This window comes from Equus quagga, chromosome 2 (assembly GCF_021613505.1).
Source record: "Equus quagga isolate Etosha38 chromosome 2, UCLA_HA_Equagga_1.0, whole genome shotgun sequence".
NCBI classification, from domain to species: domain Eukaryota; kingdom Metazoa; phylum Chordata; class Mammalia; order Perissodactyla; family Equidae; genus Equus; species Equus quagga.
The window spans coordinates 181994001-182066089 of NC_060268.1; positions in this window are offsets into that span (position 1 = coordinate 181994001).

Below are 72089 nucleotides of genomic sequence, written 5' to 3' on the forward strand. Positions count from 1 at the left end.
GCACCCCAATTCTCAGGTCGCGCATTTCTGCTGCCTCTCAGTGCAAAGTGAAGTCAGCCCATGGGTGCAGTCTCAGCCTTGGCTTCCTCCAGGAGGTCGCCGTGCAGGTAACTGGTACTTAGCGTTCGGGATCAGCAGACATCGTGCTGCACGGAGGCAGCAACCCTGGAGACTGTCCTGACTTTCGACAGGAGAAAAGGGAGTGTGGAAGAAAGAGCAGCCCTTGATAATCCCTCAGTTGTCTTAAATTCTAGACAAACAGATATTACTCTGCCTAGAAATGTGGCCTCTTGGAGAGATTTATGGACACAAAAGGTACATTTCTAGAAAACAGCTATAATTTAGAAAGAAGCTAGCAATCTGAGCAAAGTTATGCATCCTTTCAAGCCTGGAGAATGCTTAATTAAAATCTGGGCCGAGACTACACAGCCACACGTGTGTTTGGAATTCTGAAAATGAGCCCCAAGCACTGAGCACCGGCTCCCCCAGCGTGGAGTGCCGAGGATGAGGAGCAGGGGCCAGACCAGCTCTTCCTGTGCAGAACTGCTCTAACAGGCTTGGCAGCTTCAAACTACACTGATTTCTTATCTCACTGTCCCAGGGTCAGGAGTCCACAATGGCACTCGCTGGGCTAACGTCAGAGGGTCTGCAGGGTGGCTTCTGAGCTGCTAGAAAAGCATCGTGTCCATGCCTTCCTCAGTCTCTAGAAGCACCTGCGTTCCTCGGTTTGTGGACTGTCCCTCCCTCTTCAAAGCCAGTAGCGGTGGGTGAGTCCTTCTCATGCTGCATTCTCTGGTCTTCCCTCTCCCCACTTAAGAACCCTTGTAATTACATGGGCCCCACCGGGATAATCCAGGATCCTCTCCCCAGCTCAAGGCCTGCTAATTGGCAACCTTATTTCTATCTGCAACCTTTATTTCCAGCTGAAAGATAAGGTAATGTATTCAGAGGTTCCAGAAATCAGAACATGGACGTCTTTGGGGGCATCATGCTGCCAACCACACTGGCTTTGCCAAGAAAGGCTGCTCTAGACATCTTGGTGCTCCACTGGCAGATGAGCTCTCCATCCTCATGGTCACTGCTCCCTCAGGGCACGGCTGCTGTGGTCCAGTGGGTTTGGGTTTCTTTTATTTCACAGAAGTGCACACAGGGTGCTTATCATGTGCCCAGCATGGCTGCAAGTGCCTTAATCTTCACAAGAACCCCGTGAGAGGGTACAATGATCATTCCCATTTTACAGATGAGGAAGGCAAGGCGCAGAGGGTACAACTGGCTCAGGTGGCTGAGCTGGGACTCACACCAGGCAGTCGGGCCTCTGCCCCGAAGCCTCTTCTTGTCTCTTGTAAACTCAATGGAAACACAGGTGGAGACAAGAAATGTGTGTCTGCACAGTGATGAGCAGGACCTTGCCGTGTGTCCCCCCAGATCCCCGTCAACACCAGAAATTGGATTAGCAGAGGCAGCCAGGCCTAGCCAAGAGGAGCCTTTGGGGCTTGGTGGGCTGGCTGAGCTGGGAAGGACAAGTTTATCTGCCTTGCTCCCTGTCAACTGAGTCCTAGGCCCCGCTCCCATGCCACAGTGGCTAGCAGGGCTCCCTTCTGCAGGAAGCTGTGCACAGAGGGCTCTGCCCATGGCTGCACAGCCCAGCTTGGCCTCTGCAGGTGCCTCAGCTCCCTCTGGCCCCCTCAGAGAGGTTGGAGCAGAGAGGCAGCGGTTGGGCTGTGGAGATGGGACATACTTGATTTGGGAGGGGTGGGAGCCAGCCTCTGAGATATGGCGACTGAGGACACAGGGCGCTGGGACCCAGGTCTGACGTCTGCGGCGGGGGTGCGATGCTGCTCCCAGAGACAGGAGCGTGGGAGCAGGGGGCTTGGCTTCAGATGATACTGCAGTTCCCAAAGGTCACCCAGGGGGTGCTGAGGGGCTTGGGACTCGGGAGACACGGTGTGGAAATGTTCTGCTCTGGTCGCTGAGAACAAAGGGGATTTCATGTTTTTCCCCAGATTTCCAAGGGATGAAAATGGAGAGGCCTTCCTTGTGGGGCTGAAGATAAGCTGGGGGTGTGGGAGTGATACCAGGAGGGATGGGAAAGGGGGACATTTGGGAAGGATGTTCAGGGACCTGAGGGGAGAGAGCTGAGAATGGGACCCACGGGCCAGGTGGGGTCCTGTGCAGGAGAAAGGGGCCTGGGTCTTTGGGCTGGGAGTAGAAAGGCCCCACTCTAGGCCGTGAGCAAGGGGCACCCAATCCTGAGCCTCTGCGCCTGTAGGCTTTACCCCTGGGGAGTGGTCTCTGCTTGCTCAGACACACCAGGGCCCAGACGCTGTGCTGGGCAAGTCTCTCACACACTTGGGCGGGTGTGGAGGGGGCTGTGCTCCAGCCAAGGCCAGTAGGATTTGTGCTGTGGGGGCCCCTGGGGTGAGTGGGAGCACAGGGACCCACCAGGAAGGAGCAGGGGTCCTTTACTTCATTCCCTCACCTGGGCTGGGTCTCCTCTGGCCCCGCCCTCCTGGAGCTGGCTCCCACCAAGGCTGCAGGACTGTCCCCTGTGTGGCAGTGCTTAGGAGAAATAGTATTCACCAAAATGCGTGCAGGGCCACGCCTGCAGGATGCTGCCAGCACAGCTTCTCTGGAAGGCGGCAGAGGCGAGAACAAGTCACCCATTCCTGCAGGCAAGGGGGGCTTTCCAGGCAGCCTCATCCTGCTGAATGGAGCAGCCTGGGATCTTCCCACCTGGGGTGGCAGGGCCAGCAGAGCCCACATCCCTCCTCATCACAGGGGTGGTGCTGGAGGCCCGCCTGGCTCAGTCCCTTCTCTTGCCAGTGGCCCCATGGCCTCATTGGTGGGTGAGGGTGAGTTGGATGTATGAAGCCAATGGTTCATCAGTCCTGTCTCCTGATGCTTGATGGGGAAGTCCTGTCTCACTGACTCTCGAGACTGTCCAGGGAAGCTCGCTGCACCCCATGGTGACGACTTCAACCGAGGTTGGTGGACAGTCTCAGGAGGATGCGCTGGGAGAGAAGTGCTCCATCCTCACAGGCGTTGCTGACACCCAGCAGACTGATTTACACCCACGTCATCCGCTGATATAGGGCCAAGCTCTGTCTCCAATGCCAATAACACCCTCTTTACTCAGCTCAGCCCTGACCTCAGCTTCATATATCAGGGTCTGGAAGCTTCTCTCCTCTGCCCCTGACAACAGCACAGACAGATGAGGATGCCTGACTGAGCTTGGCTCCCAGCTGCCTTCCACCCAAGCTCCCCATCCAGGCCTGCATGTGGCTGTGGATGCATCCTGGGGGCCTTCCCAGAGGCACTGCATTCAGGTGAGCCTGTGATTTCTCGTCCAAAGTGTTCAGGTGGGAGGGGGCACCCTTAACGATTCACTCAACAGCATGCATGCCCGGTGTTGCAATCACGAATGTCCAACTAATCCAGTCCATAGGCATCTGCGGCCAGCGTTGGGGGGGCTCCCCTACCACCCGCCTCTGCCTCTGCACTGCCCCCACAGGACCAGAAACTCCAAAATGGGCCGTCCTTGTTCAAGGCCACATACAAGTTGGAGCAGAGCCTTGACCTCCCTGGAGATTTGGCTCCAGTGAGTGAGGGAGTCTCCATGAGAAGGGGCTGGAGCAGCTCTGCTGGGGGAGCCAGTGGGGTGACCAGGGACACCGTGGGTGGCTATCAGCTCTCCGCCCCCCCGGACCCAGAAGCCTAGAAGCAGACCAGTGCCCAGACAGGAGACCTGAGCCAGTGAGGACTGCCCGAGTCCTTGTGGGGCCAGGCTGAGCTCTCGGCTTCCTGAGCTCCCAGGGCACAGACACTTGCATTTCAGCGCACACCCCGCCTTATCCCAGACCCCAGCTTGTGGTAGGTCCTCTGGAAGTGTTGATTAAAATCCTGAAAGGTGCGTTTCCTCCATTCCCTGAGACACGTACTCGAGAATCAGGACTGTCAACTTTGTGGGAAAAGCAAAAACTCCACAAGATAGTTCAGGGTTCTAAGCAAATGTGTGAATGTATGAATGTGTGCATGCGTGTATGAATGCATGTGCACACATGTATGCCTATGTGTCTGCTGCTTCCTTCTTGAAAATGGGAGGGGCCCTGGCAGCCTGCCTCATCCTGCTCACATCATGTCACCTGCCGCAACAGCTACAGTGTGGCACTGACTGTGGAGTTTCACCTGTTTTTCTGAAAGATTATTTAAGAACCGTCACTACCGCTATGGTTCTCCATTGTGCTTGGAATAAATTCTGCTCACAGAAGTCTGACAAACCATGTATCATTCATGACCCTGGATATGAATTTCACAGAAACCCTGAAGTTGGCCTTGAGGGGTGGATTCCCATGGAAAAGTCCTAGACACCTCCCAGGTCTTTCTTTGAGGGGATCTTGTTTCTCTTTGTGTCCAGGCCTCCTAGCTGGGTCACCGCAGGCCCAGCCCATCTCCTGTTCCCAGGGGAACACTCCTTCCAGCAGGTGTGGAAAGCCAAAGGGCCATCAACACCCCCTATGCAGCCTTCCCTGATGGAACCTCATTAAAAAATGATTCCTGAGTTAATAAATGAGACTTAGGGAAAGAAAAGGGGAAGTAGATTTTCTTCATGAAAGCATAGTGCCAGTTCCATTTTAAAACCTCTATGTGGGGTTGTGGGAACAAAAGAATCAAGAAGAAGAGCCTAGAATTCCTGACCCTGCTAAATTAATTGCACGGTTGGAGCAAATCTAGTTCTAATTATACTAATCATTTTTTAAAAGATGATACGTAGCTTTAGGTAAAATAAAATAATCTTGTGTTTGGGAACGTCTTACCAGTTTTCAAACTTACCCAGGGTGGGTTAATGTGCAGTGCATTCTTCCCCCAGGGGCATTTGTGAATATGAGAGTTTATGCAAATTGCTCTGCTTAAATTTGCAACAAATGATGGCGAGGTGGGATCTGAGCATGCGCTGCCCTTCCATGGCCCTTGTGTGGATCTGTGTCCAGGGTGAAAGTGGGTGGAATGTGGCAGGTGGACAGCATGCTATCAATATTTACTTTTGCCTACATGAAATTCGTTTTGTGTTCCTTCATTCATTCTTTCATTCATTCAAAACTAGGTTTGGCACACGCAGGTCCTAGGCTCCATAGCAGGTGCTGTGTTCTCAATGAGATGCTGATGAAGCTGCCGTTCGGGGACCAACCCATGCATGGGTCCCTCCCAAGGCCCAGGGAAGGGCTCTAACAATGGTGTCCACACAGTCATATATTTGCAAACTTTGCAAAATCAGATACTTCATTTTGTAACCACCTCCCTGGCTCGCTGTCCCATCAGGGGCAGGGCAGGGGGCCTTTTGGGGATTCGCTGGGCTGGGGACAGTCTTCATGTGGGTTCTGTGGGCTGAGCTGACATGATCCACGGCCACGTCGGTGTGTAGTTCCATCATCGCAGGTTTCCTGGGGTTGGATGCCAATGCTCAGAGCACCCTGCACTGCCAGCTTCATGTTAGTGACCTCTCCATGGGCCTTTGACCCCTTAACCCAGAGCTGTGCTGAGGCCCACAGCCGTTTGTCAGCAGTTCCCACTCGTTCCCATCTCCCACCCGGCCCCACGCACACGCACACACTGCACACCAGTCCACAGCAGTGTCCGCTTGAGTTTCCTGGGGCTGCTGTAACAAACAACCACAAACGGGTGGCTTACAGCGGCACACATGCCTCTCACTGTCCCAGAAGACGGAAGCCAAGATTAGTCTCACTGGGTGGAAATCTGGGTGTGCGCAGGGCTGAGCTCCCGCTGGAGGCTCCAGGGGAGGGTCCGTCCTTGTCTCTTCCAGCTGCTGGTGGCTCCTGGCATTTCTTGGCTTGTGGCCACATCACTCTAATCTCCACCCCTGTCGCCACACGATCTTCTCCTTTTCTTTGTAGTCAGATTTCCCTCTGCCTCCCTCTTATAAGGAGACAAGTGCTTGGACTCAGGGCCCACCCTTATGACTTCATTTAACCTGAATCACTTCCTTAGAGGCCCTGTCTCCAAATATAGCCACCCTGGGGCTTAGGGCTTCGCCACATGAATTTCAAGGGAACACAAACATTCAGTCCCTAACACCATCATATGAAGAGCTAATCAAAGATTATGAAGCCAAAACATATGGAGAAAAATATCATAGGCAGGTATCAGGGAATCAATGAGTGCAGAGATCATATTTTTTGATGTTTATGATATTTGTCAGCTTTGTAATTTGTAATTCTTTTCTCATTCTAAACAAATATTTGCTTAGGTCTCTAATTTTGAATTTGTAATTGTGCATTTCTTTTGAAAGAAGGCCCCCATGTTCCACAGGCTTGCAGCCCACGGGGCCTCCCGTCAAGCCCAGGGAGCAGAGAGCCTGCTGTTGGTGCCTAGGACCTCACCCATGTTACTAGGAGCGGCAGCGCTACAACGTGGAGTCAGGCGGTCTGGCTCCAGAGCCCGAGCCCCCAGCCGTCCCTCCCTGGGTGATGGAGAGCTGTGTGGTCCAGTCTCTGGCCTTGGCCTCCCATCTGGAGAGGTCATGGGGCTTGGGGCCACCTCCTGGGACTTTGTGTGACTTCTTGGAGCCGTGTGGCAGACGTGAGTCCTGCTGAGGGCTCTGCCCATGGAGGCGCAGGCGCTCTGCTCTGCCCTGCTGAGGTTTCTCCTTCTCTATGAGCGCACACTGCGTGGGAAGTAGCCGGGGGCTCTGGGGCCCAGCTCCATACTGCTGGGAGTCCTGGGCGCTCAGGGAGATTGTCCCCTGACCCTCTCTCCTGACTCGGGCCTGGGCGGCTTGCAATGCCCTCAGCCTGAGGTCAGTGGAGTTCTCTGCTGCCTTCTCCCAGAGCTCGGCCACAGTGTTGGAGGCCAGGAGGTGTCCCCAAGGCTGCCCAGGGCCCCAGTGTCCAGGGCTTCAAACCCTGACTTAGCTTAGGCGGCCACCACCCATGAAGGCTGGGCCCCAGGAGAGTCACCCTGGCCCCCTGCAGGCCAGGTTCGAGAGAAGAGGCTTAGACCCCGAACCTTGGGGTCTGGTGGGAAGCTTCTTTCACTCCCAGGGTCCCTGTGGACCTCATCCCCCCCCACCCCCCAGCAGGACAAAGCTGGGGATGACCCCTCCCACGTCCCTGTTCATAATGGAGGGTGAAACTGGACGTGTGGCGTGAGTGCCGCCTGGAAGACCCATAGTTCCCAGCTTTTCCCCATGTGGGCAGCTGCCAAACAGCCTCTGGAGAGAAATCCATCAATTTCTACTAAACTCTTGGAAAGGCTAAAAGCAGTTTGCAAAACTGGGACTTATTCAACCAAAAGTAACATGAAAATGGAATGACTTTAACACTTAAGCGCATCCCTTGCCCGCCTGCGGAAATTCCCCACAATGAAGGGAGCGTGCCATCCTCTCTCTCAGCAGAAGCTCTGTACATAGCACGGGGTCGGGGTGGAGTCACCGGCTCCCATCATGGAGGAGTTTCCAGCTCCTCCAGCCACATCCACAGTGCCCAGCCAACTCTGGGCATGTCAGCCCGTGGGTGCTGATCCCCTTTGTTTCTCAGCCATGATTCTCCAGCTGTTGGCTGCACTTCACAAAGTATACGTGTTGGGAGATGCATTGTATCCACAGTGGGTGATGGTGTTCCCTGGGAGCTGTCCCAGTGTCGTCCTGGTTCATCTGCTCACCCTGCCTGATGGATGAACCCTGGGAGCAGTGAGATGGGACATCTGGGAGTTTGTCCCCTGCGCTGCAGTGGGCAGAGGGCTCGAGTCGCTGTTCTGGAAGCTAGTGGGGGCCTGTCAGAGTGGGAGGGGGCCTGCAGGCCTGAGACCCTAGGGTTGTCCCCGGGGACCAAGGGTCCAAAGGCTGAGGCATGCTGCTCTGGGATGCTAGATTTGTGATGTTTTATTGTTTATAAAAGTTATTTGAGAAGATTGACCTAAAATTTCAAAACAAGAACTTTGAAAATTCAGATTTTTAAAATAATTTTTATTTAATAGTTTGATGCTCAGTAATTATAATTTGTATTTTACATTTTAATTGGTATTTTACTCTTTTAGGAAAAAATTATTAAAATGTATACAATAATTTTACTTTTTTGAAAATCTATATTTACTTTGATTTTTGATAAAAATTCAAATTTTTACATTTTGAATATCGTTGAATTTTATTTTTAATTCTATATATTATTCCAGTCAAAATACAAAGTTCTAAAAAGCTCTTTTAGTGACATCCTAATTAGAACTTTTGCAGAAATGAAAGGGGACAATATGGGCTTACGGATTTTGTTTATGGGATTCATATGTCCCTATTTTATTACTTTCTCAGACTGCATCAGGCAACCAGCAGAGCGCTCAGATCTGCAATAGCGACTGACTCGCCACCTTTGATTTTTCCCTTTTTTTTTGCTGAGGAAGATTTGCACTGAACTAACATCTGTTGCCAATCTTCCTCTTTTTGTATGTGGGTCACTGCCATAGCATGGTTGCCGATAGGCGAGTGGTGTAGGTTCCCACCTGGGAACCTAACCCAGGCCGCCAAAGTGGAGTACACCAAACTTAATTGCTAGGCCTCTGGGGCTGGCCCTGTCATCTTTGATACTTTTCTGGCTTTCAGTCAATATACACATCACAGATTCACGTGTATTTTTCAGTGCCGTCGTATGAGGTATACTTGTCAAGGTAGGAAGATGGACATATTACAACAGCAAGTTGTTAGGTTGAGTTTTAACTTCTGAATACTTCGGATATGGTTTGTGGCCTCTCTCTGCTCCAGTCAACCTGCTCCCTGGCAGCTTTGGGCTACTCGTTGTCCTGTCCCTTTGCCTCCCCAGTACACAGGGAGCCCTGCAGGACAGCACGTTTGGGTCCTAACTGCACAGTCTGCCACAGTATCTGGCACAGAGCAGGACCCGCACGCCTGTGTGGGGCGAAGCGATGGCCTCTGGGATCCTTCTCTGCTGTGCTTGCTCCTCCCCAAGGAGCATGGGCCACAGTCACAGCAGACAGACACAGCGTGTGCGTGTGCACGTGCATCCAGATGACCCCGCGCGTCCGAGGGACTTACCTGGCTTTGGAGCTGACAGGGAGTGTTCAGTCCAATTACAGACCTGCACTCTGAGCCATGAAAATCCCCCAGCAGCTAGTTTCCTCCTCGGGTGATTGACATGGAGAAGCTGTGCTCAGAAATGATCCGACGTGCACCTTGGAGCCGTGCTGCGTGGTGAGGAACCAGCTGCCAATGGGAGGAGAAGCTGAGGTGGAACAGAGGGGGGTTCCCAGGATGTCAAAACAGGACTTCAGAAAGTCAAATCAATTTTCAAAGATTCATTGTCCTTGAGCAAAAATAAGGAAAGCCATTGGAGTTTGTTCTAACCCTCCAGTGGGGTTGTGAAGCAGGGCTGACGATAGGTCAAGGCTGTGTCGTTGATGATCGGATAACATGGACTTTTAGAAGTGCTTTATCATCACTCCTGCTTCCTTTCCACATATGGTCAAACACTGGCAGAGTCCTTCTGGAACCCAGCCTTCCTCGGGGACACAGCACAGAGGGGCAGGAGCAGACCCCGTGAGGAGTGAGCACCAAAGCCCACCATCTGTGGGAGGTGTGGGACCTTTATCCCCTTGAGTGCATCGGCAGTCTCCAGTGGCTGGGGGGCCAGGCTTCGTCCTGGCGAGAGGGTCTCTGAATAGAAAAGAATGTTCAGCGCAGCTTTGGGCTCATCCTGAGCCTGGGCAGAGAGGGTGGGAGTGCCCTCTGGGCTCTTCTTACACATGAATGCTGATTGTCAGGCACGTGAGGACAGTCTGGGTCCCTGCTGGGCCACACGAATCCAATAGGGAAATGTCTGCTGGTTCTCGAAGGATGGTTTAGGCTGAGAACGTAACGGGTTCGTGGATAACCTCACTGCTGCTTCCTCTGCCCCTCCAGAGATGCTCTCCCTCCTTCTCTCCCACTCTGTGTCCCGGAGCCTGGATCCTGTGGTCTCATGGCAGGGCTCCTTTGCCAGGGGAGACAGCGGCAGGAAAGGGAGGTTGCGGTGTGCTGGGTAAGCCGTTGGTGATCATTTTTAGCACAGCTGCAGAGCAGGGGAAGGGAACACAGGAGAGTCCCAGAGTGGGGACGGAGGCAGGCCAGGCAGAGAGGCGCAGCCCCCCCCATACCCCACCCCTGGAGGCACCAACCAGGGCCCTGGCCTTTACCCCTTTGCTAAGGGTGACGGGTGCCTGGTCCTGGCTCCTCATGCCTGTCTCCGTTTTCTTTACTTCCGTTATGTTTGCTCCATTTCTTGGGTAACTGACCTTACTCGTGAATGTAATGATGCAATTTGTATTTGTGCATTGTAAATACTATAACTTTAGAACCAGTTGCATAAAATATGAACAATGTATTTATAGCGGAGCTTGTGTATTACCATGAGAGTTTCATCTAGGGAAATAGGTTTAAACATTATCATCATGAAAAAAAAAATGGATTTCATTTCTCCTTATTTACAGTGCATAGTTCATTGGTTTTTTAAAAAAAGAGAGAAATAAAAAGAATCCATGCTGAAAATGTAGAATGAATTTACATCTGTTTACCTCTAGAGACGTAACTTGGACAAAAGGAAAAACAAAGCCGTCGAATTGTGGGAAGATGTTGGTGACAAAGCACACCGTTATTTAAACCAGTGCTAAGTAAACAAGGAGCAGAAGGTTTTCAGTTTATTTGCGGTGCAAAGGATCAACTCATATATTTGAAAGATGTTCTTATGATCCAGCCGAGCTGGCTGATCCAGTGAGGGAAACGGAAACAGTGTTACTGAGCAGACCAGGTGGGCGCTCTGACCTCTGCAGGGCGGTGGGTCTACTGGGCTCCCGGAGCCGACTCCCGGGCCTGTGCACCCACACACAGAAGCCGCCTCAGCTCAGCTACACACACTGGGCCTAATCCTGTCAGAGAAAGAGAGATTCTGGCCCAAATCATCCAATGCAGAGAAATGAAAAGGCAAAGTCAATTGTGACCGGGCTTGCTGCAACATTGTTCCGGTCCAACGTGCCCACTCCTTGTTGGGTCACTTTCTCTGACACTGCGCCACACGCCGGAGACACGTTGTTTCTAAAGAGTTACATATTTTAAAAATGCACACACTTGGTGAATCAATTTAGGTTCCTTGCCACTACCCATTTCACAAAAAGTCATCAGCAATATGGTCCTGCAAAGCTTGTTGATTCAGAATTCATGGAGCTAAGTTGTCTAGCAATTCTGCCCTCTCAGCAACTGCTTTGTTGTGACCGTCAGCTGTTCCTGGGTGATGCTGGGCATCTCCTCAAAGATACAGGCTGGGCAAGCAGGCATCCATTGTCCCTTGAAAAATTCCAGGCTGCGATCCCATCTCTGTACTCAGCTTGCTTTTCTCTCCATTCTAACCATCCTGATGCCATCACTGGGCAAGAAATGTTTAGCTGGAAGGTTACAGTCATAACCTCACCTTTTATGTCCATCTGCATGATTCCTCTGGCGAGGAGAAACGCGGCCCTTTCATTTTATTATAGCTAAATGCATTTTCTTAACAGCTTATTTTCTTGAGCATCTTAATAATTCTTGCAATGGTGGTAACACATTCCTTGATGATGGTAGAAATTGCAGCAGAGGGAACACGGGCAATGCCATCCTTCTTGTTTCCTACTTTGGTTGATGTCACAGAGACCTCAATCCTGAAAGGAAGAGAGCAAACACTTTCCAGCTCTGAATCCATCGCAGCGTTTCTAAAGCGTCAGTGGAGACTTGGCTCCTCGAGCCTCTGTGAGCCCACGTAGGGGATGGAAAGGAAGCTCTAGGCAGAGGCGGGCCCTAGATTCCCTAATCCAGAATCTCTACAACTCGACTTTTGCACGAGGCTCAGCGTGATTTGGTATGAATGAGAGTAAGGCCCCTGGCCTGTCTGGACAGGTACCACTGACACTACTTGAGTGAGCAGGACTGGTACGGGCTATGCTGTGCTGTGCTCAGACATGGACATGACTTTGCTGGTTGACAGCCCTGCACAGGACTTGGCCTGACATCTGTCACTGCTGCAACCCTGTTCCACAAACCTGCAGGAACCCTTGCTGATGACCCCTCCATCCTGGTGAGCACCCAGGTGCAAGGCCCCGCACCTGGGGTTAGCACCACCTGGTCAAATCCAGTGGCTCTGCCTGAGGGCTGCCCGATAGGCCTGGAACAGAGGCAATGGGACACCCGCCTCCTCTCTGCAGAGCTCCCTGGGGCCCCCCATCAAGTTCCACCAGCACGCCAGCCCCTGGCACTGCAGATTGCAGGAAGGCCTGCCTCTAGGGGACGCAGTGAGAATTTAGGGCTCTGTGATGGATGCCTGCAAGTGGGTGCCCCTGCCTCCAAGCCCTCTGGAACAATTGCTGCCCAGGCAGTCTTTCTGTCAGTCTAGGGGCTCCTGCTCCTGCGCCCAGTGCCCAGTCTTTCAGAAGGCAGACTCACAATGGCTGAGGAATCCTCAAAACAAGGGCTCCCCAAAGGCCAGGAAAACATTGTGGAGTAATTGGGGTGTAATTTTTCAGGGAAAAAAAAGTATCCACAACTCTCCACACGCAGGTTAGAGCTTCCATCTTAGAGTTTAGTGGGGTTTCTTAAATTGCCTTTTGGGCTGGAGACCAGGTATTGTGCGTTCTTCCAGGGCTGACGGCTTCTAAAAGTCGTCATCTGACCCTGCGCTTATCAAAAGTGTGGATGTGCACATTTCGGGACCCGCTGGACTTCCTAAGAGAAACCCCTGACATCGCTGTGTCCTTGCTGCAGCCACCTGAGGTCATCTCCATGGGGGGTGTGCTCTCCTGACACTGCTTGGAGATCCAGGCTTGTCCGTGGGTGCCAGGATGTGAGGCTGGGGACCTGCTCCTATGTGCACCGTGGAACGTCAAAGCTGGCGGTGGACGGCTCTGGCGAGAGTGCAGAGCCCAGGGCCGGACCTGGCGCCTCGTCCTGGGATGCCCTGGTCACCACTATCCGTCAGGTCTGAGTGGACGCATGGGCCCTGTCCTGAAGTACCTGCTCATCTTGAGCTTTCCCTCCTGCTGTGAGCTGGGGAGGTGTTGTCACCCCTGCACATCCGCAGATGTCACTAAATAAGAAGTGGCGTGTGCCCTGACCCCCGGGCAGCGTCCTCCTCATTTCAGGATCCTTCCACCACTTTGTAGTTTTCTCCTCTTCGGCTGTAACCATCATGAGACCCCAAAGTAACACATACTGTCTTCCCAGTGATCATGTCATTGCAGCCTTCCCACTTCCCTGCATTTGAAAGATTATTATCTTAATAACCATTCACAGATCTTGAAAAAATCAGCACAATCAGGTGTGTTTCCACATGATGCAGTGAAAGTACAGAAAATGTAGTAGAGGTAAAAGAAATTTTCATAAGCAGGACCCCGATCTACGCGAGGCCGGGGGTGGCAGCCTCCTCCACCAGCCTCGGAGCAGGGCAAACCATTTCTGGCTGAGTGTGCCAGCTTCCTTTGTCTGCCATAACAAAATGCCATGACCCAATGGCTTAAAACAACAGAAATTATTGTCTCACAGTTCTGGGGGCCAGAAGTCCAAAATCAAGGTGGCAGCAAAGCCGTGCTCCCTGCGAGGGCTCTAGGGCAGAATCCTCCTGTCTCTCCCAGCTCTGCTCGTTTGTCAGAACCTTTGGTGTTTCTTGGCTTGTGGCTGCATCGCTCCAATTTCTGCTCCCGTTGTCCTGTGTCCCTTTTCCCTCTGTGTGGCCTCTTCTCCTCTTGTAAGGACACCGGCTATTGGATTTAGGGTCCATGCTAGTCCAGTACCATCTCCTCTTAACTAATTACATCTGCAAAGACCCTATTTCCAATAATATCACATTCTGGGGGCTGGGTGGACATGAAACTTGGGGGACACTATTCATCGCAGCACACTGGGTGACGAGAATAAGTCCTGGAAGGTTTACCTGTAACTGGCTTTGATGATTGCTCTCCCACAACAGCTGGGCACACTGTTCTGTACCAACTTTACCGTATTTATGGCCATCTACCAAGTTAAGTCAGCTTCTGGGTTAGTTTTGTGCATGGCCGAAAGCAGGGACGGGATAATCTGCTCCAAACGTATATGCAGCTGCCACAGGACTTCTAATTCCGCAGGAACCACACCCAGGTATGGATGTGTTCTGCAACACTATTCACTGTAGAGGAATTGTGCGTTCTGGCAATTTCCATTCAACTGAGAAGTCCTACCCTCTCTTTCATAGAGGGAACCCTGAGCTCACTCTGGCATGTGTCTGCCAGACGACTGCTCTGCTCACCTGTCACATTAAAGTTATGTTTCAGCACCAGCTGGCTGTGGTCAGGAGCAGAACCTGTACCCAGGATTTAGGGGTGGAGTCAGGACTGTGGCAGCTAGCGCAGGACTCATTTTGCACTGAACTGTGTCTCCTTTTTCTAACGTTTCTCCTAAGTGATGACATCTAATTCTGGCATCAGTCAACACAATAGCAAGTGGTTCTTGGATGGGGAAACCATGGAGACTGGGACCTGCAGAAATGTTTGACCCTAAATCATGGTCTGTATGGTCACTCTCTAAGATGTTCTCCCTTGGGACAGATGCCAGAAGGCCTGCTGTGTCCCCAAGCTTTGCATGGCAATGGAAAATGCAACAGAACAGCATTGCCAAGCGTCACCTGTGCCAGGTTCTGTGCAGGCTGAGTTGGGCCCATGCCTGCGTGGCTCAAAAACTGTGTTTCCCCAGGATACTGCACCACGCTCGCTGTCTGGACAGAACAAGTGACGCTGGACCCAGACTCAGAGTCAGCCATGGAAATGTCAAGTCAGAGCCCCAGGGGAAACTGGAGGTGATACCCAGGGCTAGCAAAGAGTCCATCAGGGCAGGAAGCAAGGGGCCCAGAGGGTGTGGGGAGAGGGGTGGAGATGGGCCATTAGTGGCCCTGATGGCCACATAGGCCTTGCTGTGTAGCCTTTGTGGGGCTCATCGCAGAAACCCTGGATTTTCTGCTGGGAACTGTGCTCCCGGGAAGGCTGGGATCCGACAGGAGGTGGATGCATCTTCAGGAAGTGGGGCTGAGGTGGGAAAGACGGCCTCATCTGCCCTGAGGGCTGACACCTTCCTGGCCAGGGGTGGGAAGCTCACATGCCCCAGGGCCCTGGTACCAGCTTGGCCCATCAGGGGCGTAAAAGGCCCCTGGCAGTCTCAGTTTCCACATCAATAAAATGGAGATAATGCACGTCTGTGCCTCCAAGTGCTGTGAGGATTAGAGACGTGACGTGTGCAGAGACCAGATCGGCCCACAGTCGGGCTTGGGGTGTTGCTTCGGTTGCCCCTGTGGTCACCCAGCCACCATCAGTGACGGCCCCGCTCTATGGCACTGGCGTGCAGTGTAGCTGCACCTGGGCACGGGGTGACTGGTACCAAACCCCCACTGTCCCTCCCCAGGTGCACAGTAGATGGAGGGCCCAGGTTCTTCAGGGCCGCTGCTGGGCCAGCCCCTCAGCGGCAGAGGCTGGAGCAGCCTCTCTCCTCGTCTCACAGTAGGTTCCATTATCCTCAAGGCACAGGGCAACTGCCAAGAGCAGCTTGGCAATCACAGTGTTTTTAGTCCATTCTTTTAGGACAGTAGACAAATTGTCTAATACCCAGGAACACCATGACCTAGAACCTTCTGTCCTCTGTGAGATGACCATATGGGACCTTTTGATTTATGCAAAAGAGGGCTAGTCTGTTCCTCACGATACAGTGGATTTGTAGATAAATATTACAAATATTTTCCTTAATTTTACATTTGAATATAATGATATTTTCAGGCTTAAAAATAATATTGTTCTTACCTCCCTAAGATCCACACACATTCCTTAGGTTAAGATGAAAAAAATTCTGCAGAACACACTTTATGTGTTGAATGTTTTAATTTAGCTTACGGGGAATACAACACTGGCACTGAATTGGAATTATTACATTTCTATGATAAAGAAATATTTGACCTAATAAAGGTTAAGACATGAAACACAAGGCCAATCGCTATAATTTTCTCTCCTGGAATGTAGGCTCTGTAAAGCTTTATTCATGCATTCCTAAAATATCTGATCAAGAATTAACTGAGGAGCAAGATGCACAAATTCTTATCTCCCCAGGCACATCGCGAGCAAGACCGCTTTCAACCTCTAGCCAAGAGGATGATCCAGAGAGCATTTTCAATCCAGGCCTGGGGCAACTTTGCTTAATTCAGTTCTATGCCATCACCTCCTCCTGGCAGGCATGGTCTAAAAGTTTCCTAAACCAGGAACAATGGGACAGAGACATAGGAACCACGGTGTCACTTGTGCTTTAGGACTAGTGTGTGTGTGTGTGTGTGTGTGTATGTGATTGTGTGTATGTATAGTGTATGTGTGGTTGTATGCATGTATATGGTGTGTGGTTGTGTGTATGGTGTGTGGTTGTGCATGGTGTGTGGTTGTGCATGGTGTGTGTGGTTGTGCATGGTGTGTGGTTGTGTGTGTGTATAGTGTATGTGTGGTTGGGTGCATGTATGTGGTGTGTGGTTGTGTATGGTGTGTGTTGTGTGTAGTTGCGCATAGTGTGTCTGTACACGGTGTGTGTGTAGTTGTGTGTGTGTGGTTGTGTATCGTTGCTGTGTGGTTGTGCGTGGTGTGTGGTTGTATAGTGTATGTATGGTTGTGGTTGTGTATGGTGTGTGTGGTTGTGCATATTGTGCCTTGTGTGTGTGTGGTTGTTCATGGTGTGTCGTTGTGCATGGTGTGTGTATGATGTGTGTAGTTGTGCATGCGTGTGGTTGTGTATGGTGTGTGTGTGGTGTGTGTGTGTCTGTACCTGTGCGTCCCCCTCCCTCCCTCCAGCCCCCACCACCCTCAGGTCCTCTAGTAAACAGCCTCCGAACGGCCACGCTTCTGCTCCGGTCTCGGGCAGAGTGGTCCCCTGAGAACCCACATCTCTTCGTGTCCCTAGGGACTTCCCCTCGCAGGAGACACAGACAGCATTCTCAGGCCCTTCCCTCCCTGCCTGTTCACCAGAGTTGCCCACACAGCCCCGCACCTGCATCAGCTTACCCCACAGCCCTGCAGGAGGTAGATGCTGGCTCCGAGGAGGGAAGCTCAAGGAGGGGGAGTGAAGAGACGATGCGGAAAGGGAAACCCCACAGAAGGGTGGAGTTCTGGTGCTGGTACCATGTGGCTGTACCACTGTACGACCCACCTGAGCTGGGGCTGGAGATGGAGCCCTCGCCTGAGCTGGAGGAGAGTGTGGGAACAGGAAGGAGCAGAGCATTTGGCCAAGGGATGCGCCAGATTGCAGCCCCCTTGCAGGGAAGGAGCCAGTGGATGACACCCGATCTGGTCCCCTCCCTGTCTCGGATCCCACTGCCCTCACCCATGGCTGAACCCAGCTGGGGCACAGGACAGCTGCAGGGGCTGAGGGCAGGCAGAGGGCTGAGAAGGTGAACAGAAGACAAGCACATATAAACCTCACAAATGTTCAGTCCTACACGTCTCGTTTTGTCCCACTTTTAGAAGACCAAAGTCTGTCCTCTCATTCTTCAAGCACGTACAGAGCATGTCCAGGTGATCTTTCTGGAACAGACTCTCAAGCGTCTGCTGCTCTGACTCAGACTCTTTCCTTCTGAAGTTGAGCAGCTCCAGCCCAGGGCCATCCATTTCTTTCAAAGCCACAGAACCAGGGTTCAGGACCTCCTGACACCTCCAAGTGGGCCTCCGGGGACTTCTTTCCAAACAGTATGTTACACAATGCACGTCTGTGCTGAAATATCTTCAAGTACGAGCAGACTCACTTTGGACATCACGGTGGTTTAGCTTCAGTGCTATCCTCATTTTCTATCATGGCGCCACACTACTGTGAGTTGATTGCAGAGCGCTCCCGCTGTTGGTGCCAAATTCCAGCTATCAGTAGAGAAAGACTTGCCTGTCAGGTTTCTGGGTCTAGAGATAGAGAGTGAGGGGAGGGAGATGTCAAGCCCTGTCACCATTCTGCGGCTGAGCGCAGCTCCAGATCCTCACACAGATTAAAAATCTCTCTCCGTGGCCAGCCACTCTGGTGTCAAGCATTCAGGCTCGATTTTCCCAGCAGGAACAGAAGGCGTAAATAGCCTGATGCGCTTATGCTCCACGGGGGACTCAGGGCTTAGTTTTACTTTGGAATTGGGACATTCTAGGAACATACCTCCTTTAGTGTGAAAATCCTACACCACTGATCCTGCTGCGAGCAAGCCAGTGGGAGTGCATGTGGGGGTGTCTGCGTGAGCACGCTGGTGAGGGGCGATGAGTCTTCTTGTGGTCATTGCAAACATCCCAAATTTTACGTCAAAAATGCAGAGCAGGTGCTGGCCTGGTGTCACAGTGGTTAAGTTCGCACGTTCCGCTTCTGCGGCCTGGGGTTCGCCGGTTCAGATTCCAGGTGGGGACCTATGCATGGCTTGTCAAGCCATGCTGTGGCAGGCATCCCATATGTAAAGTAGAGGAAGATGGGCATAGATGTTAGCTCGGGACCACTCTTCCTCAGAAAAAAGAGGAGGATTGGCAGCAGATGTTAGCTCAGGGCTAATCTTCCTTAAAAAAAATTGCAGAGCAGACTCAGGGCTTCTGAGGTTCATGTGAACCCCAACATCTAGGAAGGCTGAGGTCATTTGAAAATCCCTGTCAGGGTCTCTACACAACTGTGGTTATCTTTATAGAAAGAAGGTATTTCCAACTCTGAACTGGATCTTGTATCTTCTCAGGGTTCAACAGAAGGATGATGGGTATCTGCAAGATGTTATCATCTTTTGGTCGGGGGGAGGGAATCTAGATAATCGTTTCTCAGTTTACCTCCCTCCACATCTGCCATAAAGGATGGTCTAGCAGTTCTTCAGACTGCCTCAACCAAGTACCACAAACCGTGTGGCTTAACACAACAGAAATTTATTCTTTCACAGTTCTGAAGGTCAGAAGTCCAAAATTAAGGCGTGGGTGGGTGAGCTCCTTCTGCAGGCTCAGAGGGAGAGTCTGTTCCATGCCCTCTCCTGGCATCTGGTGGTTTCCGGTCATCCTTGGTGTCCCTTGGCTTGTAGACACATCACTCCAATCTCCACCTCCGTGGTCATGTGACTTCTCCTTGTGTCTGTGTCCAGATTTTCCTCTTCCTCTAGGACATCAGTCATTCTACTGGGGTCCACCTAGAGCTAGTATGATCTCATCCTAACTCATCACGTCGGTAAAGACCCTATTTCCAAATAGGGTTGCATTCACAGGAACTGGGTCTTAAGACTCACATGTATCTTTTTGGGGGATACAAGCCAACGCATACAATGATTTAGGCTCAGATCCTGGTCCCTGAGATGTGGGTCATGCTAGTGGTCTATTAAATGTCCACAGTTATTAACTGTGATTCTGGCGTTGGTGTGAGGACACTAGGCCAGGGATGGTAAGAACCGTCCCTGAGGCCTCGTTCCGTCTCAGGTGGTCCTCAGATGCCCGGGAAAGTTGTGGGTACCCAAAGAAGCTGTAAGTATCTGTTGTCAGATAGTTATGAGATGCCATCGCACTATGCACCGTCAATCCTAGAAATACCGATGGGCAAAGCTAATGTTAACGGGAGATTTAAAATCAACAGGACCCTCTTTGCAAGTGTTTGCACCACTTTTTCTTTGGATCTGCTTTTCCTTTGAGTCTAGAATCACAGACAGGAAGAATGTGTAGTCCTCAGAGGAGGCTGAATTTGTCAGGGTTCTCCAAAGAAACAGAACCAATAGTGTATCTGTAGCAGATTTTTTTTAAGGAATTGGTTCATGTGATTGTGGAGGCAGGCTAGTCTGAAATCTGCAGGACAGGCTGGAAACTCAGGCAGGAGTTGATGCTGCGCTGTGAGGCAGAGTTTTTTCCTCTTCAGCAAACCTCAGTTTTTGTGGTTAAGGCTTTCAACTGATGGAATGAAGTCCACCCGCATTATCATTACTTTTACTTAAAGTGAACAACTTGTAGATGTCAACTGCCTACAAAATACCTTCACAGCGACATCTAGATTCGTGTTTGATTAAACAGCTGGGTACCACAGCCTGGCCATGTTGACACATAAAACTGACCATCACAAGGGCTACCTGAAGTCACCCAGGTCGGCAGACACAGTGCTAGCAAAGCTGGAAATAAAGTCACAAAAAAGTGGCCCGAAGCTGCAGATGTGCACCACTTACTCCACGAGAGACCACCTGCCTGGGCTCAAGGTCTGTGCTCAGACCCCGAAGCACCCTTGTTGAAGACGGCCCATCAGGACTGTCCTTGGTCATAGCCATGGGAAGGCGGGCAATGGCCAGTGGGAGCCTGGGCCCCCTTGGGGCCTGTGGATCTTTCCGGGTATCTCCACAGCAACGTGAGTATGCAGACTACCCGCTGAGGAGGGGGTAGATTGGCAGGCCTGGAGTGGGAGACAGAGCGCTTCAGCCAAAAGAACTGGTCCGGTCTTAGCTCTTCCGTTTGTGAAGGCTTGTGACCTTCATGTGACCTTGTGTGGGTTACTGTCTCCAAAAAGGTTTTCTCATCCGTGAACCAGGAATATCAGCCATCCTAACGGGGCTCTTACGTATAAAGATGCACGACAGGGTTCTCACCGAAAGGAACATTGCGAAGGAGGCAGATATCACCTGATACTGAGGTCCAGCCGGGCGAGTCCTCAGTGCTGGTGAGGACCGAGAGGAACGCCCTGGTGAGGCAGGGCCACGCCCGTGGGAGTTGGGATGGTGAGGAAGTGAGACTTTTTGGGTGGGTCTGCAAGAAGACCAGCTCTTTGGCTGGACAAAGAGAAAGCCACAGGCCCTTGTGACAAGGGTGGGCACGGGAGGACCTGGTGATGGAAAGGAAGGGCCTCCCACAGGATGGGCGGGCAAGGGGGCGGGAGCAGGAGGGGTCAGAGCACAGGGCCCGGAAGCCCTTCCGCAGCCCAGATGTGGTCTGGCAGCTGAACGGAAGTGCATGGAGGCTCTTGCTCAGGGGCTGGCAGGATTAGAATGGTGGGCTCAAAGTACTCTGGATGAGAGTCTGGGAAAGCAGCTGGAGGAGAGAGAGGGGAATTGAATCAAGGCTATTGTAGGAATCCCGGCCAGGAGTAGAGAAGGTGGGTGAGCGATAGAGATGCGGGATGTGGGCCTACTCCGCAGACTTGGCTGCAATGAAATTGCAGAGCGGAGGACAGGGCAGCCGGGTCTCCGGGCTCTGCTGAGACGGGGCTCAGGCTTGAAAGGAAGCAACAACGCTTCTCCCAAAGACATGATCCCCTAAGGTACAACCTGGGAGTCAGGCTTGTGGGGGGCATTCGGGGTCAGCAGGGCCCACCTTTGGGCTGGTCAGACTCCACTCCTGGGCTGTTTGTTGGAACCCCATCGAAGTCAGCTGTTTTCCAAGAGTGAGACACAATTATGGGTTTAGAAACACTACCCCCCACAAGTACTTCCCCCTACACAAGAAGGTGGGACGTACCCCAGCTCAGAGAGCTCAGCCACGTGTGCGCAGTGGGCCACCCTGGGCCCCAACTCCTCTCCACCACCCCACTCTGTGATCCTTTTCTGACCAAGGAAGGTTGCGTTGCCATAAGCCCACCTCAGGCCCAGAATCGTTGCAGAGCTTCACCGAGTGCCTGGTGGCAGCACAGACAAGGCAACCCTGAGAAAAGCAACCTGTGGCTGCAGTGAAACTAAACCATTCCCTGTGCATTTTTGCAAAGAAGTGGGCCACATTATTCCCACCAACACACGAGGAGGAACCGGTGGAGAGGCTCCCTGGCCCGGCCACGGCTCTCACTCCACTCCAGCATGCGAGACCTTCCGGGGCTTCTTCTCCATCCCAGGGACCTGGCTGTCCTGCCTTCGTGGTTGACATGAGGGTCTCTGGAAAGAAAACAGGTGCCCGACATTGCTGCTGCTGCTCCTGGTGAGAGGCCGAGCATTGCAAAGCGTGCGGCTTTAAATTTGCCTCTGAATCACCAGTCTGTGTGGAAGGCATGGGCCAAGATGAGGAACGAAGGCCAGGGCCTCTGGTGCATACTCCTGGGGACAGCCAGCGCTGGGGTTCTGGGTGTAGGAGTGAGTGGAGGCCACCCTTCTCACTCAGCAGGCACGACACAGGATCACTGCCCTGCTAACCAGGCTGGCCCTGTGGAGGGGACAGCTCTTGGCCTGCCTCTGCCCATAAGGAAAAGACCAGGGCTCCGTGCCCATGTGGACCTGAAGCTCTGCATGGTGTGGGCTGATTGGGATGAGGCTGTGTTTTGTGCCTGCTTTTCACTTGGAGCGGGTGAGATGGAGAAACAAGACTACGTGTGACCCAAGAATACGACCTGTGACCAGGTGCACAGGAGGGTGGAGCAGGGCATCCTGAGTATGTCCTGCCCACGTGAGACCCTCTGCAGAGACCCCTAGTTCCTTCTGAGCCTCACCCACTTCCCTGCTGGTCTTCACACCCCCAGCCCAAACCAAACCACCCTCTCTGGTCTGCACACCTGCCTCCTCCTACCTGGCCTGCATCTGCTGTTGCCCGCCTCCTACCGCTCCTCTCGCTGCCCCTGGATTCTCCCTTGAGCTTGCACATGGGGCTGCGCTGCCTCAAGCTTGTAATTCTGCAACGGCTTCTCGTTGCCCTGATGATGGAGGAAAAGCCCTTGGCACCACGTCCCTCTACCCACCTTGCTCATCCTGGGACAGCTTCTCTGACTTCGGCCACCTCCTGTCCCATGCTCCTTGCCAGCTCAGGCCTTCCCACACACTGTTCCCGCCGCCTGGAACTCGCTTCCACCTTCCTTTTCCTCCCAAGCAGCTCCCGGTTGTCCTCGGAGCTGGTTCCATGTCACCTTCCTCTCCTGGCTTCCTTCTCTTGGGCGTCCTTGACCCAGCAGGGTCCCGTCCACGCACAGTCTGTCCCTCACTCCCTTGGTTTTCTCCCATCTGCCTCCTAGGGCACCTGCAGGGGAATGGCCTCTCCTGTCACTAGCTTGTTGGTACAGATTCCCTACCTCCCCTGTGCCTCCCTGCGGGCAGGGACATGTGTCCTCAGAGCCTAGGGCAGCAAGCACCTCTCTGCATCGAAAGCCAGGGAGGAGACCACGGGGACAGACAATTCTCTTGAAGAACTTTGATCCAAGCAGAGCAGTGCCTGACCATGAAGGATCGCAGGCACAGTTGAAGGATGAGGAGGCCCGGAAAATCGGTTAGAATTATGCATTAATTTATTGATGTTTCTAAATAAATGGATTGTTGGAAAACGTCAAGCACACATTGGTGAGCACAGAGAAAATCCAGAGTCTATTTCTATTTAGGTGTTTGGACACAAATGTGTTAAAACATTCAACACCATCATTTCCTCTGTGAGGCCGAGAGGGAATCTGGCGGGTTGGGGCAGTTGCTGTCACCTTGGTGACCTCCTGTCTCCTGCTCAGTTGGGCTTTCTGGCTGTATAATGGGGCTTGTCTGGACACCCTGGCTGCTGGAGATGGGGAAATGACCTGATTGCTCCAGGCCACACACCCCCTTCTCTGCCTGCTCTGTGCTCTGGGAGCCTGACCTCTGGGCACTGTATCAACGGTGCTCCTGCCTCCAATGTCCAGCTGGGAGAGCTTGCAGGAGCTTGAAGCTTTGCTCCTCCATGCCTCCCTCCCTCCCTGGGAGCCTGAGCTAGCTGTGGCGGCTTTCCTCTGCCATGTGGCTGCAGCTCCTGCCAGCAGCCCCTCCTGCAGCTGCAGCTCACCTGGGGCTGCTAACCGCTCCCTCTTTGGGCCCCTTTCTGCGGCATCACCAGTCCCTGCAGGTTCCCTCTGCCCTGCCCATCGCTCTGCCCATGGAACCTTCTTCCAGGCTTTCCAGTGGTTCCTTGGGATTCTGCTTCTGTTTCCAGCCAGGACCCTGACTCTTAAGCTACCAAGGTCCTGTGCCGCTTCAGCAATCTGGGACCAGGAGGTGCTGCCCCCGCGCTTGACCGTGACATCCTGCTCTCACTGCTCGCAGGTATCAGCGGGACATAAAACGCTATTCCTTGACCCAAGAAGATGCCTCTCTGCCTGGGGAATTTGATCCCTGTCCGAAAGCTGGCCTCCAGGTGGGACGTGGGTAGACAAGGGAACATACAGCCATTCAGCAATATCCCTTGGACAAACCTGGTGGCGCCACTGTCAGAGTGACTGCACATCTGGAGATGGGGGGAGGGTGCGGCAGCCCGTGGCTCCCTCAGGGAAAGGGGCTGCCCACGCTCAGCCCTCCCTCAAAAGTCTCCTGGTCCCTGGGCTTCATTCCATCGGCAAGAAATGCATGAGAAGTCAGTCTCATTCCCTAAAAACCAATTTACAAATGTTACAAGACTTTTCCCACCAAATTTCAAAGCTGCCTTCTGACAGCCTCAGAAGCAAGAAGCATTTCTCATTAATTATTAGGGGACTGAAGGGACGAACAGGCAGAGCATAAGCCTGGAGTTCTTTAAAAAGCAAAAAGCTGAACTGAAAACGGAGAGACACTTTCTGGCCAGCCTTCATCTCAGTTTGCAGAATGAGAACGAACGAAATCGATTTCATCTGGATGAGCTGGGGCTCGTGCCCAGCACTTTCTCAGTTCACTCTGGGCGCAAAGAAAGCGGGGTTTAGATTTCTTCTTCCTCCCTGAATACGGATTTCACTCTTTCACTTGGTGCCTCGGTCTTCCCAAGACTTCCACCCACTTAATTTCTCGATGTGTGTATCTTGTCCTGCTCCCCTGCCACAATTTGAACACGACAGTTACGCACAGAAATACAACCATTGAGTTGATTTCTAAACACACCTTTTATTTCTCAAGTATGCAGCTAATTGTGTTCCAGCACTGTGGGTGAACATGCTCTGTTGACGGTACCAGCTTCAGCAGTTCTGTTCTACCTCTCTTTACTCCTTTCCACGTCTCCAGCTCCTGCCGGCATTGGCAGGGAATAGAGGTTTGCAAAAACAAGCCGTGCTTATTCAGAAAAGGGTGTTGGACTAATTTCACTTGTACATGTGCCAAAGGGAGGAGCTGCAATTTTGCTGGAAATGCCCCTTTTTGTATCCCGCCCCAGAGCTCTGAAGTGAAAGAGCATCAGGCATCTGCACTGGGTCCAGGCGACAAGGAACCCAGTCTCCTCCAGAGACAGCGGGGCCACCTGCCTGGGGTGCTGACCCAGGTCTGAGGGGGCACCTGCTTGTGTTCGTGTTCTGTTTTCTCTCTCAGGAAGCCCCACATCTGCTTCGCTGACAGGCGCCCACAGTGCCATCCTGCTCCTGCACTCCATTTATTTGTGCTATGTTTCAAGATGAAAGGGAAAAGTGAATATTATGTTTACATGTCTAGGTCTCGCTTTAGCATCTCAAACTTTACAGCTTTCCGTCTACACGTTTGGGAGGAGACAACCTCAGGCTACCTCAGCTGACCACTGAAGGTCCCCTCTGATTGGCAGGGTATTTATTCAGTTGCAGATTCTCCCGTGCTGGGTTCATAGCTGGTGTGGGTTGAATTGTGTCCCCTTAAAAAGATATGCCCAAGTCCTGATTCCTGGTACCCATGAATTTGACCTCATTTGGAAGTAGGGTCTTTGCAGATGTGATCAAGTTAAGATGAGGTCATACTGGGTTAGGGTGGGCCCTGATCCAATGACTTATCCTTATAAAAAGAAAGAGATTAGGACAGAGAGGCACAGGGAAGGAGGGCATGCGATGAGGGAGGCGGGGACTGGAGTGATGCATGTACAAGCCAAGGAGCGCCAACGACTGCTGGGGGCCACCAGAAGCTGGGAAGGACCCTCCTCCAGCACCTTCAGGGAGAGAACGGCCCTGCAGATGCCTGGATCTCAGACTGCAGCCTGCAGAACTGCGAGGGGATGGTTTCCATTGTTTTAAGCTGCCCGGCTTGTGGTGTTTGGTTGCGGCAGCCCCAGGGCAGCAGAACGGCAGCCCAGCTTTGCTTCCACTGGGCTGGGGTAAGACTTCAGAGCTGCCCAGTTCCTCTCATCACCACTCCCAGACTGTGCAAGGTTCTTCCAAGCATCAGGTTCCTGGACAGGAGGAAGCCACTCCACCCGGCAATGGTCCAGTTTAGGACTTGTCCACACTGCACTGGCTTCCACACTGCCCTCAGGACGCCCTCCCAGAAAGTGGATGAACACAAAGCCATGAGCTTTTCCAGGTTCCCCATTGCACCACTCCACCCAAAGCCCAGGAGGGGCCTGGCAGTGTGTTTACTGAGTTGTGTGTTCGGTAAAATTTGCTACATATACCTAAACCGCAAACTGTTTGTTCTGCTGTTTCAGGCTTCCCAGAGATCCTGCATCCCCCTGGGGAGGAAGACTGTGCAGTGGCTGCAGGCGTTTCCTGGATTCAGCTGAGGGAAGCTGAGTTGAGGATGCACTGGGATTCTGTGCAGTAGATTATATTCACGTGGTTCAAAGCCACTTCCACATGGAGTAAGCTACGGCTTGAAGCTTGCAGGAGCCAGTAAGGGGCAGAGCCTAATTGCCTCCAATATTGAGCTGACTGTCTCAACACTGCCCCAGATGGCCTCGCTCTGCCCAGCCGGCCCTCACCAGGCTGAGATTCCTTAGTCCACAGGTCCGTAGTTCATCGTTGCTGCCTGGCTATCGATGGACGCCATCTGCCCGCCTCTAGCCCATGCTGTCCTCCCTCTTTGCTGCGCTGGCTCCTGATGAATGCCTGCCTCAGTCCTGCCGTCCCTTAAGCCCATCTACAGAGGTGTGTCAGCATCTCGTGGTGATTTATCCTAAAATACTGAGGTGGACGAAGACAGCATGCGCCTCTCAATACACAGCAAGGACTAGGACAGCGACAACAAGTTAAAGGGCGTTGTTGGTTCAGTCTTCACTCGTTGCACAAGAGAACTCAGAGTAATCAAAATCTCAGGGCTCCCGTCTAAGAGAAACTCACTAGGTGTTTTCCCAGATTTGACAGCCATCTTAAAAAGTGACATGACATTACCACCATTGAGATTTGAGGAAGCAAACCTTTCTAAACATCAATAATAATTTAAAAAAGGACAAAGTTCACTCAACTATGCGGGAGGAAAGACTATCGTCTCCCTGGGAAACAACATTACAAAATCGTTGTCATTCAAAGTGACAATTAGAGAACATGCCACCACAAACCAGGTTATGGGGGCTGTTAATTAATAAAAAAATTAGGCTTTTTTCCTGGATTTTATGATATTGGTGACATTCTCCGCATTTGTAAATTTAAAATCTGTGGTGATTTCTTTCTCTTCATATTTACTTTAGTGCCCTCTTTTGTATTTTTTTTCTTAAAGAGACCTCTCAGCCCCAGCCCCAGCCCCAGGCCTCTGTGTTTCCCTGGCCATTTGCTCCGTGACAGACCAGGGCCTCCCCTCCAGGGGGCCCACCATTCTCCAGGCCAGGGCTCATCCTTCTTTGGGAAGTGAGCCAAGAGTTTGTGCCCCTCAAACCCTCCTGGCCCCCCAGGTCCCGTTCCATGGCCCCTCCCACCGTGGTCTCAGGCTCTGCGGGAAGTTTCTCTGAAGGAGGGTAAGTGGGCTCGAGGGGAGGGGGTTCCTGCCCCCAGGGCCCTCCTCGGCATCAGGAGGGGCTGGGACCCCTTGCTGCCCACCTGTGCGTCCATCCCAGCCCACTCTGTAGAGGTCCTGCCCTTCGCAGGCTCAGGTCATCTGGCCAACTGCCCTCGGCCCCTCCTTGCTGGCACCTGTGAGTGTCCTGGGCCTCAGTTGGGCATGGAAGGTGGGTGTGTGGCTCGGGGCCTCCTCTCCGAACAAGGCTGGTCACCCCATTGTCCCCTTGTCTGTGGATCTCCTGCCCGCCTCTCACCCCTCATCTTTACGGTGTGCTCCCCAGAGAGCTTCCTCTCTTTGTGATTAGCTTGACCCTTTGGCCACCTCCTGCACATCGTGCAGAGCTGCGGAACCTCAGAAATCCTACAGTCAGGCACTTCATGCTCAGACCAGGCCTTCAAGCTTCGGCTCAGGCCTTCAGATCCCAAACACTCCTCTGGTCCTAGGAAGCTGTGGTCCATCCACCCCTTCAGCCAAGAGGGCAGGAGCGAGGCCTGGAGGCAGACAGATGCACAGTGGGATTGAGACTTTACCACTGAGATGCCTCGGCCTGTTAAATCTCTCTTCTCTCATCTTCAAAACAGAGAAAAATATATCGTCTCAAAAACTGTTAGGACGCGTGAGATAAGACAGCAAAACACTCAGCCCAGGGCCTGATACACATGGCGGTGCTTGGAAAGGCTAATGTGTGCCTGTGCACACACCTCCCTCCCCCCACATACACACATGTAACACTCCACACACACTTACACTCATCACACATACACACATGTACACAAACACACCACGCACACTACATGTCACACACACACACCACATATACACACATAATACACCACTCACATACACACACCACACACACATATATGTATATATACACGTGCACACATATTCATAGGCAGCACGTGTGTCACGCACATATCAGCCACCCCTGGTTTTCAGTCTTTTCTCTGATCCATGTCCATTTCCTTCACAGCTTGATCTCAGGACCCTGAGCAGCCTCGCCCTCCTTTCTGAAAGTTCAGATGGCAAAGCATCAGTGGAGGTTCAGATGGTCTCCACTTCTGTCACTGCCCTCAGGTGACTGGACGAGGCCAGAGGGTGGGAAAGTCACGAACCTCATCAGGTCCACGGCCCACTACTGACCGGTGTCTCCTGTGTCCTCACCTCTCCCTCGACTGGCGCCGTCTACCAGCATTCAAGCGTGAATAATTGGTTCACATCGTAAAAGAAATCTCCTACTTCATGTCTCCATTTAGCTTCTGCATCAACTCTTTCAAGGCAAACTCCTGGCCAATGTTCGCCCCTTAGGGAACCCGCGTCCTCCTCTCTTGCCCTCCTCTGGAGGACCTCCCAGCATCCCCCAGATTCACTGGAGCTCAGCTCCCGGGAATTCTCCCAGCACTTCCCCAGCGTGGCCGCTGCGGACCACACTTGCTTCTGGAAGTTCCACATCCCCTGGCCATCCTCCTCTCATGCTTACTCTGCCTCTGCCTCACCTTTCTAAGGTGTTTCCAGCATCCCTTCCTCTTCCCATCTGTTAATTGTTCAGATTCCCAAGTAGAAGTGCACTTGGGAACCCTTCTGTCATTCTTAACAAAGTTCCTTAAAAATCACCATTTTCCTACCTTGAGTCCCCGCATATTTGAGGCCATATACTGTAGAAGTAGACACAAGGCCACCTGAGGGGTGGGCCTGAGCGGCCCTGCCCACTGCAGGGACCAACAGGTCATCTGGGGGCCCTCGAAGGCAGGAAGGACGGAGCGATTGGGTTTAGAGAGGGGCTGTGGGCTCCTGAAGGTGGGCACCTCTCCCCTGCCCTCCTGTGAGTGAGGGTGAGTCTGGGCCCTAGATGGCAGGTGGAGGTGGGTGATAATCTGCTGGGACACTGCAAGATGCACGCCAGAGGTGTCCTTGTCTCCAGGGACGTGGGGTCAGACAAATCTGTCACGCTCGGCTCTTTATTTACATGTTCACAGCCCAGAGCCTGATGATTGATATTTACAGTTAGAGTTCATCCCCTCTCATTTCGCTAATGGATTTCCTCATCTATCAAGTGCTGTCTTTTCTCATTTAATGTCTGTCTAAGCCATCCTGGGTGCAGGGGTCAGCTCATCTCTTGAATTTATGTCCGTCATGTCGTTCTCCCACATACTCTGAGCCAAATTTGATACTGGAATGAAACGTGAAGCCAGCTGGGAAACCATGCACCCTGTGTCTCCCCTCCACAGTCTGCAAGTGCCCATTCTATGAGGAGGTGATGTCACTCATGGAGGTCACATGGTCACTGCGAAGATGGGGCTCACAGCAGACTCGCCAGACCCCCAAGTCCTCCCCCGTGCCTCACACTGACTTGTGTGTAGACAGCTATACATTTCCAAAGTCTTGTATTTTCTGTTTCCCATAATAAACAAATCTTACATTTATGAAAGAAAATAGCTTAAGTTTTAAAACCAAACCAAACCAAAACCAAGGGCGATAAGCAACACCCCTTGTGAGCCAGCCCTGATGGCCTAATGGGTAAAGTTCAGCACGCTCTGCTTCAGGGGCCTGGGTTCGGTTCCTGGGCGCAGAACCACATCACTTGTCTGTCAGTAGCCGTGCTGTGGCGGCAGCTCACATAGAAGATCTAGAAGGACTTACAACTAGAATATCAACTCTATACTGGGGCTTGGGAGAGGGGAAAAAAGAAAGAGAGGAAGATTGGCAACAGATGTTAGCTCAGGGTGAATCTTTCCCAGCAAAACAAACAAAATACCCCTTGAAACATTAACTGCAATTCTGGGCAGTAAGTTCTGCTGGAAAAATAGATGAGGTCCCATAGTGGCCTGGAGGTGGGCAGGCTCATCTGCCCCAAGGAAGGGGGATCGGGGGGGTTTTAGGAGGAGGAGGCGTTCAAGGGCAGACTAGCACCAGGACATCGGGGTCAGAGCTACTTTCTGAGTTGAGCTGATCCAGACTCCACTGCAGTGAAGACTGTGGCCCCGTGTCCCTCTGCTCTGCTCGGTGCGCTGCTATGAGACCCCATTCCCCGCAGGTGGCAGCCCGGGGGCTTATCTGCCTTCAGTGTCAGGAAAGCCAACTCTGGGGATGGCTTTGTCCCCACTCTTGGCTTTAGGGGTTCTGAGATTTCCGACATCCCCTCAGAAGTGCCAGTTTCACTTTTATTATCTGCTTCTTCCACAACCAGAGAGCTGGATCATCCACATTCATAAACAAAATATTGACAGACGATAACCCTCTACCCCCTTGGAAACAACGTAGGTTCCCTCCATATGTTATGGAACGTCACACAGTGGAATCCTGAAAAAAGAGAGAGACCATTCTCTACATACTAAAGTGGAACAGTCCCCAAGATACGCTAGTGGAAAATGCAAGATTATTACAATTTATGTAACGTATCCCCGTTTATTTAAGACAGAACGCTGTCATGTACACACATGTGAACTCGTATATGCACTGGCTGTCTCCGGGGAGCTACATAAAGTCCGGTGACAATGGCTGCCTTTGGGAAGGGTTCTGGGGCTCTGTGTTGAAAGGAAGACATGCTTTTTATCATGTGCCTCTTTGGTGTGTTTGAATTCTTCACCATTGACATTCACTGTTTTAAAATATAAATAAGCTCATTTTTTAAGGTTCTTGATAAACCGTAGGTTTGAAATAGGGCAAGTCACACTCCCTTTATTATTTCGTCCACTATCCCCTTAATTCTTGGGAAGCCCTTGCCATCTCCCAGCCGACTCCCCAGATGCCAGTGGTGATTCAGTCTCCTCGGTACCCTCAGAACACGTCTCTCCATCCTCACTCACCTTTCCAGGAAAGGGCTCCGTGCGCTCCGCACTCCCAGGAAGCCCTAAACCGCCTGAGCCCGTTCACTGTCACAGCAGCACCTGCCCTGGGAGCTGCCTGGGTGTTTTCACACCTCGCTCAGACGGACCCCTGGGCTGACACGCCTGGAGTGAGTGGCTGGCAGGACAGAGATCTGTGGAATTAGGTGAAAGTGAGTTCAGGCAGAGAAATCACAAGTCTGAGTCTCACTTCAGTAGTCACTGGGTGTAGGACAATAGAAGCACGTTAAGCACATGTAAATGGATTTATTTAAAACTAACCCGTTAGAGGTCTGTAGCTCCTTGCAATTCCTCTGTAAACATTTCAAGAGGAGATAGATGACTCCAGGGGTGCTGGGAGAGACGGGAGGAAGGTGATTGTGCTGGAGCACCAGCCTGCAGGGGATGGCACAGCCGCTCTGGGCTCAGGGATGCTGTCACATCCATGGACCACAGGCTGCCCAGTCCTATGCCACAGGACAGCAAATGTAGGGCCTGCCCAGTGGTGTGCTTGAGCCAGTTGGCACAGCCTCCTGGGGAGCCGAATGTGCATTTGCTCCCAACTCTGCCCTCAATGGAGTCATGTTGGAAACACGAAATCAACCATGAGGGGTGTTTACATCATGGAATTGGCAAACCCCAAAGGTCAGCCTTCTCCTACGTCCACCCCAACTGGTTCTAAACGTTAACCAGCACAGCACTAAGCCTGCCCCAGCACCTTCTGGACACATCTGAACAGGCTTTTCCTAACAGAAAACACAGGTGCTGCCCACTCACAGCACCGCCTGCCTCCTACCTTATTATGTTCTGTGATGGGAACTTGTGTTTTTAACCTAAGATCTCTCTTCCCCAAGTAGGGGTGCACAGAGGCATTGAGGACGTCTCCCCCTAACTCAGTTCACCTGCCCTCCTCAGACACCCACCTCCCAGGACCTGCAGAAAGCAGATGACCTGCTTCTGATCATGGGGCTCGGCGTCCTCACAGAGGCTGCCCGGGCTGAGCCACCCAGGCCCTAGTTCCAGCTCGAATCCCATTCCGTCCTGAAGAAGGGAGCGGGGAGCACAGCTGTGCGTTTGGGAAGGCTGCTGTTGGTCATAAGAAGGTCGTGCAGTTTCTTTCTGCCTTATCTGTGGCTCTTCACCTTCAGATCCCGTCGGAGTGCTGGCTCCAGAATGGGTGCTCGCACCTGCCGTCCTCAGCCCGCATCGCTGGAGAGCTCGGGTGCTAGGTGCACCTTAACTTTTCCTGTCGCTGATCTGATTGCGTCCTGAAGTCTTCCGCTCCCTCCGGGAGTATTTTGGGTTTAAACTCCGTGTTCAGTTAGAAATTCTGATCCTCTTTGTTGGGATACCTACTTCGTGCTTTCTTTCAAGGCATCTGCAAACTTGAAAAAACGAAGTTGCCGGGTCCTGTCCACATGTCTGCTCCCCGAGCTTTTGTTGGAATCACTGCTCTCGTGAGAAGTGAAAGCAGGCCTGGGCGCTCGGACGGTCCTTGGCTGGGCCAAGGTCAGCTCACACCCTGCTTTGCAGCCTATTCTGCCCCTGATCACCTCTCATCCCTGGGGGATTCCTGAGGGAATTCTGTAACCTGGGGAGGCTAAGCAATGGGAAGGAAGGCCCTAACTGTCATTGGTCAAGGGCCAAAAAAGGCACTGGGCTTTGAGGAAGTCGAGCTGAGTGCATGGCTCAGTCCTGCTCTCCCGGCACAAGACTGAGCCGATGTGCTGCTTCTGGACACCAGGGAGCAAACTGGGGTGGGAGGGTCAGGGTCGGAGTAGGAGAGAGCGAAGACGGCTGCATCTGAGGGCCTGACTCAAGGGCACGGCCAAGGGGAGGCACAAGTGGGAGCATTTTAACACCTTGTCACTCTCTAGCTAGTGAGCACCCTGGGTTCCGGACGCTTGGACTAATCACACCTTTGATCTTGGAGGAATTGGGGGAGAGGGGTAAGAGACTGAAAATCACCAGTGCCTTGTCTCCTCTGGGAAGTCCCTGAGTGATTCCCGAGGTGCTTTGCAAAGCTGAGAGCTGACGAGGTTTCCCGGCAGCGTGCTTGGGGAGGCCAGTCGTGAGCCTCGTGGCCTTTATCACACAGAGCTCACATATGCACGTGCTGAGTTCAAACCCTGGCTCTACCATTTTCTAGCTCTTAGGTCCTCAGCAAGGTAACCGCCCTGCTCCTCAGTTGCTTTATCTGTAAGAAGGGGAGAATGATAACAACTGCTTGGTGGGGCTCTTCTGAGTTTTAGATGAGTTGGTACCGGTAACAGTAGCGTGTGGTGTGAGCCTTCCTTAAGTGTTGGCTTTGCTGATCCAAGCATGTGACCAGTGCTGGCTGCTCTGCTGACCTGACGTTAGAGCCTCAGCCCCTCTAGAGAAGCTTGCCCAGAGACTGGGGGTGTTCACCCACAGTGCCTCCCGTCACAGAAGAGGTTGATGGGACAGAGACACCCTCCAATTTATATAATTCCAATTTTATTCACATCAAGCAATTGGTGCATTCAATTTACAAGATCATCAAAAACTTCAGCTGCCCACTGCTTTTTGGAAAGGCAAGTGGCCTTTATGGAGGATTCATGCCCCAGGCTTTTCCTCTGCCTCCTCCTTCATGCCCTTTAATATTTAATCTTAGAGTGTTTGCCGCAGAGGATTTGCAGAGGGCTCAGCGGGAGCTCAGCTGATGGCTTCCCAGAAGGGAGCTCTAGACTCGGGGTTCCCAAACATCAGCCACGTGGGAGCCACCACCCAGCATCCTACATCCCAGCAGCTCCAGATTGTTGTGTACTCAATACTTTCCCACAACTCGGTTATCTCTGAAATTAATGTATTATCTAAATAGTAAGTTGTATGTCAATACCTTCCATAGAAAGCCATTATCACTTGGCAAAAGTAAAAGACGACCATAAGGTAGATTCAATTCACTGATTCATTTAAGAATACACATATACGATGAGTCAGTGAATTGTGTTTATATTCTTGAACGAGCATATATATATATATATATATATATATACACACACATATCTTCTTGAATGAGTGCATGAATGTATATATAACATAGAATCATTTATATGTATGCATACAGTGCCTCTCACGTGCTCAGTGCCGGGAACATGAGTAGGCGGATGGTGTTCGACCTTGCCTGCACGGAGTTTCTGTGCCTCTGTGAGAAGGTCACAGGAGACAGTGAATACATTATTAATGACAGAAAAGGGCGATCTGAGATAGTTACAGATTGGAGGCCATGAAATGGGGGTGCTGAGGACAGGATCTCGTGGGAAACAGGATTTGGGGTGAGACCAGGTGACGAACATCCAGGGAATTCCCGGCTCCAGGGGCGCAGACTGAGTGTCCTTTAAAACGCTGGACGATTGTCCAAACACCAGCTTCCTGGCCTTTGTTTTCCTTCAATTATATTTGCTGGATCTTCATGTTTTGTGCTGTTTGCTAACAGACCCATTTATTTGATGCAACTGGAGGGCAGGGCCAGGAGTCCCACATGAAGTAGGGAAATGGACACTGACTCCTCCAAACGGCTCTGCACCGGGGCGGGCGGGGGCCTTTGTGGCTGTTTGGAAACCATGGCCTTGTGAGCTGGTCTCCTCCTCTGAAGCTCCTGGGCTTCAAAATAGGGCAACCACCGACTGATGGAAAAATGGGCCATTTTCCTGGCTACGGCGGTTAAGACCACTAAGAACAGGTTCCTTTCATTCTTCACATGTTCATTGAATTTTCAGGTGATTCTTCACTGGGAAAAAAAACCACTCCATCGATGTACCTTGAACAGCATTTCATAATATTTTGCCCTTCAGACTGCAGCCTCCTGCAGAGGATGAGTCAACAACGTCTTGCAAACAGCTGAGACTCCGGCTTCAGAAAAGCTCCTCCAGGGAACGGGAGAGCCTGGGAGGATGGCTGGCCCTGGGCTCTCCGGGCAACGGCTCAGGCGGCTTTGAGAGTGGTTCTCAGGGGTGTGACCTGCAAATAGAGGAGGACTTCCCTTCTCTTATTGTTTTAACTTAGGATTAAAAGCTCTCGTGTCCGTTGGCACCTCACAGACCCACAGGCAGAGAGGCAGATGCACCTCTCACTTCTGTGTGAGACCAGGAAGAGAACTGCTGAGATGAGAAAGTCTAGGCTAATGCACGCACTTGGCCCCTGCCCTGCCATGCGCAGCCCAGCGCGTGGAAACAGACAGCCCTGCTCTGCAAGTGGTCCCTGGGCTCAGGAATGGACATGCAACCCTTTGCAGATGGACAAAATGAAACCCCGATTCTATTAGGACTCATGCTGGGCAGACACGATCGGACCTATTTACTTGTAAGGTTTTAGGGAAGGACCAGAATCTTGATGTTTGCAAGCATCATGGAACATTGATGGAAACACCTGTGTGTGCCACAAAGCTATTTTCGTGTGGCTCTGTCCCTGCACAGAGTTGTTTAATTGCCTTAGAGAACTCTTTCTCCGTATTTAAAAATGTTTTTAAATATTTATAGTTAAAATCTTCTGACATTCAAAATGTAGACATGTGGTAAAGCCAGAGTCCTAGTTCTAAGGGAGGGAACCTGAAGGCCGAGGGTGGAAACTCACGACCCAGCCCCCTGCTTTCTGCTGCCATGTTTCTTGTCACCTTAGGGGCCTCTGTAAAGAATTGGATTTAACAGTACAAATTTTCCCAGAATTAACCATCAAAACAACCAGAATTCGTTAGTTAATCAATCAGATGTGAACTGAGCCCAGCACTGTGCTGGGTCCACAGCACGGTTTCTCATTCAAGAAGTAGCACCTGATGGCCACAGGCTCTTTGCACATGTCTCCCCTAGGGGTAGGGGGCACTGAGGGAGGACAGACACCCGCCCACCATTCACTGGAGAGCCTGCAGAGTGGTGACCTGCTGCTCGGTGGAGGGAGGGCAGACGGGGCCTTGCCCCCTGGCTGACTCCTGATAGTCAATGAGACTGGATTGCCCTGCTCCCTGGAGCAGAGTGAGTCCTCTGGAAAGCCTGTTTCCTTAGGGCGAGGTGGTCAACTGCTCCAGGAGCTGCAGCTCCCACTTGTTCACTAGAAAGAGAGGAACATTGTTTTCAGGGTAAAAAAAAATGGCAGTCAATACAGTAATTAAAAAAGCAAGAAAAGAAAAGATGAGTAAAAATTAAAGATGAACTAAAACAAAAAGAAAATGCTGTGTTTCCCTCCAACTAAACAGGCACTAAACCCTCAGTACGCATGTGTAGAGTGAACAAACGACTCAGTGAATAAATGAGGGAACAAATGAAGGAACCTTCACCAGGCAGTGCTTCTAGCACAGTTGGGCCTCGGAGCTTCCTACACAAATGGTGCTGTGTATCAGGCACAGACAGGCACAGCCACGGCCAGTGTATGTATATGGGTGTAGACAGGTGTGCTGGAGCCTGGAGATTGGGTGTCTGGGCCGAAAGTCACCACACAGCCTGGGGGCCCAGCCCACGACTGGGGGGCTTTTTCAGAGACACAGATTTTCCCCTGCAGGATTTTCCTGACCCAGCTCTCCCCCCATGGCTTCCTCGGTGATGTATGGCAGTGGAATGTCCCAGTTAGGGAAGGCCATCGGGGCCACTGCCCACCACAGGTGCAAGCAGGGTCCTCAGAAAAGGCATGAGAACGGCAGAGTCTTAAATACAAAATTAATGCTCTTTGGCTCTTGAAAAAGCGGAATCTAATTACCTCCTTGTCAGTTCAAGTAGCAGTTGAGGAAGAGAAAGGAGAAGCAGACGGAGCACCAGCCATGGGTGCATTTGCTGAAAGCTCAATTTTCTGGTTCTTCCTGGTGGTCATATTTCTTTCTTCTCCAGGGCATTTTCGCTTACTTCATTTATAATAAATAACCCCTAAGTACATCCTATATTTGCTCACAAGACAGAGTCAGAAATCATAAGAAAATACCACAAAGAAAAATTTTGTCTCAGGAAGAGAAACTATATATTTTTTCCAGAAGCACAGCTTGGTGCTCTCATGACCGGTTCTGGACATCATCTAGCCTTCCCGGAGATGTTTGCCTAGACAGCCCTGCTTCCACTGTGGCCCCTCCACACGCACGTGCTCGCACAGCAGCACAGATAGAGTTATTTTACACCAAGAAAGTTCCATTTGCCTGTCAGATTATTTGAGCACTCTCCCTCAAGAAATTTCCTAACAACTACGTCATTGCCTCCTCAATGCCGAGATCTTCTGTGGACACAGTGGGCTTTGGAAACCAAGACTCACTCACGGCAATTCTGTCTGCCCCTTGGATGTTAACTTAGCAATCGGACGACCTCCATGCAGGAGACCACAAGTCCAGAATCAGGCACCTGTCCTCCAGGGGGCTTGCTGCTTTAGTACACTCCCCAGGGTTTCTTTCAAATATTTCTGGGTTCAGAAATATAAAATGGGGAAAAAGAGAAAGAAACAGAAAATACAGATCACAACTGATTTCAACTCACATATCAACTTGGATGGATCGACAATGGTGAGGGGGCTGGAGTCGTGTGTTGAGAAGGATTCTGAAGGATGTGAAGTTGAGCGGTGAAGCATGCTGGATCAGTCAGGGCTGTGCACCCCTGGTGGTGTGGGGGAGTGGGCACGTGGTTACATTTTCCCCTTCTGATGTGCCATGTTGGGTGAAAAGTAGAAGAGAAAATTCTGTCTTTAGAAAACGTGGAGGCTGAGGGATTTCTCCCTTTCTTTTTGAAAGGAGTTTTCCATTTGGGTATCAAGGCTAATTCTTGTCTTCGGCTGAGGGAGGGCCCAATGTTGGAGCCATTGGCTGCTACATCACCCCATGGGGAACTCAATTCTGTTATGAGTCAAGTTTAACCCACTCAGCATTGGGTGTGAAAAAGTTAAATCATAAATCCCAACCAGAGGGTGTGCACGTGTGTGAGGGATGTGGAACCACAGAAATGGGGAACACAAAGGGAAATGTGCTGGATGGCAGTCCCTGATCTAAGGACTGTTTAATTCATTTAACTCTCACAAAAAGTCCACAAATTATGAGCCGTTATTATCACCATCTTACAGGAGAGGAAACTGAGGCACATGGAGGTAAGCTATGTACCTGAGACCACAGCTATGTGGTGGCAGAGGGACAGTTTGAACCCAGGCAGCCACACAGGGGCCTGCCTCATGCAGCCCTCTCTATGATGCTTCTCGCAGGTTTGTGAGGGAAGTATCCACATGTTCTTGTTCTCCTTCCACTCACAGGACCTGTAAGGTCAATGAGAAGGTCTCCACTGGATCGTTCAGAATCCAGGAATAGGCGGATGCACTGGGAAAAATCCCCAGCAATGAGGAAAAACAGTTAACACTCAGCCCTGGACACCTCCCAGTTATCCACACTGTGCCATGTGGGAACCGTGGGGTATGACGGTCATTCAGAACTGAGAGGTCTGAGAGCCTGTGCAGAACATGGTGTTGCTACAAAGTAAAAAACAAAAAAAAAACCAAACCAGGAATCAAATTAAACAAGGTGGACTGGAAACTCAGTCCCCAAAGCTATGATGACATTTATACTCTCAGGAAAATTATTAAATTTCTCGGAGCCCCAGTGCCTCTGCCATCCATGAAATAAGCATCAGACCACATGCCTTTGGCAGCACAGTGGGGCTTGAGGGAGAAGGAAAAGGGAAAGCATCAATCGCTGTGTCTGGAGTCCAGAACGTGTTCGGCCAGCTGGGTACCCTGTTACATGACAGGTTCCAGAGGCCAGAGACTTGCGTGATCCTCGGCCACAGAGGGCACCTGACAGGGGGCTGCTTTGTATCTACCTCCAGAAGGGCAGCGTGTTTACTCCTGGGCACTCTCTCTCCTGGGCTGTCTCCTGTGACCTGTCTGCTCCTGAGACTTCTGGGTCACGGCAATGCTTTCCTTGTCTGTCATCGGGACCCTCGAACCAGCATCCTCAGCTTCCAGCAGCCTCTTCCTTCCTGAGCGACTGCAGGGCCGTCTGGCGATTGCTCAATGTTCCTTTCCTTCCCCGGGCCTCAGGCCCAAGGCCCTGTGTCTCCACCCCAATTCCTACCCTGCAGCCCCCTTGAACCTGGAAGAATGAGGGTCTGCCACTTCAAGGGGGCCCAATCCACAGTCACTGTGTTTCTCTTTCTTTACGCTCAATGTCAGACGGCATAAAGCAACACAGGACCAGCCTGGTACTGCCTGGGCTGGGCGCCTTCAGTACCGACTGGGCCTCATCTGATGAAAGGTTTCATCTTTCTCTCTGTTACTCTCTCTTTAGTTACTCAGATCGATAGGCTTTCTTCCAGTCAACTATCCTGTGACTTCAATTTCACTGCTATTTAGGCAAAATGACAGATCTCTGGGGTGTTTCTCAAATTTCCAAGAATATAAGAAGTTTCTGAATGATTTCTTCAACGCAGAGATTTCCAGACCCTATGGAGGTCAATGGGTCGGAGGCCTGGTAAGCTGTGTGAGTGCCCCAGGGACACGATCTGGAGGAATCCAGTGAGCAGCGGGGTGCACCCCCTCCTACCCTCCCATGTTCCCTGCTGCGGAAATAAGGCCACACATAGAACTTACTGACATATGACTTTTGTTGTTATACTTGGATGAATAGTGTCTCCCAAAATCTGTGTCCACCCAGCACATCAGAATGTGATCTTAATTGGAAATAGGTCTTTGCAGACATACGTAGTTAGGATGAGATCCTAGTGCAGTAGGGTGGGGCTTTAATCCAATAGGAACGGTGTCCCTATAAGAAGAGGAGAGACACGGAGACACAGGCAGTAGGGAGAAGGCCACGTGACGACGGAGGCAGGGATGGAAGTGATGTGTCTACAAGCCAAGGGACACCGAGGATTGCTGGCCACCGCCAGAAACTAGGAGAGGCCGAGACACCGATTCTTCCTCAGAACCTCCAGAAGAAAGCAACCCTGCTGATACCTGGATTTCAGACTTGTGGCCTCCAGAATTGCGGGGGAGTCAGTTTCCACTGCTTTAGGCCACCTAACTGGTGGCGATTTGCTACGGTAGCCCCAGGAGAATAACGCAGCTGTTCACTGAAATTCTGAGTTCAGGAAGAAGCCAGCATCCCCCAGCAGAAGCTGGAAGACTCCTCAACCCCAATTATGAACAAACCAATTTCCACGGGGACAATCCAGGGCCACCAGCCCCGCCCACTCCCCCCACCTTCCAGACATTGTTCTGGGGTCCAGACGGAAGAGAGACTCTTGTATTCATGAGGAAACGTCTATGGTGGTCAGGCAAAAAGCTAGTCACACATACATTTTGAAATTTGGGACATCATAGTCATAAAGGTAAACATATGTTTGAAAAGAGATTCAAAATTACATTTTGAAAACAAGGGACTTGCAGTAAACAAAGAAAGCTTCCATGAAAAAAGAGAATTTACATATCCATTTGAAAAGAAAACGTGTCTGTGTTCACCAGTGTTAGAGCCTTTTAGATTGCGGGGCATGACATCCTTCTGACAGATGCTGAGTTTTCCCCTCACCCGCCTCCCTGTCGGCTGCCCTTGCAGGGAGCACTGACCACAGGGATGCTATCTTCCCGAACATTCGTGGCTTCCACTGTCACTTGGCAATGAAATAAAACAGGCCCCAAACGGTCTGTTACTTCCTTTTGATCCCTTTTGAGAATGGGAGAAATGGTCGTCGCAACCAGGAGAAGCCAGGACGTGCAGGGCACACACAAGGCCCAGGTCCTTCACGGCGACCCAGGCCAGAGCCTGGCTGGAGGCACACGAGCGCCAGGGGCACAGATTCTGTCCTCCTCACAGGACTGACACTGCGCATGAAAGTGCCTGTTATTAATGAGGTGCCTGTATTCACATCACAAGCGCGGCACGGAGGTCTTCCCCGTCTGCATCTTGGCATCTCGGATATTTCAAAACTGTTCATATTAAATATTAATAACAATCTCATGAGGGTTTTCACTTGTGCTTGGACTGCAATTTCACTGCTATTTAGGCTAATTAATGTACTACGTTTCAGTTCTTAAACCTAAAACTGTTCTTACATGATTCTCCAGAGCCTGATGTGACTGTCTTTACAGATGGAAATGCTCCTTCTACGCAAGTGGGGAACGGGAGTCAATGGCGAACCAGTTTTGCACAGGCTGATTCACCTCTTGTGCCCCACAGCCTGCAGTCTGCGACCTGACGCAGCAGCAAAGAAACCTGGAGCCCCAGAAGGCTGTCTCACTTTCCAGAATAATCCAGGGTGCCCGCCCTCCTCAAGGAAGTTTTTTGTAAGTTGCCTCTATTTTTGGCAATGGCTCTGGTATTTATCCCAGAGTGGCAGGCTTCAAATCTCTGTGGCCAGTGGAACGATTCAAACGAGCCCATTGCAGCCTCTCTGGAGCTCCTAGGGGAACCTCACCCTCTTGTTCCTACAAAGCCCCCCTCCCCACCGCCACCCACAGCCATGTTGGTTCACTCTGGTCATGAATGCACCCCTGTGTGACTGTGCGTGGCGGTGGTGTCCTCCCTGGGACTGAGGGTCTATGCAACAAATACATTGCTGTCCTTCTCCTCAAGTGTCATGTTTGCAGCTGTCCCCATGACCCTCAGGCAGAAATCCTACCTCCCACCCCCACAAGGGGAGAGGGCAGGGTCAGAACAACCTGCTGCTTCTGGCAGAGGGAGTCAGACCCAGAGCTCAGGGGCCCATTTGATAAAAATGCACTTCAAAGGGAAACCTTCACTCCTGCCCAGTTCGAGTCATCTAAGTGAGATCTTTTTCCAATTCTCGTTCGAACCAAGTAAATTCCCTTTAGTTTTTACTTGTAACACACCCATTCCAGGTTAACTTGTGGTCCTTCTCCAGTGATAAGAGCCCCTTTCAGCAGGGAGCACCCTGCAGCTCATCTCCCTCTGATTTTCGCTGCATTCCATCACAGACCACAGAATAGGAGCCGCCCAGCATGACTCACATGCATAAATTCGCTTTGATGCGTTGCTCCTAAACTCATTCTGTTGTGGACCTCTGTCCTTTTCTTACATGGTGACTGGCTTTCAGATCCAGTTCGTGGCAGGCAGACATCGCAACCCGAGCAAGTACTCGGAGTCCGCACGTGTGTGGAGGTCACAGTCCAGAGTACAAATGCCCAGCATCCTCACTCTCTCCGCATGGGCCATTTTGTGTCCCATTGCTGTGGACCTGACTGTATTGTCTGTGCAACTCTCAGGGGCAGATGTGAGCTCTGTGGCCCTGTGGCTGCCTCCTGAGGTGTCTAGAATGTTCTTTCCAGGTGGGGTTTAGTTGCAGAGGTGCCACTGCTTCATGGGCTCTGTGATGGACCTGAGGTGGGTGAAAGGTCTCACTGAGGAAGGTAGGCTGGGCTCCTCCGGCAAGATCGGTCCCCACCCCGTGACACCGAGCGAAAGCTCCTCTTCAGGCTCCTGGACCAGCCCTCCACGTCTCTGTGCTGCCAGGGCTCGGTGTCTGCCCTTCAGCGACCTGAGCATTGTTTGTGCTTCTCCACAGAGGATTTATTTTTACAATTCCTAATACAGCAGATGTTATTTTCCAAATTTGACTACATGACATCATCCATCAAATATGCACTGTGGCTTTGCCATGCCCCCAACGAGAAGTGGAGTCTGGTGTCCCCTGGTCTCCCCTTTGAGTCTGGGTGGGCTGGTAGCTCTTTGCACCAGTAGAACAAGGAGTCAGTTGCCATGTCAGACACCCATGCTGTGAAAAGTCTAAGCTGCCTGAGTGGTTCTGGTCTAATGATGAGACTCCACGTGGGGAGGGAGAGAGAGACAGAGACAGACACAGAGACAGACACAGACACACAGACAGACAGACAGACCAAGGAGCACTTCTCGCCACCCCAGGTGACACCTCTTGAAGGAGAGAAAAAACACCCAGCTAAGCCCATTCCACATTCTTGACTAACAGAAATATTACAAAATGCAATTATTGCTTTAAATCACAAAGTTTCAAGTGGTTTCTTATGCAGCAATAAATAATTAAAATACATATACCCCCAACAACCACAGATATTTGAAGTTTGAAAATAGTTATTAGCATTTCCCCTGCCTTGTGCATTTATCCAGGGGAATATTTTTCACATTCTAAATAATAACTATTTCAGAAAAGGAACACTTCAGAGACAAGTGTTCAACCGATCAGAGAGAAATAAGGACGTGCCAGAGGGCAGAGAACGTTGCACGTCAGAACCACCATTTCTCAGAGCTGAGAAGTCAGAGGTCATCTGGCAGTTCTCAGACTGGGTTTCTGTGGGCCTCCCAAATCCTCAGAGATGCATGAGAGGCCGCCATCGTCCCTGCTGTCCCCACCCTACCTTGCAATGACCCGACCTTTATAGAGCTCTCTTCCACCTTCATTCATTTTATCTTCTAGAGTCCATGAGAGATTTTCTTTTTAAGTGGTTCTCCTATGTAAAGTTTTGAAAACGATTGATCTTGTTGCCCGTGTTTCCTGGTTTTTATTGGTAGTGCCGTCTAGTCGGTTCTGACTCCTACCAACCCTGTGGACAGCAGAGCAGAGCCCTGCCTCGTCTTTTTGCGCCCTCCTCTTACCTTCCTGCGCTGTATCAGACAATGCTCTGCTGCTATTCATGGGGTTTTCATGACCAGTTTGGTTGGAAGTGGGTGGGCAGGTCCTTCTTCCTAGTCTGTCTGAGTCTGGAACCTCCACTGAAACCTGTCAATCCTGGGTGAACCTGCTGGTATCTGAAATCCCAGTGACATAGCTTTCAGCATCACGGAGACATGCAGCTGCCACACTGACAACTGAAAAATGGGTGGTGTGGTTCCCTGACCGGGAAACGAACCCAAGGCGCAGGAGTGAGAGCACCAAATCTTAACCACTAGACCACCGTTTCACTGTGAAGCCTGTTATATTTCACATGGAAAAAAACTCACGGTGGTGTGAAAACTTGTCCAACATGACAGCATCAGTTCAGAGCCCAGCAATCCTGGCCAAGTCCCTCATCCTTTCTTCATGTCACATGGTTCTTCCTTGTGACCTCTGTGACCCCTGACTGGTGTGTACATACCTGGGAACCCAAAGCTAAGCTCTCACACAGCCAAGCCCTCTTATTCAGCATCATGGGAGATTTCCATCATCTTGCATCTTGGAAGACTCTTTTAATACAAGTGTATAGCCAGAAGTTAGAGACGGCCTTGATTAAATATCTAGACGCGTCATTATTTAACTCATTTGAGCTTAAATGCTTCCCTCTGATGGAGTCCTATTAAGACTGAAGTGGATCAATTCTCCTTTTAAGTAGACACTTACTAGAAACAGAGCTATATATTCAGGAAATTGAGATTTATAAATATTGTATATATTGTATACAGGAATATTGTATATGGGAAAGGCTGTGTGGATGTAAGATTTTTATTGACAAGCCCTTGGAAAGTCCTCTCTGTGCTTCAGTAACACTAAGAAAGGTGTCACTGAACGGCATAAGAAACCATCTGAGTCAGTAACTGACAACGTATGAAACTTTTCTTCTCCACTGCCTCTCCCACTACACCTGCAACAAAAGTCACTCAGCTGTTCCTTCTCTGGGGGCTTAGGCAAGCTCACCACACAGTGCATTTCAGATCCCACAACCTAGATTCTCCTCATGGTGTTGGCAGCTAAGACATCCTAACACTGGGACCTGTAACCAAGTTCCACCTCGCATCCAATAAGCTAAAGGGAAGGTCCTGGAATTGCAGATGCCTCTTGTCAAAGGGAAGAGTTTCCTGAAAACACAAGCTCACCACAAAGACAAAGTAGGAAGTGGAAGGAAGTTTACATGTTAAATGAAAATGGGTGAGAATTTAATAATTTCAACTTCTAAAGATTCAGTTCTGCGTTAACTTAATACATTATACCTTATCTGAAGTGAGATGCTGCAAAAACTTAAATTGGTATCTTGACTCATCTATAGGTGGAGTGAAAATATACAGTAGAGATTTCCTTCTTCACCATTTCCTTGAACCACAGAGAGACTGAAGGCTGCACAGAAACTGGCTCTCGCTTAGAACTTCTGTAACCGTTTTCTGGACTACAGAGTTCCACGCTGACATCAGAACCCTGCACTACCAATAACAAATAATTGTTCTTTAGAAATTGCTTATGTTATGAAATTTAGTCCAAGTACCCAGGAAAATATATTGGGCTACGTCCAACAAATTAAAAATGATCAATAGTTAATTTCAAGGGTGTATTTAATCAATTTCAACTGGGCTCTGTCTAAACATGCAATATTATTCCATGTTGCCCAACTTTTGCAAGACCTCAATTTACTTTAATATTTAACTCTTCAATGACCACATCTGTTTTAATTACTTCCACTTATACACTAATTATATTTTAATATTTATCTTTAATTTAAATTTTAAAAACTTATCTCAATGTTGCTACTAGATAGAAAATAACTTCTTTTTGTTTTCCAAAAAATCAAATGAAATAACTTGAGCCATCAGTCTCAACTTATTTAAAAAAGCTTTAAACAGCAAGAAATGAGAAGTCATATGTACTGTTTTCACATTAATTTGCATGTAAATGATATGCTCAGTTTATTGCTTATTGTTTAGGGAAAGGAAATCTTATAAAAATCAAGGGAAGCTTAAATCCAAGCCAGCCAAGACAAAGCTGATAACAACGTTTTTGAAAAATCTTCTGTCATTTGTATTCAAAACCATTATTTATTCCTCACTGAAGCCTTAATAGGAGCTTCCGGTCTTTGCAGGTCTGGGAGGGGAAGTCTTCCTTCTGTGGCCAGTCCTGCCTGATGTTCTCTTGTGCCTGGATCACCTCTGTCCTCTTCTCTTGGGAGTATTGCTGCTCAGTCACTGTGTGATTTCACGCTCATGGTGACAATTTGAGTGTTGTCACTGCGTGTGAGTGTTGGGGCCACAAACTCCACCCTGGAACGAGCTCCAGGCCCAGGAATCTCCTGTTGGAGCCCACACAATTAGCAGCCCTGTGGAGGCAGCTCCCTGGTATGGAGTGGGCCAGAAGTCCAGCACAAGGCCGCCCTCTCTGCTTCCAAGTCCTGCCAATCAAACATGCTCCAGTCTAAAAACTCTACCTACGTGTCACAGTAGCGGCGGGTGCATTTACTGAGCACTCTCTGCTGGTCTCTGTGTAATCATTTAGCTTATAGCCATCACCCCAGTACCCCTCAGAACAGCTCTGTGGGGAAACACTATGACCACATTCCTTGTAGGAAAGACGGAAAGGTGGGAAGGACGTAGGCCAGCACGCATCATAGCAAGGCTGTGGCCCAAGCCTGTCGTTTCCAGAGCTGCCTCTTGAGAGAAGCCCTACTTTGTGGGTGAGACAGTGGGGTGGGGGCAGCTGAAGGCTCTGAGACTCAGTGCTCTTGGGGAGAGAGTGTGACCCTGTTTCTTGTGGATGACGCTCAGACAAGCAACAGAATGGAAATCTGCTCCCGTTAGCTGTTGGGACATTCCCCATGGAATCCTCTAGTCCCTGTGGCTGACGTCTGATTGCAGGTGATTCTGAAGACCCTACCCTGCCTTGCCATCACTGAGTCAGCGCTTAGCTCCTGGGCACCTGCTGTGAGCCAGACCCCATCTAGGAATTGGGGAGCCCCGGTGACCGAAACGACCCTCCCACTCTCATCATGCTCCATCAGCACCAGACACCATTGACCTCGGGTACTTTCTCAGCACCTGGCAGCGCTCTCCTGACAGCGCTGGGAGTGAGAAAAGTCACTCATCCCAGAAAACATAGAAACACACCATCGCCGCTTGCTTGGTCAGGTCTGATGTCCCTTCACTGTCACACCTGCCAGCCCTTGATTACCCCCAGGGCACCTCTGCAGCCCCCAAACCTCACTGTAGTTCCCACAAGGTGTGTCACTGTACTGACCATTTCCTTGGAGGATAAATTTGTGACAGGAGCATCATTCTTAACTGAGAGGATTTTGTTGTTTTTAAATGAAACATTATGACAGTATAACCTAAAGTTCATTCTGCCACTAGCTTGCACCAAGTCAGGCATCCACATGTCAGAACAACCAATATGTGAGCTCCAGAATGGGGACTAGGAAAGACAGATGGGCTTAATTTAGAGTGTGCTGGCAGCGAGCACACAAACACATAAACCAATCTCTGTAGATCAGATGGCGTCACTCGCAGAGCGGCAGAGACACGAAGATGTGCGTTGTGGCTGTGGGACAGAGCTGGCTGCTTTTTGTTAGCTCCGCTTGGAGAGAGTCACAGCCAAGGAGAAAATCACAATTCCGCTTTCTGTTCCGGCCAAATATGGTTGGTTAGGGCTGTCAGAACTGTTCTAGGAAATGCTCAGACTCCATTTGTGCTGGTTGCACCTAGGATGACACACCTCTGTTAATGCGGGAACTCGCTGGCAGTGGCACTCGGGCCAGAGCCCCCACCGAGCTGAAGAGGAGAAGAGGGAAGGTGGGAGGATGCACAGATGCTGAGGGATGCTAGTAGAAGCTTAACCTTGTGATGAAATTGCTTTATGTTTTTGTTTAAAACCTCCATGGTATTTGATATTTATGCGTTGTTTAAGAGCACCTCAGCCTGTTTCCCAGAGGACAAAATGCTTGTGCAAGCAGAGCATGGATTTGACTTTGGGCTCTACATGGGGTCTGTGAGTCATCTCTTCTACAGATGAGAAAGTTGGGGGCAAAGAGGCTCAGCTCCCTCCCTGGTCCCCCCCAGGAGCTGGCAGAGCGGGAGCTCAGGCCTGTGGTTTGACGAGTCCGAGCTCAGGCCTCTTGTCCACACAGTAGGTTGCAGACGAGGCTCTCCAGAGGCTGGGGTGGGATTGGCCTGAATATTGACACCTTGGAAAGAGACCTCAAAGCGTCATTCCAATAGTCACATGGTGCCTGAGGCTGGCAATCCCGCCATTCTGCTACTCTCAAGAGGCCCTCCACAGCCACCCTACTTTGCTCAGTCTCTTTTTGTACTAGAGTATGTGTGTCTGTGTACCTGTGCTTGTGTGTGTGTGTGTGTGTGTGTGTGTGTGGGTGAGTGTCTTGGACGTGAATGTGTGGTTGAATGTAGGAGGGTCGGAGTGTGTGCATATATATTTGTATGTATGTTATGTGTGTATATCTCCCCCACCAAGAGGAAAGTTCTAGAAGATGAGGGCCACATCTTACTCTCCATTAGGGCATCACCTCGTGTTTAGCAAGACTACATGTAGGAGGTGTTCAGCGGGTGTTTGTTATTTGAAATATAATGCCATTTCCAGAAAGAGTGCAGATTACTTTCATAACTAGATTTATGTTTAAAAAATTTGAAAATTGTTGGTTGCTAAGGAAGCAACTTTTAAAAAATTATCAATTAAAGCTAACAGCCAAAGACAATATTCTTTGTTTGGAAGGAAAATTATTCCCCACAAACCAACGGAAACACACACAAACACACACACACATACACAAACCAAAGACATGGTGTTGTATTCATGTATATCGTACCTATGAGATCTCTTATTGTTTTTCAACAATATTAAAAATATAATATAAGCTAAGAGCAGATTTTAAAACAGGGAACAAAACAGGAGAGACTGTCATCTCTAATAATGTCCCTCTGCCATTCCCAGCCCCTAGACTTCCATAGCTGGAAAAATATGGCACAGTCAAGACTACAAAATGCAAGCTCATTTAAAATACCAGCAGGATTTTTTATGTCAATTGACTATTTCATTCTAAAACTTACATGGAAGTCCAAAGAGTTAAGAACAGACCATGACAAAAATAAAGAAAAAAATTTCAATTGGAGGCATTTACATTACCCAATACTAAAACATATTATAAATCAATAGTTGTTAAGACAGTGTGGTGTAGGAACAGGGATAGAAACACCAACAGAGTCCAGACCTGAACATGTCCAGCCTCCTGATTTGCAGCAAAGATGAAACTTCAGTGAGGATGGAAAACGCTGGTCATTTGAGAAGATAGTGAGTGTCCATGGGGTACACATCTCTAAGGGGAAAATGAATCTTGACCCCGACCTCATACTGTCCACAAAGAATACTAACTCTCAAGGAGAGCAGGAATTCATTTAAATGTGAGAGATAATGCAACAAAGCTTTTACAAGATAATATAGGAAAAGCCTTCAAGACATTAGAGTGGGCAAAGACTTCTTAAACATGAAGCACTTGGCATTCCCCATAAAGGAGAAACTTGATAAATTAGATTACATTGAAATAAAAACTTCTCATCATCACAAGACTCCAGTGAGAAAGCGGGAAGGGAAGCTGCAGGATCGGTGGAGATATTCACAATACGTTTAATGTGAAAAAAGGCTCAGAATATACCAACTCTCACCAACCAGTAGGAAAACAATAGGTAGACCAATTTTAACAAAATGGACCAAAAACTTCAATAGGTATGTTTCAAAAATGACTATCCAAATTGACATTGCACGTGAAAACGTGTCCAATGTCAGTAGTTGTCAGGAGATGTCAACAGGAACCATAGTGGGATACCAAACACACCAGTGAGGAAGGCCGTGACTAAGAAGTCGGATACCTGCAAACGTCGGTGACCACCTGAAGCACTGGGGCTCTCATCAGGCATTGGGTGGAGGATAAGTTGTCACAACCACTTTGCAAAACAGTTTGATACTGTCCATGAAGGCTGATCAGGTGAACTCCGTGTCATCCAGCGGTTCTCCTCTTCGGTATTCTACCAACAGCAATGTGTGCACGTACTCACCCCATGACATGGTGGGACCCGTCACAGCAGCACCCTTCAACATACTCCCAAACTGGAAAGAACCCAAATATCCATGGGCAGCAGAAAGGTTGGACAAACTGTGCCATATGCAGACAATGGTAGATCATACAGCAAGGACAATAAGAATTCTAACTACTCACTTCCAGATGGACAGATCTCACAAACACCATGTTGACTGAAAAAAGCCCGATGCAAAACATGCACTCTGTGGATGGTGGTCACACCTTCTCTGACACTCATCCATCGATAAGCGGGGGGAGTCTAGGCCTCACCCCTTGAATCCCCACAGGCTAGTGACAGCTTCCACCCAAAGCACACAGCAGAATTGACACTTATGATGTCCAAGGCTGGGCTGCAAAAGGCCATGCAGCTTTGCCTGATTCACCGAGCACTGGAACTCAGTTGTCTATTGCTGCAGAGAAACCGCCCTGAACTTAGGGGCTAAAACCACAGCCATCATATATGTTCACCATCAGAGGGTCAGGGTTTGGGACAAGCAGAGTGAGGGTGGCTTGTCTCCCCTGGGAAGACTCAAAGCTGCTGTGACTTCAATGGCTGAGGCTGGAGCAGCTGGGGCTCAGGGTCCAGTTATGACCCAGCTTCTTTGCTCAAATGTCTGGGCTGAGATGGCTGGAAAGCTGGACTTAGCAGGGTCCTGTCACCGCTAGCATGGCCATCTCAGGTGGCCAGGCTTCTTACAGGCAGCAACAGAAAGCTGCAATGATCTATAATCCCATTTATGCAAAGCCTGACAGCATGCAAAATCCTGATGACCTGGATAGTGGTTACCCCCGAGGGTGTTATAGTGAGCAGAATGGGGGATGGCAGGAGCTTCAGGTCCCGGCAACTTTTTATTCTGTGATCTGGATGCTGTGGGTATAATCTACTTTTGAAAATTCTTCACTATGTACAATTATGCTTTTTTCATTCTTCTGCATTCATGTGTTACTTTTGTAAATATTCTGTGAAATAAACAAATATCATTCGCTTAATGCTCAGTGTGCACTAGACCCCTGTTGATGCTTTTTTCTACGTTATCCCATTTGATCCTTACAGTGATTCTGTCAGTTAGAAACGGCTAGCAAAGAGAGAAGTGACTTGCCCAAGCTTTCACAGCTCTTAGTAGAGTTGGGGTCTTGACAAGGGTTAGACTGGTCTCAAGTCCTGGCTCTGACCATGATTTATATTGTTCTTAGAATGAGTGCTCTGTGCTGTTGAATAGGCAATCGACAAAAATATAATAAACAAAATGGGGAATGCACATCATCAAAAGTTCAATCTCACCAGAAATCCAAGAAATATAAATTCAAACAATGAGGACTTATTTTTCTGTCTTATCACATTGGAAACAATCATGAGTGTGATATTGGCTATATTTGGGAAGTTTACAGGGAAATTCTTAAGCCTTACTAGTGAGGATGTAAATTGTTGCAAATATCTTGAAATATTTGACAAATATGTACTAAATATTTAAATGTACACAGCCTTTAACCTAACAATTCCAATTCTAGTGATCCAGCCTAAGAAAAATGGGACAGTTACGCAAGATATAGGCTGCAAGATGAGTCATCATAGAGTATGACAGCAGGCAGAGGAAAGAAGGAAGGAAGGGAGGAAGGGAGGGAGGAGGGAGCAGGGAGGAAGTGGGGGAGGAAGGCAAGGAAAGGGGATAGAAAAAGTTAAAATCCTCCACAACGTGAATTAATTAAATAAATTGTGGAACATTCATTATGTACATAGAATGTAGTATTATATCACCGCATAATATTTTTCATTCAGCAAACTCTCTCAAACATGAGTGTGTAGACACGTACACGTAGCCAGCTTTGCAATCGCCTAAGCAATATAATCCACTCTGTAAATACGTGTAAATATTTATGTACAGAACTGTGAAAGGACCTGTTCCAAAATGCGAATAGAGAGTTTGGGGAGGGTTAGTAGCCTTATGTATTTTTATCATCAATATCTTTGTGTTGAACATATGTTTATACCTGTGAATATTCTCTTTTCAGTAATTAATGAAAAAGGACCAGCAATATGAAAAATGTACACAAAACCATGTTAAATGCTAAAGTAAAGCTCACAATTATGCCCGCTCCAGGATTACAACTTGTGGGGGGCACATATAGGGGAAAATACAAAAGAAATAGTGATGCTGTGAAAAGATAGGATGATTGTTTTTACCTATTTTTATATTTTGTGTGTTCACATTATTTTTGAATACAGATATGTAAAAGTAAAAAAGTGAAATCCCTACTAACTTGAAACTTAAGCCATATGCATAAAGCTCAAGTACAGGCCTTGGCCTGTTTCCTGACGAGAATCCACACCGTAGACAGAGGTGGCTCCACACAGAGGGGAAGGGTGCCGCCCTCAGGCTGGGAGGGGTAGCGGTCTGTGCTCTGAAGTGGGCATATGCTGTCCACAGCAGGCCCTCAGCTTTCTCTCCACTCAGGGTGGGCTCGTGGGCCATTCTGACATGGGGGCACACCACAAAGGGGCCACCCCTGCCCAAGACCTCCCAGAGCTTCCACTCCTCCTGGGGTCCAGTCTAATCCCTGACTGGCCCCCAGCCCCTGAGTGGGCGGCCTCTATCCTGCTCCCCCAGCACCTCCAGACACTCTGTGCTCTGCAGCTCCATCCTCCTCCCCACAGCCCTGGGCCTGTCACCTCTCACCAGCTGCTCTCGCTCACTTGGGCACCACAGGCACATGGCATTCCCAAAGGGAAGGCTGGCCTCTCTTACCCCTACCCCATCCCAACAGACATTTACACCTTGCACAAGCACAGACACAATTACACACCTGGGTACGTACTCACACCTGCATGCACACCCACCCATATGCGCACAGACTCACATGTGCACACACAGTCACACACCTGCAGGCACATAGACACCTTCAGGCACACTCTCCATACACCCCTGCACTTGCATGCACGCCCACACACAGCATTCACACGGAATCATATGCACACACCTGCATGCACAGATATCTCTGCATGCACACATGGAATCACTGACTCACACCCTGCACAGCACACACATACCTACATGCCCACACACACACACACACGCTCACACACACAGCCTAGAGTCTCACTGCCATCCTCTTGCATGAGATTGTATCACTTGATAGAACTTATCTCCTTTGTAATTTGCTTTTTAAGCAATTAATTACTTAACCTCTGCCCTTCTGGCTGGACTGTGGAGTCAGGCCCCTGTCTGTTTGATCAGTAACTGTTCTGAACTCGCCAGAGTGCCAGGCACGTACGAGGTGCTCAGAAACACTTGCTGGAGGAGCAGATGACTGGCTGGCTGGGCAGCGAGGGTCACTGATGGGGCTGCTGGCATCAGGCCCGCATCATGTCATCCTGGGAGGGAACAGGTGAGGCGTGTTGAAGGACAGGCAGATCTCTGACTGCCCGAGAGCGAGGAGAAAGTCACCAAGCAGCCTGTTTGGATCTTGTCTACAGGACAACGTCAGTGACCTGTGACCCAGGCCGTAACACAGGCCCCGCCCTCAGGAGGACTGGCTCATGGTCCCTGATTGAAATTCTTCACAACTTGGGAACAAACTCTCATTTTGCTTTGAGGGCAATGGGTGACATGCCAGACCTGCCTGATTTTGACCTCCCTGCCTCTGTGCCCAAGAAGGTGGACACTGCTGTCCCAGGCTTGCCAAGGCCACCCCTGGTTAGGAGGCCCCACGCGTCGGCCACACCCTACTAGGGAAATGTCCCATCTTTCCGTCTTTAAAGCAGCTGGCATGCTCAAAAAGCTGCTCTGGACCCACTCTTCCTGCAACTACAGCAAACCCACCCCTGAGCTCTGATGAGCCGCAGGTGGATGGGGTGACTTCGTGTGCTCAAGGCAGTGCCAGGGAGCACCCGAGAGTGAGCGGGTCTTCCCACTCCCATGAGCGCTTCATGTGGGGAGAGTCCCACCTCACGGGAAGCCGGCAGGCTGGCAGAGCGCACAGCGCCGGATGTTCTCCTGACAAGGAACTTCCAGAGGAACTTCCAGCCACCAGCGGAGCCCCCGATGACAAGGCCAGTGGGACCTGACGGGCATTATGCAGTGGGGATGATGGCCAAAGGGGACAAGGGACATCTGTGGGATGAGTTCTGTCAACACGGACTGATAACGTATCAGAAGACGAACAAACCGACGAGATAACCTGTAGAATAAATGTTTACTGCATGGGCGTTGATGATCCAGGTCTCTCCTGAGAACAGAGCCCTCTCTCACGGAGGAAGGAGTCAAGAGGACAGAGAAGGCCCTGGTGTGAGTGAACGGGCACTTCTCTGACCCTCCAGCTCTGACAGTTGGGGCACCCTGTTATGCTGCAGGAACCCCCCATTTTAGCCATTTTAGTCTCTTTCCTGAGAACCGCGAGCAGCCACATAGTCCACGGTTGGTAGGCTGGAGATAATGAAGGATGATGGCTTACTTTACATCATGTTCAAATGTGCAGCTCCAGGTAACTGTCTAATCGAAATGCACACACACACATGCTCACATACACACAAGTACATGCACACAAATGCACACACATACACAGACACACAAGTACACACAGACACATCAGTACACAACACAGACACACAAATACATGCACGCATACACACATGTATACACAAGTAAATACACTAGCATACAAGGACAAACACAGACACACAAGTACGCACACTCACACACATGCACAGTGCACACATAAACACAAGCAGACACACAAGTACGTACACAGACATGCAAGTACACACACAGACATACAAGTAAAGGTACATACGCATAAGTACACATACACACACCCACACACAGACACACAAATACACACACACACACATGCCCATTATAGACTCACTCTCTACAAGAGTGGTGGTGCCATTTGTACTTTCTCTATCCCCTCATTTATTCACCTCCCCTCCTGCCTCACTTTCTCTTCAGGGCCACATCAGAAATTCTCCAAGGGGCCTCCCAAAGCTATCGTGACTGAAACACCTTGATGGCCCTCAATTTTCAGACCTTGTCCTGGAACCTCCAGTTCAAGGTCCTTTTACTGGGAGAAATGGGCCAGGACAAAGTCTGGGAGGCCCCCTCCCTCTTAGCTTGGGCCATGCCTGGGCCTGAGGGGATGGCTGGACCTGGACAGACAAACCCCGAGGGGGATGAGAGTGGCTTGAGAGAATGCAGCCCTGGTGATTTAACCCATGGGACCTGCGTGGCCACAGAAAAGGCACCGAGGCTGGCCAAGCATGGCCCCTGCATTCCTCCAGATCCAACTGAAGCTGGGTACTGATGCCAGGGCCAGGCAGGGCAACAGGGATGGAGGCAGCCCCCTGCCCCCCACCCCAGCTTCACGCTCCCAGCAAAAGGCCTGTGGCAAAGGCAGCAGCGATAAATGCTACCTTTTCACAAGTTGGGGCAGCTGAAAATCACTCCCCAGCCACAAGTCAGAGGCCCGCTTTAGGATCTCTGGTGCAAACACAATAAAAATCTTCTATCTCGCTGGAATGCAATGAAGAAAAAAGGATCTGTGGCCTTCTCTGATTACAGAAGGCCATTAGAAATCCAGTCATATTCTGTGATTAGTAAGTCGATTGTGCAAACTAGGCATTAATTTGAGTTTTCTAATATGCTCCTGCCACGCAGGTATTTAAACAGAGTCTTTGGGTGTGACGATAAATTTGGGCTGGATTCTAATTGCTTCCCTGTGTATCCAGGGTTTCTTTTTGTTTCAGTAATTGCTTCCTAATTATCCTCCAGTTGCTAAATAACACTTCACTTAGTTTACCAAGCAGAATTTCCTAAAGCACCTCCTGAAGGCATTGTCAACATTTGATTCTGATTACTATCACCCCGCAGAAATGAATCATCAACTTCAGTCACTTCTGTAAAACGTGCCAGATCTGGCAGAGAGCGCAGAGGCTTCTGGTGGGGACTCCAAGCAGGTGGAAGCCTAGCCCAACGGTGGAAGGAGCTGATGCCCCCATGGTCCCCAGCGATGGTGCCATTCTACAAGGAAGACTGAAAACAGTAGATGAGCACTTCAGTTCACGCTCTGACGATGTCATCATTCTGCTCTCACAACAAGAAAAAACTGAACAAATGGAAAATGGACGACTGTTCTTGGAGCCATCAGGAATTGAGGTTTCAGGGCAAACTTCCAATCGGCACCTGGAGAGATGCGCGAATCCAGAGAATCACAGCCAGGACCAACACACCAGAAACAGAAGCCATGGAGACACAACTGGTCAGAAGATTTATCGGTAATTTTAATGAGTTGCTGGAGGCTGAGGGTGGACTAGTGTGAGAGTGAGAACCTCCTGGGGGCTACAGTTTTAGGGGGCCCACACTTTCATGGGTGTTACCTCCAGGAACCCCACCAGGTTCTCACAGAGAGGAGTCAAGGAAAAAAATTGCCTCATGGCTTTGGCAGGTGAGGGCAGAAAGCAACCGTTTAGAAATAAGCCTGAGTGTTCTCCATGAAGAAGGGTTCTGCTCCAGGGAAAGACTTTACTAAAGCCTCACTCCTTCAGGGGGAGTCCGCCCCCTCTAGCCTTCCTGCTGACCTAAGTAGGGGGATACAAACATCCCCAAACTTGTGAAGTTTAAGTTCAGGGTCACAGACACGCTAAGGATTTAAATTTATTCATAAGATCATAGAACACTTCCCTTCCCACCATATCAACAGGACTCCAGCATCGTAAGAGTAGATTATTGTAATAAAGAGTGAAAGGCACAGGCTCTGTTTAAGAAGGAGTTCCTAGGGAGACCCAGACACAGCGGGCAGACAGACACAAAGGCATTTGGGAACAGTTACACACACCAGATACCAATCTAATGACATCACTAATCCCCCAAATACAAAGTATGAAATGATTGTCCACGATTCCATACAGATATAAATAAATGCTTGAATGCATTGATAAATGGGAAGAAGAGACAAATATCCCATGCAGAATAATTCCAAATAGTTTATGTAGCAAACTCTCTATCCGTTAAGCGCGAGCTGTGGATGGGGAATTCCTTATAAAGTTTACAGTATGGAAAGGATGGAATAAACATGACTTTACAGTTGAGAAACTTGACTAACCCATCTCTGCCAGGTGGTCAAGGTCAACACCCACAGTGATGATTCATGTGGACAGTATGGATACTTGAAGTGCTGTGATGGAAATGACACTTGACTCTCTAATCTTTCTCCCTAAAACTCATGATTCCAGGCTAATCATAAAAAAAATTAGACAAATTACAATAGTGGGGCATCCTACAAGATGTCTGACCAAACTCTTCAAAACTGTGGAGGTTCTCAGATACAAGGAAAGTCAGAGAAACTGTCACAGCCAAGAGGAGCCGAGGAGACCTGAGACTAAACGTAATGTGGTGTCCTGAGTGGGATCTTGGAGATGAAAAAAGGCACTAGGTAAATAAATTACAGAAATCTGAATAAACTGTGCACTTTAGTTAATAATCGTGTACCAAAATTACGTTATTAATTATAACACATGTACCATACTAACTTAAGTTGTTCATAGTAGGGGAAACTAGGTGTGGGGCCTATGGGAACTCTCTGTACCATCTGCTCAGTTTTTCTGTAAATTTAAAACTGCTCCAAAATAACATCTTCTTAAAAGTAAACAGTAGAGAGCAGTTACTAATAATAATATTTTTAGAACATCTGTAATATGCCAGACATTGAGCTGAGCATTTCGTATGCGTTATCTATTTATACCCTCAACTCCAAAAAAGATGTCATTGTCTCCCATCTCACAGAGGAGAAGACTGAGGTTTAAAGAGATGATGCATCTAAGGTCACAAAGACAGTTGGTAGTGGACAGGATGGAAATCCTTCTTTCTCTGATCCCAAAATCTGAGCTCATGCTGGCAACACCACACTGTGCATGCTGTGGTTTAAACTGATCGTCTCCTCTTGGGAAACCAACAGCAGTGTCATCTCTGATGATCATTCTTCCCCTATAGTTCCTCCTATTGAGTTCTGAGCCTTGGTCCCAGGTGGAAGGTTTAACACACCTGCCCCTGTTACCAAAAGTTCAGTCTCTGAACCGGATGCCAATCCAAATAATGAGAACAGAGTCTTGAGTGGAAAGGAACAGCTTTATTTTCTTTGCCAGGCAGAGGGAGCAAAGCAACGGCTAATGCCTCAAAAGTTTCTGGCTCCTCGTTGAGAAACGGGTAGGGGTTCTTATTTGGGGTTTTAGGTAGGGGCATGTAGCCTTGTTGGCAGCATTTTCCCACCAGTCTGCATTTGACCTGTGAGGCTATTTGCAGGGTGAGATAAGAGAATTCACAGATGGGTGTCCTTGGCTGTTTGTCTCCAAGGCGGATGGTGGATTTTGGTGCCAGGAAGCTCTGGGAAGCTTCAGTTTCTTGATATTCTCTGGACATTAGTTTCTCTGTAAAAGAACTTCAAGGCCCCTTGATTAGCCACAACTTCAGTGGGAGCCCAGCTTGAGGCCATCCGTGCTTTAGCAATTTGTAACTTCTGGTTATAAAGCTCAGGGAGTCAGAGGTTAAAGAAACAAGTATTTACATGTGAGTGTAGCTAAAGAAGCAGGGAGTGTGTGCTTTTGGTTTTAACTTCATATATGCTGGATGCCTGGTTCGATGTAGGGGAACTGATGTCAGGGCTGGTATTGGCCTGTAACAACACCTCACACACACACACACGCAGGCACACACCAATCCTGCATGGTTTGTTTCACAGGCACCTCTGAGCCTGTACAGCGTATTTCCGGCCATGGCATCCCTCGCCCCTCATTCTACACTTCCTGTGTTCACATGTTTGACTCACTGTCTAGGCTAAGTACACCCCAGCTCTCAGCATCCGGGAATAACATTCCCAGGGGCACAGCTGTCGCCATTTTGGAATAATGTGGTTCCTGAGCTTAGACATCTGGGCTCTAAAATAATGCTGATATGAATCAGGTCAGGTTCTAGCCATTCCTTGTAAAGGGCTGTCTAATACATCCCTGAAGACTGACTGCCACCCTGCCTACACACACACACGTGCACACATGGACACATGCACTCACACACACACTTTTATACATCCTTTTCTCTCAACAGCCGTAGGCACCAAAATAGTCTGGGCACAGGACAAAGAATATGACTTCTTTTGTAAAATTTGAAATAATGAACTCAGGGTGTCCTTAATCAACATTACATGAATATAGAGCCCTTCTTCTCTATTTTGAAGTTGATACTTTCAACATTTATCTCATCATGGGAAACAAGGAACAAGGCGCATGAATAATACGAGACACTTCTAAGGATGAGCATCAAGAGAATCAAAGAGGCTCCTAATGTCAGAGACAGAGGCTCCAACTTGGGCAGTTGACCTCGGGGCCTTTTGCAAGCTCTTTCCAGAAGGCTGTGCCCCAATGGCTGTGGGGTCTCTTAGAAGGGCTCTGCTCAGCTCGCTAGGGTCTGCTCCAAATGGCATCTGGTTTTCAGTCCGTTGGGCAGGTGGGGCTGATCTGAAGCTACGGAGAAACCCATCTGGGTGCAGAACAAGCGGAGAGAGAGGCTTAGTAACAGAAGGTGACCAATTCTGTGTGAAACGAGGAATGATAATTAGCTGATAAAAAAGCAAAAAGCATTGATCTTCGACATGGAGTAACTCCAAACCTACATTATCCCCCAGAAACACAGGCTTCAAATGATTTGAAAGAAAAGCAAACAATCCTTTGAAAAGGATGCAGCGAGGACTGTCTCCCTTTCGTTTCCCTCCCCGCAAGCTGACCAACTGGTTAAGGTCCCATCAGCAGCCCTGCCTTCCAGGCTGCGTGTCGGGTGAGGCCATCCCACGCCGGTCAGTGTCTCATCAACCGGGCTGGTGTCCTGCTGGGGCTGAAAACCCTGCTCGGGACAGCCGGTCCACAATTGTGAGCTTTCAGGGACCCGAGGACCACTGAGTATGTTAACGCAGCTCTGTGAGTATACAGTTATGCTCAGCACAGGCAAGCTGCATCATTCTACAGGGTTTATTTTATTTTTTTTCCCATCAGAAGGTTGCTTTTATAACTCAAAGTAAATTCTGGTCATGACTGCCCAGTGAGTGCGAGCATGCGCTCCGCGGCCGTCCTGATCTGCATCTGGGTCCCAGGCTGTCCCCCCTCAGTGGCCGTGCACAAGTTGCTGCAGCTCAGGCTCAATTTCAAGACCGCGGGAGCCCTGGCTTCCTTGTTGTGACTTTGGTCTTGAGCAGAGCTGCAGAAACAGCAAACCTTCCCCACAGGCTCGGAAACAGCATCACTGCGCCTGCCACGTTGTTTCCAGCACCTGAATAAAAAGTTCTTTTCTGCAGATGGAAAATTAAAATTTCACCCAAGGAACGGCTGCTTTTACAAAGACCGCGACTACCCTACCAAAGGTGTGAATTCACACAGCAAGAAAATTGAGAATTTCATGACGCTCGGGCTCCCCATTTCAAGGCTGCTTTGTCGATTTTCTATGCACCGGGCACACAGCCGTCCTCCCTCCTTGTTGGAGAAGGGCCCTCAGGTCTCCTGGAGTTTTGAAATAGAGCCTGAGCTGCAGGGACTCCTGCATGGCCATGAGCTGGGGGGGAGGGGGCAGCCCCGGGCCCAGATGCAGATCAAGATGGCCACAAAGGGTGTGCTGGCACCCACTGGGCAGATGTCCACCTGCAGCAGCTCTGTGGTCATTCCCAAAGACCCGGGCCCTGGACAGAGAGAGAAGAACAAAGGATCTACTTGCTCAGGACACTTTGAAGCAAATCAAACCACATCCGGTGAGGGAGAGGACGAATCACGTGCTGAGGTTGGCTGAGAAAACCCTCTGTACCTCTGTCTTCTTCCTTAAAAATAGTAGAACTGTGTGTTTGTGAACACTTACCTGCACTGTCCCACTGAGAGAAGCAATGAGGGGCGAGGTCACAGGGCCTGCCTGCTGTGACCGTGGGTACAGGGGATGGGCAGGAGGGCTGGGCACCTGCAGGAGATCTGAGCACCACACACCCCTGCCGCACCCCGAGCACATGTGCATCACCTGCCTCTCACCGGAGCCTTGTCCCCAGACCACACCTGGCCCATGAGGGGCTGGGCTCTGATCCCTGCACACAATCTTCCTCATCACCCCCTCCACTCCAGCCAGCCTCCAGGGACAGCCCCGTCCCCCCTCAGGGCTCTGTGTTTGCTGTCCCCCTAACTGGATGGCCATTCCACAAGTGCCCCCACATTGCCACGTTTCATTTGTGAGATCCCACAACATCTTAACTTCTCAGGGGTCCTCCCTCAGTTTCCCCTGGAAGCAGACCCCAAGGCGCTGGTGGGTGCATGTAGTTAGTTTGTGAGAGGATCCCAGGACCACTGAGGGGAGTGGGGAAGTGAGACAAGAAGTGAGCACAAAGTGGGCTGTAGACCCGTTTACCACAGTGGGCAGGTGGGGTCAGGCCTGCGGGCCCCGAGAGGCTGTGGAACATGGGTCAGGGGCTGGGAAACATTTTCTATAAACAGCTTGGTGGTTCAGACTTTAGTCTTGCAGATTCTAGGATCCTGACAGCAACTACTCAATTCTCTTGCAGCATGAAAGCAGCCAGAGACCAGGCCTGAAGGAATAGGTGTGACTGTGTTTCAATAAAACTTTATTTAACAGAACAGGTGGAGGGGCCAGATTTGCTCCATAGGCTGCAGTTTGCCACCCCCTGGTAATGAAATATGCCTCAGTTTTCTCCCTGAGAGGCAAGGGGGCTGGAAGGTTCGTCTACCAACCCCCCCTCCCCCACCAGGACTGAGGGCCTCACCTCCCTGCCCTTGCCTGCAGCCCTCTTCCGGCCTGTCCTTGCCAGAGGGGGCCCTAGGGGCTCCCACCTGGGCCTCCTGGATGCTATTCAAGTTCCTACCCCAGTTCCTCTCCATCACCTATCTATGGATGTGACAAGGGGCTTGAGTTCCTCCCTCTAAGGTACCTGGGAAAGTCCCCAGCTTGAAGGACCAATGCCACTCTTGAATGGTGGCCACCCCAAGAGTGTGGTGGCTGAAATCTTTAAGTATGAGATGCTGGGGGATGATATGGTCTCATGGGTTGAACAGTGGTCCCCAAAAGATATGTACATGTCCTAACCCTTGGATCCTGTGAGTCTGACCTTATCTGGAAAAAGGGTCTTCGAAGATGAAATTCGTTAAGGATCTCCAGATGAGATCATCCTGGATTAGGGTGGCCCTGAATCCAATGACAAGCATCCTTATAGGAGACAGAAGAGAAGAAGACACAGACACAGAGACAAGGCCACGTGAGGACAGAGGCAGGGATTAGAGTGATGTTGCCACAAGCCAAGGAAACTTCTGGAATCACTAGGAGCTGGAAGAGGCAGAAGGATCCCCCCAGAGCCTCTGGGGAGAGCGCAGCCCTGCCCATGCCTTGGTTTCAGACTTCTGGCCTCAGATCTGTGAGAGAGCACATTTCTGCTGTTTGAAGCCCCCCTGCTTAGAGGTAATTTGTTATGGGGGCAGCCCAGGACATGAATACACAGGAATCAGGCAGCAGTTGCTATCTGATGGCCCTCCCAAGACCTGACCTCTAGGCACTGTGGGGGATTGCATCTCAACGAAGAACTCAGAGACCAAGCCCAGGGTGCCCCGCCTGTGAGGAGATGGGCCTTGGGTTTGGATCCATCCCACATGTGCATTGACAGCGCCCACGGCCGTCACTGTCCATGAATGGCGCCCCGTCAGGTGAGAACAATCCCCAGTAAGCGAGATATATCCCCCCAGCCTGGAGATGGCAAGCATTTTCCTCACTTCCATTTGTGTGTGTTCACCAACAACCTGTGCAAATACATTTGAGACTCTTTATCACTTTATTTTTCTTTAAAAAGTATATTTAAATTCCAAGTATGAGTGAAATCACACGTATTTGTCTTTCTCTGTCTTGTTTTACTTAGCAAAAGAGTAAACAGAATAAAAACAGAAATGAACTGATAGATACAGAAACAGACCGGTGGTTACCAGAGGGGAAGAAGGTTGGGGCGGGCAAAATGGGAGAAGGGGGTCATTGTCGGGGGATGGATGGGAACCAGACAGTTGGTGGTGATCACTTTGTGGTGCACACAGAGATCGAATTATAATCTCGTTCACCTGGAACTTAAAATGTTATATACCAATTTTACCTCAATTAAAAAAAAGTATATTTTAAGCCTGTCTGGGCAGGAGGTGGGAGAGGAGGTACTGGAAGGACTCTACACTTGAAAGTAACCTTCTGATCCTGAAATGTGGTAAGGGAGCAAGAGAAGAGCGACCGTCCTTGGCGGAGCGTCTTGGAGGGAAAATGAAGCTTCGATGTCCATCTCTAGCTGTCGGTAAATGGCAGGAAGCTATTTCTGAGATGAAGGATGGTAGTAAATCAGACAGCTGACATCTGTAAATACTGCTGAAATTACTTTTCCAAATTTTGTATTTCCAAATGCGCATGAGGACTCTTCAATTTGCTGCAGGTCAGCAAGGACCAAACAAGGAGCCTGGCCCTCGGTCCCGGGCCTCTGCTGGCCCCGTGCTAATGTGCTCACAGTACGAAGACCCTTGGTGGGGCACTGATCGCTAATGGCTTTCATTTCCTAGCTCCACGCAGGAAGCACAATCCATTTTTGGATTCCTCAGCGGAAAGACGAACAAGATCTTATCTTCATTTGTTCACAATAATTGCCATTTGCTTTGGGAAATTTCGGGCTTGTGGGCAGACTACTCATTCAGGTATCTGCTCAGTATTTCTGTGCGCGACCCTGGGAAGGAGACTTGCTGTCTCTGGTGCTGCTTTCTTCTTCTTGAGTCTCTTCCATGTCTGTGTTGTTGCTTCCCCTAGGCTCTGAGGCCTCCAGGCAAGGACTGGCCATTCTTTTAATAATTCCCGTATGTAGAAGGTAGTGCACATTCACTTCATTCAGCACATGTCTGTGAGTGTCTAAGACTTCATTTATTTGTCCGACATGTGTTTATTATCTCCTGCGACATGTCGGGCACTGTCCAGGGGCTCTAGGGTTGTAACTGTGTATAGACGAGCACACCTGACTCTTTCTTGAACATTCCAAGAACATCCCTAACCCAGGGCATTCGCACTGACCTCCCTGGAGGCTGCAGGGCTCCGACTCCACTTCCTTCTCGTCGGCTCCAGAGTCGCTTTCCAGGAGGCCTCCAGCGCTGGTGCCCCCTCTTTGGGACTCGTAGCACCCCCGCCTGGCTCTATTCTCCTCACCAACGCTCATCCCCGAGGAGGTGTTAACAGGTAGATATAGAGATAAAAGCCTTGCCTGGCCAAGCAGGATGGTGAGTTCAGGTCCCCCGCTTGCCAGGTGGATGGCAAGGATGGAAACACATCTGGGTGTTTCTATCCACCACACCTTCTGTCCCAACCGCCACCTGGGAGTTAGACGCCAGGGTGGGGGACAGAAGGGACAGTGGGATCCTCTGACTCTGTCTGTATGAGCTTCCCAGGGCTACTGTAACAAATTACCGCAAACTTAATGGCTTAAAATAACATAGACATTATCCGCTAGTACTGGGGATCAGGAGTCTGGAATCGGTCTCACTGGGGTCAAATCCAGGTCTCATCAGGGCTGAGTTCCTTCTGGAGGTTCTGGGGAAGAATCCATTTCCTCGTCTTTTCCAGATTTTAGAGGCCACCTGCATTCCTTGGCCCAGGGCCCCTTCCTCCATCTTCAAAGACAGCAATGTTGGACACAGTCCCTCTCATGCAGCCGTCTGTCAGATATGAGCTGGTGCCCATCTAGACAATCCCTAAAAATAAGGATTTTAAGATTCTTAATCTTAATCCCATTCACAAAGTCCCATTTGCCATATGAGGTCGCATTCACAAGTTTTGAGGATCAAAGCATGGACCTCTGGGGGGCTGTTATTCCACCCACTGCACCATCCCCTTCCTCCCACTCTCAAATCTAGGAAATGCTTCCCTTCCCTGTGTGACAGGATGTGGGCTCTTCTATTGTGTCCTTCCCACTCCAGGACTCTCTGTGAAAACTCCATGATGCTCTTTTCCATGCCTGATTCTTTATATGTCAAGGCATCCTCGTTCTGGGTAACTTAGCCTGGAGAACCCCTTAGATGCCTTTCCCTCTCAATGAAGCTTGGCTTCTAAAAATCAAAAGTAACAGTGGATACCTACTGTCATACACTTGTCCAGACCCATAGAATGTACAGATGGAGGGTGACCCTCATGTAATGGTAGTGTGTCCATGTGGGCTCCTTGATTGTACCAGTGCACCATCTGGTGGGGGAAGTTGACAATGGGGGAGGCTGTGTGTGAGTGTGAGCGGGGGGGGGGGGGGGGGGGGGGGGCTCTGAACCTGCCCCCCCAGTTTTGCTGTGAACCTAAAACTCCTCTAAAAAGTAAAGTTCATTAATTAAAAAAAAAAAGTGCTTGTTTTCTGAGCTTTGTCATTCTTGTTTTTTAAAAAATGCCCTTAGATTCTTAGACTATTTTGTTCTAGATGGTGGTCATCTTCCCCCAAATCACTGTATGCATTTGCCATGGGTAATCCAGGAATGTCAGGAAGTTACTGGCAATAAAAATACCTTAATCTCACATTTAAAAAAAAATGTTATCCCTGAACCAGCCCTGATGACCTAGAGGTTAAAGTTCAGTGTGCTCTGCTTCAGCAGCCCAGGCTATGGCTCCCAGTGGTGGAACCACACCACCTGTCTGTCAGTAGCCATGCTGTGGTGGCGACTCACATAGAAGAACTAGAAGGACTTACAACCAGAATATGCAGAATATGTGTAGGGGGACTTTGGGGAGAAAAAAAATGTTATCCCACAGTCACCCCCTCACAAGCCTCTAACAGACCACAGTCCCCTGCAGGCATGGCTGGTGTTTGGCATCCTTGAGTCTCCATGGTACCAGCAAGGAATTCTTCAGTTGCATTATTGGGAAGTTCTCTGTCGCTGAGTAAATATACCTCGTCACTCATGACTTGTCTTTACTTAACATTGTTTGCTCTCTAGTAAGGGTTCTAGTTCAGTTGTGTTAATTTTTCACTACTGTCCTTGCAAATGAAGTAAATGTCCTTGCAAATGAAGTACGCACCTGTGAGCAGTGCGCAGTAAACAGGTCCATCCTGAATCGCCTCTGAAGAGGGTTAGTAGAAATCCTATAGAAGAGATGTAATCAGGTCCTGACTTGGCTTCTAGAATGACTTTTAACTTATTGGATAAGAGTGAACTTTGTGCGTGGTGTCTGAACAGAGGTCCATCTTCCTGCCCTGCATCCTTGTACAGAAGCCTGAATGAACAAGAGCACACCTGGTCCAGAAGGAGGAAGCCTGCAGAGAGTGTGTAAGTGCAGTGTCCACACCGTCTGCCCTTGGACATGATCACAGGTGAGCCGTGGGGAAGAGCAGGATGTGAGAGGTGACAGAAGATGCATGACTGCATACTCCCCAGGCCAGTTAGAAAGGTTGCCTCTTCAGCAGGCAACAGAACTCTCTGAAGAAGTGCCCACCAGATGGCAGCATGTGGGGGTGTCTCCCACACCTCTCCTCCCTCATCCTTCACATCTCCTGAGAGGGGGATTTGCCGGCTATTTGTCAGTGTCCTGGAGATGCTCCCTGGAGGAGTCAGATCTGGCGTCCCATCATTTCCTCAAGTCAAGCCTGATGCTTCCTCCCATCCTGAGACTCAGGACCCACTTCCCCAACAACCCTGCATGACCCAGGCGTTTGTACCACGTGACGTCCTAGGGCTGGAATTCCCCGGCCAGAGAAGGAGGCTCTAACCCCAAGGCTGGCTTCAAGGGCACCCACAGGCAGCAGAAGGGCCTGAGGCGGGCTTTGCACATGCTCTGATCTTATGATAAGTGTAAAATTAGCTTTAAGACAGCCATTCCCACTGTATCAGACAAACTGGCAAGCCCTGGATTCATTCTCAGACAAGGAAACAATTTCGGTACTTCCTTTGACACAAACTAATGTATATTTTATAACATTCTCAATTTTTGACATTTAAATTGAAAAAGACGTTTTAAAAATCCTTTTATACGTTGCATTAATTTCCAAAACAAATGTGTGTTGCATTAACTTCCAGAATAACTCTAAGCCTAATAAGTTTCTATATCCATGTCATAAATTTTACAAGAAAATTAGGAGGTTTTTGACAGTCAATGCTCCATTGTTCACATTTCAAACTGAAATGCCAGTTTTTTTACAGAAATAAGTCCAGGAAGGGAACTTGACAGAACAGCCAAGGCTGTAGGTTTTGGGACCCGCCAGGTTCGCCTGAACGTTCTTGATGCTGAGCGGCCGCGTGGCCGGGATCAACGGCCTTCATCCAGAGCCTGGGGCAGGCGCAGGGGCTGCTGCGGCTCTCCGGGAGATTTACGGGCGTTCTCTTGCTTGGGTGTTTGTCTATTTTCATTCCTCGAGCCGGCGGCACCTCTTTTCATAAATTAGATCAAAGCATCTTTCAGAACCAACCGCCCGCTGGCGCAGAGCTGACAGGGCCCTTTGGAATTGCTTGGCTTATTTTCCTAAAATCTAAAGCTGTGAATCAATCCAAGACTCGTGTGGGGAAATGTCCCCTGGGAGAGTCTCTCGTGGGCCACTCTCCTCATGATGACTTGCAACTTACAGATTTGAAGTAGATGATTATTTTACAACAGACTATCATTTTCAGAGAGACTTAGACTACGGCACGGGTCTTCAAGCCTCAAGGCTCAGACCTGATCTAGTTGGCTATTTGCGATACATATAGAGTTTTGTTCAAACTATTTCTATATTTAAATTTTTTTTAAAGACAATTTACAAGTCAGAAAGAACATGTAGTGTTCTAGTATTAGGAAACCTTGGCAATAAAATTGGGCTCACGTCACTCCATTCCAAGGATGGTGACAAGAGCAGTTCACCGATGGTCTTCTGGATCTCTAGCACCCAAGGCACTTACGTATGTGCTTCTAACCTTCATGACAACCTTGATGTTTATTACCCACTTTTTACACACGAGGCTAGAGTATAGTGGAGAAGGGACAGAAAAAGGACCTGTGCCTTGGGTTCAATTACTGATCACAGTGCGTTGATAATTGAGGTGTGCCCCTAGAGCATTTAAAACTGGGTCACATTTGTGTGTCTTCTTCAGGAAAATGTCTATTCAGATCCTTTGCCCATTTTTAATTGGCTTATGTGTTTTTTCGCTCTTGAGTTGTATGAGTTGCTTATATATTTTGTATATTAATCTCTTATCAGATATGTGATTTGCACATATTTTCTCCCATTCCATAGGTTGTCTTTTCATTTTGTCGATGGTTTTCTTTGCTGTGCAGAAGCTTTTTAGTTTCATGTAGTCCTACTTGGTTATTTTGCTTTTATTGCCTGTGCTTTTGGTGTCAAATCTAAAAAATCATTGTCAAGACCAATGTCAGGGAGTTTCTTCCTTATATTTTCATTTAGGAGTTTGAGAATTTCAGTCTTTAATCCATTATAAAAACAAGGAAATCCTGTCATCGAGATAATGCAAATGAATTTTGAGGACATTATTCTAAGTGAAATAAGCCAGACACAGAAAGACAAATACTGCAGGATCTCGCTTCTGTGTGGAATCTGAAAAAGCTGAACTTAGAGAAGCAGAGAGGAGGATGGTGGTTGCCAGGGTCTGGGGGTGGGGGAAATGGGGAGAAGTTGGTCAAAGGATGAAAACTTCCCGTTATAAGTTGGGTAAGTTTTGCAAATCTCATGTATAGCACTCTGACTACCATTATTAATAATGTGTTGTATACTTAGAATTTGCTAAAAGAGTAGATGTCACCACACACACAAAGGTAACTGTGTTAAGTGATGGATGGGTTAATTAATTTGCTTGTGGGAATCATTTCACAATGTATATGTACATGAAACGCCAAGCTGTACACCCTAAATACATACAATTTTTAATTTATAAATCATGCCTCAATAAACCTAGAAAAAAAACCAAAATTGGATCACAAAGAAACAGCACATAGTGATCAGCAGGCAAATTAGTCTAGCAGAGCTGTCATAACAAAATACCACAGCCTGGGTAGCTCAAGCAACAGAAATTTATTTTCTCACATTTCTGGACGCTGGAAGTCCAAGATCAAAGTGTCGGCAGGCAGGGTTGGTCTCTGCTTGTAGACGGCTGCCGTTCCCTTGTGTCCTCACATGGTCTGCCCTCTGTACGTGTCTGTGTTCTCATGAGGACACCAGTGAGATTAGATAAGGACCCACCCAACGACCTCATTTTACCTTAGTTACCTCTGTAGAGGCCCTTTCTCCAAATACATTCACATCCTGCGGTGTTGGGGATTAGGGCTTCAACATATGACTTCTACGGGAACACAATTCAGCCCGTAACAGCAGGTGAGCAAGTTAACATCCTCTTATTTTTTTTTCTCCAAATATTTTATTTTATTTTTTTTCCTTTTTCTCCCCAAAGCCCCCCGGTACATAGTTGTGTATTCTTCGTTGTGGGTCCTTCTAGTTGTGGCATGTGGGACACCGCCTCAGCGTGGCTTGATGAGCAGTGCCATGTCCATGCCCAGGATTCGAACCAACGAAACACTGGGCTGCCTGCAGCAGAGCGCACGAACCTAACCACTCGGCCACGGGGCCAGCCCCGCAAGTTAACATCTTCTAAAATGAAGGAAAACATTCTCGTCATTAAATCGTCGATCATCTCGCAGCATGCTCAGACAGAGCTGGGTGGCATTTTAACTGGTCCACTTTAGCATCCAGGAATGTCAGAGCGAGAGGGAACCCTGAGATCCAAGTCCAACACCTTACTCCAGAGATGAGACACGGAGCCCCACGGAGGCCAGCTGACCAGGCCCAGGTCACAGAGCGAGGCAACAGCAGGGGTGGGTCGAGCTCTCATCTCCACTGTCCTGTTTCCATGGAAAAGCCTCTAGATTCACAGGGTTGGCATCATTCGGTCACCATCATGTAGTTACACTGAGTCCTTTCTGTGTCACAATTCTTTTTTCTTTCTTTCTTAAAGATTGCCACTTGAGCTAACAACTGTTGCCAATCTTTGTTTTTTCTGCTTTTTCTCCCTAAATCTCCCCTGTACATAGTTTTATATTCTAGTTGTTGGTCCTTCTAGTTGTGGCGTGTGGGATGCTGATTCAACGTGGCCCGACAAGCAGTACCATGTCCATGCCCAGGATCCAAACCAGTGAAAACCAGGGCCTCTGAAGCAGAGCGCATGAACTTAACCACTCCACCATGGGGCCAGTCCCCCATGCGTCACAATTCTTTGCCAGGCAGTGGCTGCTTCTTACATTGTCCCTCCAAGGTGACAATATGGTCATGCCCCCTGTCTCACCCCCAGGATAAACAGGACTGGCTGTGCCCTCCTCTTCCTATGGGAGGGCCCCCCATTCTCTGAGGGGAAGCAGGGGCCTGGAGCAAGGAGCACATGTCATCAGCCTGTATCTTGACCTGGCCGTGATGGAAAAGAGGAGCAGCACTTTCAGACGCCTGCTTCGTTCCAGAGGGATGTCCAGCGCAGGGAGGTGTGTGCTCTTGAAGTTCACTTCGATGCCATCCGAGGGCTGCCTGCACGTGAGACGTGGGCCCACTGGAAGCATCCATCTCTGAATCAGAGCCGACAAGCATCCAGTGCCTCTGTGTGCCAGACACTGTCCCAGCAGCTTCTGCTACGTTAACTCCTTTGCTCTCTCAGCAACCCTAGGAGGAAGGTACTACTGCTCAGATGTGTGCGTCGAGGCTTGAACGAGGCTGCCAGCTTCGAACCCAGGGAATCTGACTCTCAAACGCACCCCTGCACCACTTCTTCTCTCTTACTAGTTTCGTGGGTTTGTGCCTGACTCCTCTATCTCTCCAGAATGATCTTTATCCTGATCATATTTTGGCTTGTGAATTTATATGCCTTCAGTAAAAATACAAAATCAATTATTATTTATGCAAGCAAATAATCTTAATTCTAATAATTTGGGATGGAATTTCGTATTTCAATCAAATGTACCACATGTGTTTAAAATAAATGGATGAGCTGGAGAATGTTTTTAACTTATTTTTCCACTCCTTATTTTTTAACAATGAATTTATGACACTGGATCTTGCTTTAATGAATCTAGTAAAATATTTTAAACAGATTTTCTTTTTTTAAATTTGAACATAAGGAGCTCCACAAGATTCTAGCATTGTTTTCTGGCTTTACTGATCAAATAAATGTGCTAGTTTCAGTTTTATTTAGAAAGTTTTATTTATTTCTTATCTTTACTCAGATTTGCTGATTGTTTCAAAATTTCTGGGGGTATTTTAAATATCACATGTTATCTTTCAGGTCCCTTGTTTACATCGACTTCAGAAAAGATCTGGTACTCTAGTTCTGGCAGTGCAGATACACTATAATAAACCTCCCAGTGGAAGCAGTTATCAAAGAGTGTGTGTGTGTGCGTGTGTGCACGCCTGTGGGTATATGTGCACGGCCAAGCATGCTTAATTGGTGTGGAGAGATGGGGAGCAATTAACGCAGGCGGGACTTGAGTTGTGACTCTTGGAAGGATGGAAGCAGAAGAGGTGAGCTTCACAATTACCTTCATATTTTCCTTGGGGCTGAATTCCTTTTCAAAGGATTCAGGTGGGGGGAGCAGGCGGAGAGTTGGAAGAGACCAAGCATTATGCAAATGGCTGAGGAGACAGAATCAGAGTTCAGGGAGAACAAAGTGGCTTAAAATTGAGGGTCTAAATCCCAGAGAGAAGGGATCTCAGAGAAGTGAGCTGGAACATCTATAAGCAACTCTCTTGCAAGTTGTTGGCTAACTCCTATGCTGCACATGTGCAGGGCAAGAACTCTAGAAATCAGGGAAAATAGGAACTGACAGGTCAAAATATTGAAAAGAGATTTTTCAGCATCCACAGGATGCAGAAGAGGCAGGAATTCAAACCCTGCCAAGGTGAAGGGCTTTGGTAAGCACCACAGACTCAACTGGCAGCTCAAAAGAGGTGCATC